This window comes from Coregonus clupeaformis, chromosome 28, assembly GCF_020615455.1.
Source record: "Coregonus clupeaformis isolate EN_2021a chromosome 28, ASM2061545v1, whole genome shotgun sequence".
NCBI lineage: Eukaryota > Metazoa > Chordata > Actinopteri > Salmoniformes > Salmonidae > Coregonus > Coregonus clupeaformis.
In genome coordinates this window covers 32,710,991-32,775,972 of record NC_059219.1, presented here as the reverse complement: position 1 = coordinate 32,775,972, position 64,982 = coordinate 32,710,991, and the positions used below count along the sequence as shown (strand labels likewise).

The 64,982-nt window shown below is 43.4% G+C and overlaps 3 protein-coding genes and 2 pseudogenes across 4 annotated transcripts; all 5 read right to left on the bottom strand.

Moving 5' to 3' along the window:
• Positions 1–5,354: 5,354 nt before the first annotated feature.
• On the bottom strand, positions 5,355–8,805 carry LOC121543923 (angiopoietin-4-like). Of its 2 annotated transcripts, none has more exons than XM_045208932.1 (7): positions 8,699–8,805; positions 8,214–8,292; positions 8,092–8,119; positions 7,876–7,967; positions 7,542–7,659; positions 7,134–7,319; positions 5,355–6,896 (listed from the first exon to the last, which is right to left on the bottom strand). In XM_045208932.1, exons 2-7 carry the CDS (start codon positions 8,277–8,279, stop codon positions 6,571–6,573), a joined length of 816 nt encoding a protein of 271 aa, XP_045064867.1. In that variant the 5' UTR covers positions 8,280–8,292; positions 8,699–8,805; the 3' UTR covers positions 5,355–6,570. The 2 variants fall into 2 exon arrangements, with proteins under 2 accessions (XP_045064867.1, XP_045064866.1); XM_045208931.1 differs by having other exon boundaries at positions 7,134–7,322; positions 8,699–8,804.
• Positions 8,806–17,904: 9,099 nt separating this feature from the next.
• Positions 17,905–20,856, bottom strand: LOC123482166 (annotated as a pseudogene).
• An 11,069-nt stretch (positions 20,857–31,925) lies between these two features.
• LOC121543443 (angiopoietin-4-like) lies at positions 31,926–35,370 on the bottom strand. Its single transcript, XM_041853321.2, has 7 exons — positions 35,285–35,370; positions 34,789–34,867; positions 34,667–34,694; positions 34,451–34,542; positions 34,117–34,234; positions 33,709–33,897; positions 31,926–33,471 (listed from the first exon to the last, which is right to left on the bottom strand). Exons 2-7 carry the CDS (start codon positions 34,852–34,854, stop codon positions 33,146–33,148), a joined length of 819 nt encoding a protein of 272 aa, XP_041709255.1. The 5' UTR covers positions 34,855–34,867; positions 35,285–35,370; the 3' UTR covers positions 31,926–33,145.
• An 11,449-nt stretch (positions 35,371–46,819) lies between these two features.
• LOC123482167 (angiopoietin-related protein 5-like) lies at positions 46,820–49,771 on the bottom strand. The gene is made up of 7 exons (XM_045208933.1): positions 49,667–49,771; positions 49,171–49,249; positions 49,050–49,077; positions 48,833–48,924; positions 48,499–48,616; positions 48,091–48,279; positions 46,820–47,851 (listed from the first exon to the last, which is right to left on the bottom strand). The coding sequence occupies exons 2-7, from the start codon at positions 49,234–49,236 to the stop codon at positions 47,550–47,552; spliced, it is 795 nt and encodes a 264-aa protein (XP_045064868.1). The 5' UTR covers positions 49,237–49,249; positions 49,667–49,771; the 3' UTR covers positions 46,820–47,549.
• A 9,469-nt stretch (positions 49,772–59,240) lies between these two features.
• On the bottom strand, positions 59,241–62,193 carry LOC121542456 (annotated as a pseudogene).
• Positions 62,194–64,982: the final 2,789 nt, after the last annotated feature.

The following is a 64,982-nucleotide window of genomic DNA, read 5'->3' as shown; positions in this document are numbered from 1 at the left end:
TAGGGATGGCAGGTGCCCAGACCGACACAGAGACGGAGCTACAGAATCTGGACAAAGAACTGTCTGGTCTGAAGGGGACCGCTGAGAGGTATCGTTTGTTAAAGCAACAGTTAGACATGAAGACAGAAGAGTTAGATATCCTCCAGGCTAAACTCCAACAGAGCTCCTTCCCTAAGCAACAGGAGGAGCTGGAGAGGCTGCGCAGGACCATCGAGGAGTGTGAGGAGACCCTGCGCAGTAGTAAGGAGGTCCAGAAGAAGGCAGAGGAGAAGTACAAGGTGTTGGAGAACAAGATGAAGAATGCGGAGGCAGAGAGAGAGAAAGAACTGAAAGCTGCTCAACAGAAGCTAAACTCTGCTAAAACCAAGGCTGATGCGTTCAGTAAGAAACTCAAGGAGAGACAACAGGAGGCTGAGTCCCTGGTCCTAGAGTTGGAGGAGTTGAAGAGAGAGCAGTCTGGCAAGCACCACGGCAATGCGGACGCCCTCTCCCGGCGTGATGCCTTCTTCGCTGCCTTTACCCCGACGAGGACGTCGGTCCCGAGGAGGGGGATGTGTGATGTCACGAGAGGCTGTGTCCTGGAGGGACGTTACATCCCCCTGAGGTGGCTGCAAACCCAGACAGCTATGGCTCCATCTGCTGGTATGGTCGGGAACTCCAACCCTCTATGGCCAATCTTCCCACGCAGCTGAAACCAATCAGGAGCTGATGAGCTGAAGGTTTGGGAAGGGAAGAGACACAGTCTCCAGGCGGGGCTCTCTGGAGGACAAGAGTGCTGCCCGTCCACTTCCATGAGGAATATAAGGATTTGGAGATACTTACCTTTGGAAAATACTCACCTTTGGATATATGCACCTGTGGAAATACGTGTGGGACATTTGGAAGGACGTTTTGCTGGGTTGGCCACTAGCTGCAACGTGGAATACAGTAAGACTGGGGAAAAGTTATTTGAGCGAGGGAGAGTTATGATTTTGGATGTGGAAGAGACATCCCTGAACTGTTAACCCTTAAAGAGCCACCAGAGAACAGAATTGTGTTATACTTTCGTTAGTTTCCCAAGACCTTTAATAAAATCCTTGTTTTGGTTGAACCTGGTCTCCTTGCACTACTTGAGCAATCCCGCTGAAAGCTGTGTAGCCTCTCGTGACGTCACAGTTTCTTAAAGTGCAGTCGCAAAAACCATCAAGCGCTATGATGAAACTGGCTCTCATGAGGATCACCACAGGAAAGGAAGACCCAGAGTCACCTCTGCTGCAGAGGATAAGTTCATTAGAGTTACCAGCCTCAGAAATTGCAGCCCAAATAAATGCTTCACAGAGTTCAAGTAACAGACACATCTGAACATCAACTGTTCAGAGGAGACTGCGTGAATCAGGCCTTCATGGTTAAATTGCTGCAAAGAAACCACTACTAAAGGACACCAATAAGAAGAGACTTGCTTGGGCCAAGAAACACGAGCAATGGACATTAGACTGGTGGAAATCTGTCCTTTGGTCTGATGAGTCCAAATTAGAGATTTTTGGTCTTTGTGAGATGCAGAGTAGGTGAACGGATGATCTCCGCATGTGTGGTACCCACCGTGAAGCATGGAGGAGGAGGTGTGATGGTGTGGGGGTGCTTTGCTGGTGACACTGTCTGTGATTTATTTAGAATTCAAGGCACACTTAACCAGCATGGCTACCACAGCATTCTGCAGCGATACGCCATCCCATCTGGTTTGCGCTTAGTGGGACTTTCATTTGTTTTTCAACAGGACAATGACCCAACACACCTCCAGGCTGTGCAAGGGCTAATTGACCAAGAACAACAGTGATGGAGTGCTGCATCAGATGACCTGGCCTCCACAATCACCCGACCTCAACCCAATTGAGATGGTTTGGGATGAGTTGGATCGCAGAGTGAAGGAAAAGCATCCAACAAGTGCTCAGCATATGTGGCAACTCCTTCAAGGCTGTTGGAAAAGCATTCCAGGTGAAGCTGGTTGAGAGAATGCCAAGCCTGTGCAAAGCTGTCATCAAGGCAAACAGTGGCTACTTTGAAGAATCTCAAATATATCATTTTTTTTTTTTTTTTTTAAACACTTTTTTGGTTACTACATGATTCCATATGTGTTATTTCATAGTTTTGATGTCTGCACTGTTATTCTACAATGTAGAAAATAGTAAAAATAAAGAAAAACCCTTGAATGAGTAGGTGTGTACAAACTTTTGACTGGTACTGTATATATATCTTAAATTAATGCGTTTTCACAAATGCTATGATATAATCATCAATCCCATTGAAAAGATTAGGGGACATGATACGGAATGAAAGCATAAGGGGCAGTTACTTATACAGAAGACACATTTCAGTTGAATGTATCCCCTTTTCCCTTTCATTTCCCTTTCACAGGGTAATCGAAACGTTTGTTTTGGTTTTCTGTTGCAAAACTTTTTGCTATGGTGTACAATAATGAATAGACCCTGATGTCAAGATGTTTCTCTTCACAGGAAATAAAACTGTAAGCATGGTGAAGATGTTTCTGAAAGTACCCCCAGGAGTTGACCCCAATGACCCTCTGGTGAAAGAGAAAATTCTCACACAGGTGGGAGGAGAGGCTTCAGGGAGGAACTTTGGATCTTTGCTATAGATTTGCTATGGCTCTTTGACAGTGTTGTACTGTAGCCTAATCAATGAAGTGAAAGAATACTTCTCAGATATGTGACAACACTTATACAAATGAGTAACTTTAGTGGATGTCCTCCTCGGTTGGGGGCAGATCACAGAGGAGGTGGCCGTCTGTTACCGGAGGGCGATGAAGGGGGAGACCCAGGCAGGAGAGGAGAAGGGGCGCCAACCGGGCCGTCGTCGGACAGGCGAGAGGCACTCCCAAGACATTTTTTTGGGGGGCACACGGCATGGACGATGGGGCTGCTGGAGGCAGATAAAGGGCGAGTTTGTGGACGAGGAGAGAAGGCCACCAGGTTACGGGGGCCATTGGTCGTTAGAGGGAGGGAGAGTATAGAGGCACGGCGAGAGGTACTGAGGTGTGTTACCAGTCCGGTCCGGCCCGTTCCTGATCCCCGCACAAGGCCAGTGGTGTGTGTTCCCAGTACGGTCCGGCCTGTTCCTGTCCCTCGCACCAAGCCTGTGATGCGCGTCGCCAGCCCGGCCCGGCCTGTTCCTGCCCCTCGCACCAAGCCTGTGGTGCGCGTCGCCAGCCCGGCCCGGCCTGTTCCTGCCTCTCGCACCAAGCCTGTGATGTGCGTCGCCAGCCCGGCCCGGCCTGTTCCTGCCCCTCGCACCAAGCCTGTGGTGCGCGTCGCTAGCCCGGCCCGGCCTGTTCCTGCCCCCCGCACCAAGCCAATGGTGTGCGTCGCCAGCCCGGCCCGGCCTGTTCCTGCCCCCCGCACCAAGCCAATGGTGTGCGTCGCCAGCCCGGCCCGGCCTGTTCCTGCCCCTCGCACCAAGCCAATGGTGCGCGTCGCCAGCCCGGCCCGGCCTGTTCCTGCTCCCCGCACCAAGCCTATGGTGCGCGTCGTCAGTCCGGCACAGCCCGTGCCTGTTTCACCGGTGCCTCGTCAGGTACTGGTCAGCTGCTCCACACCGGAGCCTAAGCAATCCGCTCCCCCGATGTCCACCAGCCAGCGGGACCAGACCAAGTGCGCTACGGGGGGGTTGTTAGAGGGTGGTGGTCACGCCCGGAGCCGGATCCGCCTCCGAGGCGGAATGTCCACCCGGCCCCTCCCCTGTTGGGTTCATGTTGGCGCGGTCGCAGTCCGCGCCTTTGGGGGGGGTACTGTCACGCCCTGGCTCTGGGGACTCTTATATGTTGAGCCAGGGTGTGTAGGGTCTATGTTTTGTGTTCTATGTTCTGTTTCTAGTTCATGTGTTTTCTAGGTTGGCCGGGGTGGTTCTCAATCAGAGACAACGAGAATCAGCTGTTGCCTTGTTGTCTCTGATTGGGAACCATACTTAGGCAGCCTGTTGTGCACTTGTGTTTGGTGGGATCTTGTTCCGTGTTGGGTTGTGTTCATGACCGAGGACTTCACGTTTTGTTTTGTTATTTTGTATCGTGTTGCCAGTACTCTATTAAAAAGAGATGTACGCATATCACGCTGCGCCTTGGTCCACTCATTATGACGATCGTGACAGAAGGGCTCAACTGATGGCAGGGCAGAGAATGTGATACACTTAGAAGACTGTTTCAGAGCAAATTCTGGCGCAGGTGAGAGAAGAGTTTTCAGGAGTCAGTCTGTGTCCCAATCCTCCCAGATAGATGTACTGTCCTCGTTTCCTATCCTTTGTGAAGGAACATGAAAGGTAATAGAAGGCTGATGAAAACATATCCAGCCATTTTACCTTTAGTATCAGTAGTGATGTAACAAAGGCTAATTAGAAAGGAGGATATTCACAACCATAAGGACACAGCCAGTGCCGACATTAAAGATACAAAACAACCTTCTTATAAAGCCATAATTAAAATACAATACCTGTGTAATATCAACAGGAATATTAGTTTCAGGGAGGAACTTTGGATCTTTGCTATAGATTTGCTACGGCTCTTTGACAGCGTTGTACTGTAGCCTAATCAATGAAGTGAAAGAATACCTCTCAGACATGTGACAACACTTATACGAATGAGTAAATGGCCATCAGATAATTTTCTGTGGATCACATCTTTACACAGCATTTGTCATCCATGTTGTTTTTAGATACAGGCAGAGATCACCAAGAGAGATGGAGGTGCAACTGTGCGATGGAAGGAGCAGCCAGATGGTAAAGTCTTCCAGAAGGAAGAGAAAGAGGAGAGGAAGCAGGAAGGTAAGTCAGACACAAGACATGACCACTTGAGAATGTTCCCAGTCTGTTAGTCCATTTAGTTCTCATTCTGGGTTATTCTGGGTTCATATCTCAATATAACACATCATAATAACAATAGCAATACATGTTACAATACCTCTTCGTGTGTGTGTGTGTGTGTGTGTCTGATTATCCCTTCAGGACATTGTGTAAAGAAATCACAGGAATGCTTATTGAGATGACAAAGTGGGCTGCAACATTTGAAACAGCAGTCAACTGATTGACAATGGGCAATTTCTTGTAATTGTTCTGCTTTATCTGAAATGTTACATGATGTTCAAAGAGTTGTGGTAGGTGCAACAGGGTACATTGCCTTGTTAGTCATAATTTAGCAAAGGTAATGCCTTAATTATTTTATGTACCCTTTATTTAACCAGGATCAGTTACATCTCTTCTTCATGTGAGCCTAGTGCTTATTGTAGCAACGTGTAAAAAAAGCTAAAGATCCGCATTCAATCAAAGCTAGAAAACAGGCTTCTAGGGTAAGACAAAAACAAACCCATTAACTGTGGGATGAGAAACCATGAATGATTTAATATTCTATAAGTACAACTATTATTTCACCATAAACACAGACCATTGAAAGCATGATTCCTAGCATGTTAACAGTTAAAAAAGAATGGTGCCTGAGTTTGATTGAATATGGGCTAAGTGTGTGCTAAACAAATGCATGCAATATCAACATTCTAGATTATAAATTATGTCAAACTATGTAATGAAACTGTTCACAAGTTAGATATGTAGAATTGTTGCAATGTAACAAATAAAACTTCCACAGAGTATTTTGTCTTCACTGAAAACATTAGCCTGACCATTGTGGCTTTATAGTGTGTTCGTAAATTCACTCTGGAGTGCCAGAGTGCGCTCTGGGCGTTCTTAAATTTAGAGCGTTGTCAGATTGTCCGTTCGTAAAGGCAGTCAAGCACCCAAGCTAACTGGCACTTTGAGGTCAACCCAGGTTGGGCTGGCCTTTGTGGGCTAGCTCAAATTGCGTTTCCAATGCCTCCAGAAAATAGAAATGATTTCATGTTGCTAGGTAGCCAATATGTGACTGCAGCTGGCTTCGCTAATATAGCTAGCTAGCTAGCAAGATTTAGAAGAATTGAATTCACTCTCACCATGCTATAACTAAAGTTACCCCATACTTCTGCCAGTGCCAACCAGACTCAGAGCATGTACTGTATTTAGCTTGCTGACGTTAGCTAGATAGCTAAACGGTTAGCGTCGTCGCGAGCGTAACAGGCTAGCTAGCTTAATTCCTACCTTGCTTGCCATGGCATTAGCTTCAGTTAGTTTCAGATAGTTTTCAGACCTGATTTACTAGTTTTTATTTAGTTTGAGTTTTATAAAAACATTGCTATTTCGTTTTTATATAATTTATTTTCAGCTTAAGTTTTAGTGTTAGGGACAGAAATGTGTGGCTTTTTCTCTGTTAGCTTTTGATAGTGTTGCACAAGCTAGGCCTATCTGAGACATCGCAATCTCCTGGCAGCATTTACCCGCCAGATTTAGAAACGTCAAAACCCCATTAGAAAAAGGCTTGAAAACCCAATTAGATTTTTGGCCAAAATTATAAATACAACTGAACATAATTCATGATGTTCTTTTGTTTTTTAAAAGTTTCTTTTGGAGACAAAGATAATAGTTTCAGCATAGTTTTAGTTTTTCAAGCGAGCTTGTTCATTATTTTATTTCAGTTAAAAAAATAGTTTTTTCATGATTCAAGTTTTAGTTTGCTATAATAACCTTCTCCCACACAGACTTGATCATCATGCGGCTGGCTCGGACCGAGTACGGGACAGGTCCTTTCCAGGTCGCCCAGTTGAGGCCGGAGTTCCAGCCGATGTGTTCGCCGGCGGGGTGCCAGTCACCGTTCAGGCTGGCGGAGCCACAGCGGCTGTACCACCACCCTCCTCCATCCAAGAAGCTGCACTCGTTCACGGCAATGTCGCCAAATAAGATGCAGGGCGAGCAGCCATCATTGTCCTTGTCGGTTGTGCTGAATCCAAAACCATTCTGGTCAATGCCGGCGTATTTCCCACGGATGGCATCACCTACGGAGATACAGGGAGTGATGAAGAGAGAGTACATCAGTCCTACTTCTAATTCACTCTTAATTGTATTGACTTCAAAGGCATACAACATTTAAGAATATCAACCCAGCATACATATCATATGACATATATGTGATGTGTACAGGTCCCATTGCTGCCACCAAATGTGAATAAACTATAACACTGAAGTAAATAATATGACCACTGTCACCTTGTGCTGTTGAAATTCACTGTTACCTGCGTTGCCCCTGTAGGCTCCAACGTTCAGCTTGTAGGCCTCCTTCTCCGTGCCCAGACGGAAGTCACTGTACTCAGCGAATGCAGTGCCCTTTTCAAAGTCCCACAGGTCGACCCGCATAGTCGATCTCCGCCCCTTGCCCCCCTTGGTTAGAGCAAACACCTTACTCAGACCCAGCCAGTGGTCTTCTAGGAAACAACAGGGAAGAGAACTGAATTGAGGAAAATGTACTCAACATAAATGCACTGCAGTATCGGGAACCCTCCATGATAAGTTGACTTAGAAGTAAACATGAGCATTATAGACAAACATTTATTTCAATTGTCTAACATTGGCTCAGCAAACTACACAGTTCTCAGTATCAGTTGCTGGGGGAATATGTGGTGCTCAGAGGGAACCTTCCTTACTCTGTAAATGCCCAAAGCCTTGTTCGTATTCAGCCCACGTCTTGTTGAAAAGAACCTCTGCCCCGGTGCGCATTTGAAAGACTGTCCAGCCTCCGTCCGCCAGCATCTCACAATACACCTGTATACAATATAAATGTACTTTTGAATCAACAAATTGTTTTGTTGTGAACAAAAACAGTCCAAGAATGAAACCCTGTGGAACTCCAGTAACTCTGGCAAGCCTGGCGACACCTTCAACATTCTGTAGCTAAGCTTTACAACCCCTGTGTGGTTGTGTAACCAAATGACAACAGTAGATATAGTACATGGCCTAAATATTTGGATGTTTCCATACCTTAAAGGGGGATCTGACCCCTGCAGGCTGAATGACATACACTCCACTGGTGGCTCGGGGGGAGAGAATTTTGATTTGTGTGCAATCTATCCCTGAAACACGCAAAAACACATGCACATACACAATAAGGTATTGAAAAAGGTAATGGACAGGTTAAGAATGGCTGTCTCTTGTGTTTACAATGCAAGTTAAACAAATAAAAAAACGACCACTTACTTTGAACAACTAAAGGTGTTTTCTGGCCCTGTACAAAACCAGCAGATAAGTAATGGTTACTCCCAGATTTAAAGGAATAATATGTTTCTCTGTTTATCAGTGTTGACTGACTGTGTTCTTACCTGAGTCTGGTCAGTAAGGCAGATGAGACAGACCACCAGTCCACAAAAAAATATCCTATTCCACATTTTGTCCAAAGTTCTGATAGCGAGAGAGAGAAAAAGATGGAGTGATTAACATTTGTCAGCTTTTTCCTTTTTATGGGTAGCATTGATATGACATACAATTTTTTTTATTGTAATTAATATATTTTGGAAACTGATAAGGAAATGTCCAACTCATCTTAGCAAACTAGTGGCAAATATCACAACATTATCACAGAGAACCTGAAACGTCACCATTCCCACTCCATTCACAACACAGTGATCACCATACATGTTCCCTTGAAATTCAGTTTGACCAAATAAGGGAAAATTAAACAGTTATAGTATATACTTTTTGTTATGCTGCCATCATTAGACATTTCACACAGGATAAATATTATGTTAGTTATTATAATCACAATTTTGAAATATGCCTGTGTGTGGTTCATGTAGAGAAAACCTACCTTGTCCTGTGTATTCCTTTACGGTCTATGGTCTACTCCCAGTCAGTTGAAAGTTCATTCAGAGAGGGTGTAAGCCTATTTATTTAGGCCAAGGGTGTGGATCCGTAGGTAACCGGCCGTTCCGCCCCTGTCCCACCCCGTGGATCCCCTGGAAAGATCTGTATCATGTTCTGCGCATATGTTTCTTTACCTCTACTTTACACACAAATTGTTGTGGTCACCCTCCCTTCATATTTCTCACTGTCAATCGTGAACTATAATTCTTCAAGTTTTACCAGAGAAATGTCCATGCAGCATCTGCATGCCAACCATTTCATTCAAATGGGAATATGCATTTAGATCTTTTTAGTAATGTACAGCGTGCAAATTTAGAGAAGATAGTGTTAAGAAACTGTAGCATACCAGTGTTTTGTTTCAATCAAAGCACATATTTGTCCTAGTGGCGCTTTTGAGTTGTGTCTACATGAGACAAAAATGTAACACTTCAAACAATCATCCTAAAATCTCGTAAAAGTCCAGTAAAGTCGGATTCGCAGCCGCTCCAATTTATTTATTGACTGAAGCATCACCTACTCTACATACCCTCACTCCACGTTTCCTGTAACGGTTGTCAGTCCCTTGACCTGACGAAGATCCGTGTTGGATCTAAATGTCGTCAATAAAGGTGGTAAATTGGGAGCATATTCTGTGTGTGGGCCTCTGTTTTTTTCAAGTGTTGTCAGTTGCCTCACAGGATGACAGATATATAGTTAATGTTGTTGCAAAAAAACACTGCCCCACCATGTGCTTGTGCTAATGTTATTGTGGGCTCTGTGAGCCCTGTTGCTATGCTACTCACAGCCCCCGCCCCAAAGAAAACACTCTTAACATTCCAATACTGGAGTTTAGAGGAAATTACAAACTGCCAAGAGTACATCCAGCACAATCCAATGAGCAAGGAATCAAATAAAGTACGTGTTTATGTGTGTATCTCTCTAATGTCTTTAGATGCATCCTATTCACCCCAAAAACAGTTGCCAATTGTTTCAAATGGTATTATTTATGTATCAGGGTTGGGTGGATTACTTGAAAAATGTAATCAGTTACTGATTACAGATTACATGACAATAAAAGTAATTAGTAACGTAATCCACTGGATTACATGAAATAAGTAACACATTTTTGGTAATCTGATTACTTTTGGACACCTCAGTTTATGCTGTAGACCGATCAGTTCCCTCTCTAACTCTGCTCTATGGATATTCTTTCCACAGTTGTATCATCAGTGTCCAACACAGATGTTCTAGTACGGGATGGATCCTCTGTGACTCTGCTCTGCAAAAACTCTGACATGAGTAAAGCAGAAAAATGTAATTGGTTTCGATGCGTTGAACCCATAGTGGAGGTATCAGGACCCAAAAAATGTTTTGTCCTGACACACTCTGACAAACACAGTCTCAGAGGTGACCAGATGGGTATCCTACGAAGCAGGTTTGAGGTGTTAGCGAGGTAACTCTGCAACTCGGAATAACCGGTTTTACGAAAGTGGCTCACCTTTTAGCCAGGAACATTTCTATAGCAATGAATCCTTCAGAACTAGCATGCTCCGGGGCAGGCTAACTCACGGCTAACTCCACTTACCCTGAATGAAATGACTGAGCTGCGAGCTAAGGACCAATGAAATCAGACTCCCTCCCTCTTGCAAAGATTGCATCATCATCCCCTTCATTATCAGTGAAATGTTTTTTGTGTGTTATAAAATATGAATGTTAAAGTATATCACATTACACATTTAGTAATGACAGAATGCATTTTAAACTTCACGCACAGTAACACTTTTGCATGACATTACAATTATTTTATTGATAGAAGTGGGAAAAAAGTGCTTGTGGTTGTGCATTGATAAGCACACCAAAGTCGCCATTAACGATAAGTAATACAATTAAAATAGCACTTCTAAAAGCCTATTTCACACCATAGCTTGCGGAATTTGCAAGATAACTTTTTCTTTCATTTTGATTTCGGCACAAATTAAAATGTGGCACTGACTCGACCATGGATTGATGTTTTAACATTGTCTCAATGAAGAGTTCAGCATTTGAATAGCCATGTGCGACATGCAGTGGTGGAAAAAGTACCCAATTGTCAAAAGTAAAAATACCTTAATAGAAAATGACTAAAGTAAAAGTGAAAGTCACCCAGTAAAATACTACTTGAGTAAAAGTCTATAAGTATTTGGTTTTAAATATACTTACATATCAAAAGTAAATGTAATTGCTAAAATATACTTAAGTATCAAAAGTAAAAGTATAAATTAGTTCACATTCCTTATATTAAGCAAACCAGAAGGCACCATTTTCTTGTATTTTTTATTTATTTACAGATAGCCAGGGGCACACTCCAACACTCAGACATAATTTACGAACGAAGCATGTGTGTTTAGTGAGTCCGCCAGATCAGAGGCAGTAGGGATGACCAGGGATGTTCTCTTGAAAAGTGCGTGAATTTGACCATTTTCCTGTCCTGCTAAGCATGCAAAATGTAACGAGTACTTTTGGGTGTCTGGCAAAATGTATGGAGTAAAAAGTATATTATTTTCTTTAGGAATGTAGTGAAGTAAAAGTAAAAGTTGTCCAAAATACATCTATCAACAGTAAAGTAAAGTACAGATACCCCAAAAAACAAAATTAAGTAGTACTTTAAAATATTTTTACTTAAGTACTTTACACCACTGGTGACATACAAGCGCATTTACAAGCCTGCTAGAGGTCGTAGTACAGATTAAGCCTGAACTGGAATGTGAAGCTAACTGAAGCTAGTTAGCTTTAGAAAACCCTGAGTAGATGTTGCTTGCTTCGTAGGATACCATTCTGAGCACTGGAGAGTCAGACCTCACCTACTGCTGCATGATCAGAGCTTCTCCAGACCAGATGACCTACCATCTAAAGATAGTTAATGGCAATTAGTTTTAAGTCAACGTCCTTCCATTCTGGTCCAGGGAAAGTACTCCCTTTCTAAGTATGTGTTTGCCTCCATTGTTGCTTGTGTCACTGACAGTTGTCACAAAGAGTATTTACTATCAACTCACTGCGATACTAGACCTTTGTCCAATGGTCACAAATGTCGGATTTTGGAACGTTGAATTATGACAAGAATTTACTTGCCTCGTCAAAATAATTGAAGTTTAGCCAACGCTTCAACTTGGTTAAAGAGCGATTGGCACATGTGTTTTCTGTTGCTCATATCAATGCTACATAGGCCGTTTTCAAAGGGATTTGTTGCTTTTTAAAGGCAATCACTCTTTAAGGTTAGGGCAATGGTTAAGGGAGAAGTTACACGACAGTTAGACCTGATCACGTGATTCTGCGCATGCGTGTAGCCAGCTAACGTCACCATGATATCGCCACATGTGTAATCAGGGATTTATATTCACTGTGAAAGTGATGCCCGCTTACGCTTTACTTCCATATCCTTTCCCATGCTGTTTTGAATGGGCTTCAATATTATATAATCAAATTCATTAAAAACACTGTCATTTAAGATATTGTAGCAAACAGCAGGGCAGGGATGTGAACCAGGGATTGACATTAAGGGTTCCCCTATTGTCTGGGGGAAGTGAACTGAGCAGTCGTGCTAGTTGAGCCTGCTCTGAGGTGATAAATAATTCCAGTCTAAAGCTGATTTTTCTCGATCCTCCCCATTTTTTAAGTGAAAGAGAAAATGTATGGCATTTATGGAAGTCGAGCAAGTTGAGCCTGCTCTGTGAACATTTTGTACTGACAACAACCAAAATACAAATAGTTCCACAACAGATATTTCTGGTTCCTCCCCTATGTGTAGGTGAAAGGCTGGCAATACTGTATATAGCATTTCTGCATATAAATAGCTAATTTACATTTTGGGTCAAGTGATCATAATCTTTGGGCAACCAACATTTTTTCCTGAGTAGCCCAACGAGCAACTGCCTTTCAGACGTTAAACATCAATCCCTGCAAACACCCTACTCATCAGGCCAATAGTGTTAACCCACATGGTGGGAATTGTAATGTGGCTCATATAGCGAGGATTGCTACAATATACACTGACTGCACAAAATAACAGGTGAAAGCTATGATCCCTTTTTGATGTCACCTGTTAAATCCACTTAAATCAGTGTAGATGAAGGGGAGGAGACAGGTCACAGAATTATTTTTAAGCCTTGAGACAATTGAGACATGGATTGTGTATGTGTGCCATTCAGAGGGTGAATGGGCAAGAATCCCTGCGGAACGCTTTCGACACTGTAGAGTCCATGCCCCGACGAATGGAGGCATGTTCTGAGGGCAATAGGGGGTGCAACTCAATAATAGGAAGGTGTTCTCAATGTTTTGTACACTCAGTGTATATACAATTATGTTCTGCTAAATGGCATATATACGTTTTTTTCAATCACGTTGGCACGTTTTTCAAATGTAAGTGGTATATTTACAAAACTCTTAGTACAAAAGTCAATACTGATATCACTTGTAATGCCCCCTGTCTTATGTTCAACATTTTTGATTGAGCACTCTTTGGTGTTGAACACATCTTCCACCCCTGAGTCATTCATCCAAAACATTTTTTTTTGTTTATGTGAAATACCATAGTTTAGTTGCAAGATGCAGGCCTCCTTATTGTTCCTAGAATTTCTAAGCAAGCAGCTGGAGGCAGGGCTTTGATTGAGCATAGTCTGGCCGAGAGGTGCAAAGGCGAACAACAATAAGGCACTGGAGTGACGAACCACCCTTGCTGTCTCCCCACTCTCCACTGGGATTCTCTGCCTCTGACCCTATTGAGGGGGCTAACTCACTGGCTTGCTCGCGCTCACCGTTGCCATCCCTTGGAGGGCGCATCACGTCGTTCCAGTTTTTTTCCGGCTATACTCGACGTGAGTGGATTGAGTCACTGACGTGATATTGGCTTTGCGCCTCCTCTGCTTGTGTGGTGGGGGAGATCTTGGTGAGCTATACTTGTCTCAGTGTAGTAAGTTAGTGGTCTGTTGATATCCCTTGTGGGGGCTGTGCTTTGGCCAAGTGGGTGGGATTATATCCTGCCTGATTGGCCCTGTCCAGGGGTAACTTTGGATTGGGCCACATTGTCCCCCAACCCCCTCTGTCTCAGTCTCCAGTATCTATGCTACCCAATGTGGCGGTGGGCTAGGGTCAGTCTGTCCTATCTGCTGTACTGTGTGATCTTAGGCATCCTCTTTATGTCCCCACCCCCCTCCTGGAGAACCTGACCATGCCTCAGGACTACCTGGCCTGAGAACTCCTGTCTGTCCCTGTCCCCAGTCAATCTTGTAGAGCTGCTGATCCAGTTCTAGTGTTTCTACCTGCGGCTATGGAACCCTGACCTGTTTTACCAGAGGTGCTACCTTGTCCCAGACCTGCTGTTTCAACCCTCTCTCTCTCTCTCTCTCTCTCTCTCTCTCTCTCTCTCTCTCTCTCTCTCTCTCTCTCTCTCTCTCTCTCTCTCTCTCTCTCACTCTCACTCCCGGGCCTGCTGTCTGGACATCTGAATGCTTGGCTATGAAAAGCCAACTGACATTTACTCCTGAGGTGTTAATCTGTTGCACCCTCTATAACCACTCCCCTTTGCGTCGTGCCTAAGAACAGCCGTTAGCTGTGGTATATTGACCAATATAGCACACCGCCTCGGACCTTATTTCCTAAATATACAATTCCAGTGATACAACTAGTAGTGTAGTTTTTAGAACGGTTAATGCTAACCACAGATCACGATATATACAGTGGGGAGAACAAGTATTTGATACACTGCCGTTTTTGCAGGTTTTCCTACTTACAAAGCATGTAGAGGTCTGTAAGTTTTATCATAGGTACACTTCAACTGCGAGAGACGGAATCTAAAACAAAAATCCAGAAAATCACATTGTATGATTTTTAAGTAATTCATTAGCTTTTTATTGCATGACATAAGTATTTGATCACCTACCAACCAGTAAGAATTCCGGCTCTCACAGACCTGTTAGTTTTTCTTTAAGAAGACCTCCTGTTCTCCACTCATTACCTGTATTAACTGCACCTGTTTGAACTCGTTACCTGTATAAAAGACACCTGTCCACACACTCAATCAAACAGACTCCAACCTCTCCACAATGGCCAAGACCAGAGCGCTGTGTAAGGACATCAGGGTTAAAATTGTAGACCTGCACAAGGCTGGGATGGGCTACAGGACAATAGGCAAGCAGCTTGGTGAGAAGGCAACAATTGTTGGCGCAATTATTGGAAAATGGAAGAAGTTCAAGATGACCGTCAATCACTCTCGGTCTGGGGCTCCATGCAAGATCTCACCTCGTGGGGCATCAATGATAATGAGGAAGGTGAGGGATCAGCCCAGAACTACACGGCAGGACCTGGTCAATGACCTGAAGAGAGCTGGGACCACAGTCTCAAAGAAAACCATTAGTAACACACTACGCCGTCATGGATTAAAATCCTGCAGCGCACGCAAGGTCCCCCTGCTCAACCCAGCGCATGTCCAGGCCCGTCTGAAGTTTGCCAATGACCATCTGGATGATCCAGAGGAGGAATGGGAGAAGGTCATGTGGTCTGATGAGACAAAAATAGAGCTTTTTGGTCTAAACTCCACTCGCCGTGTTTGGAGGAAGAAGAAGGATGAGTACAACCCCAAGAACACCATCCCAACCGTGAAGCATGGAGGTGGAAAAATCATTCTTTGAGGATGCTTTTCTGCAAAGGGGACAGGACGACTGCACCGTATTGAGGGGAGGATGGAAGGGGCCATGTATCGCGAGATCTTGGCCAACAACCTCCTTCCCTCAGTAAGAGCATTGAAGATGGGTCGTGGCTGGGTCTCCCAGCATGACAACGACCCGAAACACACAGCGAGGGCAACTAAGGAGTGGCTCCGTAAGAAGCATCTCAAGGTCCTGGAGTGGCCTAGCCAGTCTCCAGACCTGAACCCAATATAAAATCTTTGGCGGGAGCTGAAAGTCCGTATTGCCCAGTGACAACCCCGAAACCTGAAGGATCTGGAGAAGGTCTGTATGGAGGAGTGGGCCAAAATCCCTGCTGCAGTGTGTGCAAACCTGGTCAAGACCTACAGGAAACGTATGATCTCTGTAATTGCAAACAATGGTTTCTGTACCAAATATTAAGTTCTGCTTTTCTGATGTATCAAATACTTATGTCATGCAATAAAAAGCAAATTAATTACTTAAAAATCATACAATGTGATTTTCTAGATTTATGTTTTAGATTCCGTCTCTCACAGTTGAAGTGTACCTATGATAAAAATTACAGACCTCTACATGCTTTGTAAGTAGGAAAACCTGCAAATTCGGCAGTGTATCAAATACTTGTTCTCCCCACTGTATATACAAATTCATTGTTTGATACGTTTTACCATATCTGATTAGTTTTTTAGGCATGTTGCAAGATCCCATTGTCTATTCTAGGGATTATATATGTAATTTCTATACGTACATTTTAATCTTAATCTTCTCACAAAGTCGACAGGAGTGCAATCTGAAGGGCTCAACTGATGGCAGGGCAGAGAATGTGATACACTTAGAAGACCGTTTCAGAGCAAATTCTGGCGCAGGTGAGAGAAGAGTTTTCAGGAGTCAGTCTGTGTCCCAATCCTCCCAGATAGATGTACTGTCCTCGTTTCCTATCCTTTGTGAAGGAACATGAAAGGTAATAGAAGGCTGATGAAAACATATCCAGCCATTTTACCTTTAGTATCAGTAGTGATGTAACAAAGGCTAATTAGAAAGGAGGATATTCACAACCATAAGGACACAGCCAGTGCCGACATTAAAGATACAAAACAACCTTCTTATAAAGCCATAATTAAAATACAATACCTGTGTAATATCAACAGGAATATTAGTTTTAGGGAGGAACTTTGGATCTTTACTATAGATTTGCTACGGCTCTTTGACAGCGTTGTACTGTAGCCTAATGAATGAAGTGAAAGAATACCTCTCAGACATGTGACAACACTTATACGAATGAGTAAATGGCCATCAGATAATTTTCTGTGGATCACATCTTTATACAGCATTTGTCGTCCATGTTGTTTTTAGATACAGGCAGAGATCATCAAGAGAGATGGAGGTGCAACTGTGCGATGGAAGGAGCAGCCAGATGGTAAAGTCTTCCAGAAGGAAGAGAAAGAGGAGAGAAAGCAGGAAGGTAAGTCAAGACACAAGACATGACCACTTGAGAATGTTCCCAGTCTGTTAGTCCATTTAGTTCTCATTCTGGGTTATTCTGGGCTAATATCTCAATATAATACATTATATATATATAAGAGGTGTGTGTGGCCAGGATGCTGCTGAGGGGAGGACGGCTCATGATAATGGCCAAAACGGAGCGAATGGAATGGCATCAAACACCTGGAAACCATGTGATTGATGTATTTGATACCATTCCACTGATTCTGCTCCAGTCATTACCACGAGCCCATCCTCCCCAATTAAAGTGTCACCAACCTCCTGTGGTGTGTGTGTGTGTTGAGTGAGAATACTTCAGGTGGGAAAGTGGGCTGCATTCATTTGAAACTGCAATTACCTGAATGCCTAATTTCTTATTATTGTATTTTTTTTCTTTTCTGAAATGTTACATCATGTTCAAAGTGTTGTGGTAAAACAGGGTACGTTGATTTGGTAATCTGTTTTTATTTTATTGATCCTTTATTTAACCTGGATCAGTCACATTGGGAAAACTTTTTTTTGCCAACTGACATATACTCCTGAGGTGCTTACCTGTTGCACCCTCTACAACCACTGTGATTATTATTTGACCCTGCTGGTCATCTATGAACGTTTGAACATCTTGGAGAACGATTTGGCCTTAATGGTCATGTACTCTTATAATCTCCACCGGGCACAGCCAGAAGAAGACTGGCCACCCCTCAGAGCCTGGTTCCTCTCTAGGTTTCTTTCTAGGTTCCTGCCTTTCTAGGGAGTTTTTCCTAGCCACAGTGCTTCTACATCTGCATTGCTTGCTCTTTGGTGTTTTAAGATGGGTTTCGGTATATGCACTTTGTGCACTCTGCTGATGTATAAGGGCTTTATAAAAAAAACAAATTAAATATTTTATGATTTTTCAAGTGAGCCCTGGGCTTAATGTAGCAACGTGTAACAAAGATAAAGATCCATAATCAATCAAAGTTAGAAACCAGGCTTCTATGGTAGGAGAAAAACAAACCTATTTACTGGATGAGAAACCACGAATGATTTAATATGCAGTAAGTACAACTTTTATTTCACTATAAACACACACCATAGAATGCATGCATCCAAGCATGTTTACAGGGCAAAAATAATGGTGTCTGAACTTGATTGAATATTGGCTAAGTTTGTGCTAAAGAAATGTTCAAAAAGTTATTCTATTTAAAAATGCATACAGTATCAACATTCTAGAATATAAGTTATGCCAAACTATGTGATGAAACAGTTCACAAGTTAGATCTGTAGAATTGTTGCTGTGTAACAAGTAAAACTTCCACAAGGTATTTTCTCTTCACTGAAAACATGGTGGCTCTGAGCATGGTGGACTTTAGACTTTAAATGGTCAAGTGTAAAAAAAACTATATTTTCTATTTCTGTCACTTACATGTTGGCTCTGATTTGTGCATCATTATATAATACCACAAAGAGAATGGGATAAACAAAAACATGAAGAAACAAATAGATGAAAAAGCGCAAATACAGTGTGTTGATTGGACAACATGCCCAAATAAACAGACCATTCAAGCTAAAACAATATGGCACGGCATGCAGGCATCACTCCATGGAACACATAGCTGTGTGTGTTCCAGTTCTTTTAATGGCTTCCTCTACTCATGCCCACTACTGTGCCACACTGCCAGGTGCTTCTCAGACCGGTGGTCATAAAGGAAAGGAGACATAGGCCTAGGAAACCATTTCAGATGTATTGAGACGTGGCCTCACACAGACTTGATCATCATGCGGCTGGCTCGGGCTGAGTATGGGGCAGGTCCTTTCCAGGTCTCCCAGTGGAGGCCGGAGGCCCAGCCGATGTGTTCGCCGGCAGGGTGCCAGTCTCCGTTCAGGCTGGCAGAGCCACAGCGGCTGTACCACCACCCTCCTCCTCCCCTCCGAGAAGCTGCATGTGTTCTCGGCGATGTCGCCAAAGATGCAGGGCGAGCAGCCATCATTGTCCTTGTCGGTTGTGCTGAAGCCAAAACCATTCTGGTCAATGCCGGCGTATTTCCCACGGATGGCATCACCTACGGAGAGACAGGGAGTGATGAAGAGAGAGTACATCAGTTCTACTTCTAATTCACTCGTAATTGTATTGACTTCAAAGGCATACAACATTTAAGAATATCAACCCAGCATACATATCATATGACACATATGTGTAATGTGTAGAGGTCCCATTGCTGCCACCAAATGTGAATAAACTATAACACTGAAGTAAATAATATGACCACTGTCACCTTGTGCTGTTGAAATTCATTGTTACCTGCATTGCCCCTGTAGGCTCCAACGTTCAGCTTGTAGGCCTCATTCTCCCTGCCCAGACGGAAGTCGCTGTACTCAGCAAAGGCGGTGCCCCCTTCAAAGTCCCACAGGTCGACCCGCATAGTCGATCTCCGCCCCTTGCCCCCCTTGGTTAGAGCAAACACCTTACTCAGACCCAGCCAGTGGTCCTCTAGGAAACAACAGGGAAGAGAACTGAATTGAGGAAAACGTACTCAACGTAAATGCACTGCAGTATCGGGAACCCTCCATGATAAGTTGACTTAGAAGTAAACATGAGCATTATAGATAAAAATGTATTTCAATTGTCTAACATTGGCTCAGCAAACTACACAGTTCTCAGTATCAGTTGCTGGGGAATATGTGGTGCTCAGAGGGAACCTTCCTTACTCTGTAAATGCCCAAAGCCTTGTTCGTATTCAGCCCACATCTTGTTGAAAAGAACCTCTGCCCCGGTGCGCATTTGAAAGACTGTCCAGCCTCCGTCCGCCAGCATCTCACAATACACCTGTATACAATATAAATGTACTTTTGAATCAACAAATTGTTTTGTTGTGAACAAAAACAGTCCAAGAATGAAACCCTGTGGAACTCCAGTAACTCTGGCAAGCCTGGCGACACCTTCAACATTCTGTAGCTAAGCTTTACTGCCCCTGTGTGGTTGTGTAACCAAATGAGAAAAGTAAATGTAGTACCTGGCCTAAATATTTGGATGTTTTTATACCTTAAAGGGGGATGTGACTCCTGCAGGCTGAATGACATACACTCCACTGGTGGCTCGGGGGGAGAGAATTTTGATTTGTGTGCAATCTATCCCTGAAACACGCAAAAACACATGCACATACACAATAAGGTATTGAAAAAGGTAATGGACAGGTTAAAAATGGCTGTCTCTTGTGTTTACAATGCAAGTTAAACAAATAAAAAAAAAGAACACTTACCTTGAACAACTAAAGGTGTTTTCTGGCCCTGTACAAAACCAGTAGATAAGTAATGGTTACTCACAGGTTTAAAGGAATAATATCTTTCTCTGTTTATCAGTGTTGACTGACTGTGTTCTTACCTGAGTCTGGTCAGTAAGGCAGATGAGACAGACCACCAGTCCACAAAAAAAAATCCTATTCCACATTTTGTCCAAAGTTCTGATAGCGAGAGAGAGAAAAAAGATGGAGTGATTAACATTTGTCAGCTTTTTCCTTTTTATGGGTAGCATTGATATGACATACAATTTTTTTTATTGTAATCCCACCTAAATTAATATATTTTGGAAACTGATAAGGAAATGTCCAACTCATCTTAGCAAACTAGTGGCAAATATCACAACATTATCAAAGAGAACCTGAAACGTCACCATTCCCACTCCATTCACAACACAGTGATCACCATACATGTTCCCTTGAAATTCAGTTTGACCAAATAAGGGAAAATTAAACAGTTATAGTATATACTTTTTGTTATGCTGCCATCATTAGACATTTCACACAGGATAAATATTGTTAGTTATTATAATCACAATTTTGAAATATGCCTGTGTGTGGTTCATGTAGAGAAAACCTACCTTGTCCTGTGTATTCCTTTACGGTCTATGGTCTACTCCCAGTCAGTTGAAAGTTCATTCAGAGAGGGTGTAAGCCTATTTATTTAGGCCAAGGGTGTGGATCCGTAGGTAACCGGCCGTTCCGCCCCTGTTCCGCCCCTCTGGATCTCCTGGAAAGATCTGTATCATGTTCTGCGCATATGTTTCTTTACCTCTACTTTACACACAAATTGTTGTGGTCACCCTCCCTTCATATTTGTCACTGTCAATCGTGAACTATAATTCTTCAAGTTTTACCAGTGAAATGTCCATGCAGCATCTGCATGCCAACCATTTCATTCAAATGGGAATATGCATTTAGATCTTTTTAGTAATGTACAGCGTGCAAATTTAGAGAAGATGGTGTTAAGAAACTGTAGCATACCAGTGTTTTGTTTCAATCAAAGCACATATTTGTCCTAGTGGCGCTTTTGAGTTGTGTCTACATGAGACAAAAATGTGATACTTCACACAATCATCCTAAAATCTCGTAAAAGTCCAGTAAAGTCGGATTCGCAGCCGCTCCAATTTATTTATTGACTCAAGCATCACCTACTCTACATACCCTCACTCCACGTTTCCTGTAACGGTTGTCAGTCGCTTGACCTGACGAAGATCCGTGTTGGATCTAAATGTCGTCAATAAAGGTGGTAAATTGGGAGCATATTCTGTGTGTGGGCCTCTGTTTTTTTCAAGTGTTGTCAGTTGCCTCACAGGATGACAGATATATAGTTAATGTTGTTGCAAAAAAACACTGCCCCACCATGTGCTTGTGCTAATGTTATTGTGGGCTCTGTGAGCCCTGTTGCTATGCTACTCACAGCCCCCGCCCCAAAGAAAACACTCTTAACATTCCAATACTGGAGTATTGGATCCAATGTATTGGATCCAAGTATTGGATCCAATCCAATGAGCAAGGAATCAAATAAAGTACATGTTTATGTGTGTATCTCTCTAATGTCTTTAGATGCATCCTATTCACCCCAAAAACAGTTGCCAATTGTTTCAAATGGTATTATTTATGTATCAGGGTTGGGTGGATTACTTGAAAAATGTAATCAGTTACTGATTACAGATTACATGACAATAAAAGTAATTAGTAACGTAATCCATTGGATTACATGAAATAAGTAACACATTTTTGGTAATCTGATTACTTTTGGACTGTCACGGTTCAGACAGACGACAAGAGGACCACAATTGCGTCACACCAGAAAGTTTATTTAAACTTAAGGGGAAAGGGATGTAGGGAGTGAGTGAAGGCTCCAGGGGTTATCCCGTCCGATGTGCTGGGTCTGTGCCTCCCCCAGTGGCAGCGATGCGTCCGATGACGCCGGTGGTTGGTGGTCCAGAAGTCCTGGGGGGGGGGAGGAAACACAGACACAACGGGGCGGAATGAAACCAGGCAGCAGTACAGTTCAAGGGAAAACCAAAATACGTAGTAGCAAGGCAGAAGGCTGGTCAGAGTTACCGGGATTGAAGAGTAGTCAGGAGTCGTAATGGCAGAAGCAGGTCTGGATCTCCTGAGGCAGAAGAGTATCCAAAAACCAGGCAGGTCCGGGGTCACAAAACCAGGGTGAGCCAGAAGCGCGAGCAAACAGGTTCCGGGTGTGAGCTTTGCAGACGATCTGACACCGGAGAGCTGAAAGACAGGGCCTTAAATACTGGGAGAGGTTAGTGGGTAATGCAGCGCAGCTGGCAGAGTAATTAGAGCCGAGCAGAGCAGGGACAGGTGGAGCTAGTTAGGCTGAGTAGAGAGAAGGAGGTGAGCAGAGTGGAAGATAGTGGAAACCAATTAAGGTGGTAACCCGGTGGAGTGAGAGGGCTCATGACAGAACCCCCCCCCCAAGGGACGGCCCCAGAAGTCCCAAGAGCAACACCACGCCGGGCGGGAGGAGGGGAGCCGGAGGAGGGCTAGAACTCCTCCCGAACGGTCCGAGTGAACGTCCTCATCCTCGGAGGAAGCCGGAGGGCCGTGGTCGGGGAGATGGGACAGGTCCCGAGACAGGGTCAGGCACAGGACAGGAAGCCGAGCGGGCCGGACGGTTAGGGACCCCTCTGGGGCGGCCCCCTACGGATTGCAGGTTGATCAGGATGCCGTTGGTGGAAAGCGGTGATGAGAGTCCTATCCACAATCCGACTAGCTGGCACCCAGGTCCTTTCCTCAGGTCCATAGCCCTCCCAGTCAATGAGGTACTGGAGACCCCTACCCCTCCGTCTGGACCGAAGCAGGCGGCGGACGGTGTAAACCAGACCACCTTCGACGAGCCGTGGAGGAGGAGGACAAGGCGCAGCAGGGACCAGCGGACTCCTGGGCACAGGCAGGGGCTGCAGCAATCCGGCTGGGGGCTGGCAGGACGACTTGTGTTGGTTGCAGATGGGGCAGGCTTGGACGAATTCCCGTACATCCTTCCTCAGAGAGGGCCACCAGAACCTCTGGGCGAGCAGGTTGTAAGTGCGGGTGGAGCCAGGGTGACAAGCTAGGCGGGAGTCATGTCCCCACTGAACGACCTGGGACCTCAGGTCTTCGGGGACAAAAAGGCGGTCAGCTGGGCAAGTGCTGGGACCTGGCTGGTTACGGAGAGCCTCCAGCACCTGTTCCTCAACAGCCCAGGTCAGAGCTGCAACGATGCAGGGACTTGGCAGAATCGACACAGGGTCCTTGGAGGGTCAGGAGCGGAGTTAGTAAGTACTGGCCGAGGGGTAGTGCGGCGGCAAGCAGGCAGGTTCGGTGGCAGTCCTCTCCCCACTCCCTGATCACCCCGGTCACCCAGTCGAGCTGAGGTTGTGCCGGCGGAGCCATGGGTAACCCAGGATGAGGGGTTGGCCTGGAGAGGGGAGCAGGTGAAACTGGATAGTTTCTTGATGGTTTCCGGACAGACCCATCGAGACCGGGGCCGTGACATGAGTGACCGATCCGAGTAAGTGTCCGTCCAGTGCCCGGGCAGGAATAGGAGGTGTCAAACGGAGGTTCTCCAGTCCCAGTTGGCGTGCCAGCTTGATGTCCATTATGTTGGCTTCGGCGCCAGAATCCACCAGAGCAGCCAGGGTGTGAGTTGAGTCAGGAGGCGGAGGTGAACTTGCAGCAGGGGTTTGCGGTCGGAGGACTGGATGGTCATAGAACTCAACCGGACTCCCCCTATGCCCGGTGAGCTTCGGCCCTTTAAAGGGCAGGTTACCACCACGATGTCCATCACCTCCACAATAGAGGCAGAGGTTTGAGGTGAAGCGTCGCTGGCGCTCTGCAGGAGTGAGAGAGGCTCGCCCAATCTCCATAGGCTCAGACTGATCAAGCTGACCTGGGTGAGTGGCAGTAGATGACAGGAACCCAGTCGGATCTCTCCGAATGCCGGTAGTAGGTGGACCTTGGCGCCCCCTCTCACGACGACGGGTCTGTATCCTACTGTCGATCCTGACAGTCAGTGCGATGGCTTCATCAAGAGTGGAAGGCAGTTCCTGGGAGACCAACTCGTCCTTGATATAGTCAGCCAAACTATGGAAGAACGCGTCCACCAACGATGGTGTGTTCCAAGAACTTCGTCTAGCCAGGGTTCGGAAGTCGATGGAATGGTCTGCGACTGTACGTCTGCCTTGTCGAATACTGAACAGTTCACGAGACGCCTCTGCGGTTGGTGAATCCAGGTCAAACACCTTCAGCATCTCCTCAGCAAACAGGTCGAAGGTTGCACATGCCGGGGTTTGACGTTCGAACTCTGCTGTTCCCCAGAGTCGAGCTCGGCCCGTCAGGTGAGTGATGGCATACCCAACCTTAGCCCCCTCCGTGGCGAAGGTCCTTGGCTGCAAGGAGAACTGAAGTCGGCAGCTAGTCAGGAATGGCCGGACCTGGGTTGAATCGCCGTTGAACCGCTCGGGGTTTCCAATCTTGGGTTCCGAGCAGCGGCTGCAATGACCGGGGCAGGTAACTCGGGGCAGGGCTGGTGGGCAGACTGGCTGGGGTCAGGTTGGTGAGGAGTTGAATGATCATGGCGAGTTGTTGTTGCTGCTGCTGGGACTGCTGCTGGTGCTGCTGGAACTGCTGATGCTGTTGGTAGCCGGCCTGAAGCAGAGAGGTGATGTCGCCGCTCATGCGGCCTAGCTCTCTCTCAGTGTGTTCCAGGCGTAGCATGGCGGTGGGTTGCTCAGGTTCTTCGGTTTCCATGTCGGGGGAAGTGTGCGCTGGGTCCATGATGGTCAGATCGTACTGTCACGGTTCAGACAGACGACAAGAGGACCACAATTGCGTCACACCAGAAAGTTTATTTAAACTTAAGGGGAAAGGGATGTAGGGAGTGAGTGAAGGCTCCAGGGGTTATCCCGTCCGATGTGCTGGGTCTGTGCCTCCCCCCAGTGGCAGCGATGCGTCCGATGACGCCGGTGGTTGGTGGTCCAGAAGTCCTGGGGGAGGAAACACAGACACAACGGGGCGGAATGAAACCAGGCAGCAGTACAGTTCAAGGGAAAACCAAAATACGTAGTAGCAAGGCAGAAGGCTGGTCAGAGTTACCGGGATTGAAGAGTAGTCAGGAGTCGTAATGGCAGAAGCAGGTCTGGATCTCCTGAGGCAGAAGAGTATCCAAAAACCAGGCAGGTCCGGGGTCACAAAACCAGGGTGAGCCAGAAGCGCGAGCAAACAGGTTCCGGGTGTGAGCTTTGCAGACGATCTGACACCGGAGAGCTGAAAGACAGGGCCTTAAATACTGGGAGAGGTTAGTGGGTAATGTAGCGCAGCTGGCAGAGTAATTAGAGCCGAGCAGAGCAGGGACAGGTGGAGCTAGTTAGGCTGAGTAGAGAGAAGGAGGTGAGCAGAGTGGAAGATAGTGGAAACCAATTAAGGTGGTAACCCGGTGGAGTGAGAGGGCTCATGACATGGACACCTCAGTTTATGCTGTAGACCGATCAGTTCCCTCTCTAACTCTGCTCTGTGGATGTTCTTTCCACAGTTGTATCATCAGTGTCCAACTCAGATGTTCTAGTACGGGATGGATCCTCTGTGACTCTGCTCTGGAAAAACTCTGACATGAGTAATGCTTGCGGGAGCAGAAAAATGTAATTGGTTTCGATGCGTTGAACCCATAGTGGAGGTATCAGGACCCAAAAAATGTTTTGTCCTGACACACTCTGACAAACACAGTCTCAGAGGTGACCAGATGGGTATCCTACGAAGCAGGTTTGAGGTGTTAGCGAGGTAACTCTGCAACTCGGAATAACCGGTTTTACGAAAGTGGCTCACCTTTTAGCCAGGTACATTTCTATGGCAACGAATCCTTCAGAACTAGCATGCTCCGGGGCAGGCTAACTCACGGCTAACTCCACTTACCCTGAATGAAATGACTGAGATGCGAGCTAAGGACCAATGAAATCAGACTCCCTCCCTCTTGCAAAGATTGCATTATCATCCCCTTCATTATCAGTGAAATGTTTTTTGGGTGTTATAAAATATTAATGTTAAAGTATATCACATTACACATTTAGTAATGACAGAATGCATTTTAAACTTCACGCACAGTAACACTTTTGTATGACAATACAATTATTTTATTGATAGAAGTGGGAAAAAAGTGCTTGTGGTTGTGCATTGATAAGCACACCAAAGTCGCCATTAATGATAAGTAATACAATTAAGATAGCACTTCTAAAAGCCTATTTCACACCATAGCTTGCGGAATTTGCAAGATAACTTTTTCTTTCATTTTGATTTCGGCACAAATTAAAATGTGGCACTGACTCGACCATGGATTGATGTTTTAACATTGTCTCAATGAAGAGTTCAGCATTTGAATAGCCATGTGCGACATGCAGTGGTGGAAAAAGTACCCAATTTTCAAAAGTAAAGATACCTTAATAGAAAATGACTAAAGTAAAAGTGAAAGTCACCCAGTAAAATACTACTTGAGTAAAAGTCTATAAGTATTTGGTTTTAAATATACTTACATATCAAAAGTAAATGTAATTGCTAAAATATACTTAAGTATCAAAAGTAAAAGTATAAATTAGTTCACATTCCTTATATTAAGCAAACCAGAAGGCACCATTTTCTTGTATTTTTTATTTATTTACAGATAGCCAGGGGCACACTCCAACACTCAGACATAATTTACGAACGAAGCATGTGTGTTTAGTGAGTCCGCCAGATCAGAGGCAGTAGGGATGACCAGGGATGTTCTCTTGAAAAGTGCGTGAATTTTACAATTTTCCTGTCCTGCTAAGCATGCAAAATGTAACGAGTACTTTTGGGTGTCTGGCAAAACGTATGGAGTAAAAAGTATATTATTTTCTTTAGGAATGTAGTGAAGTTAAAGTAAAAGTTGTCCAAAATACATGTATCAACAGTAAAGTAAAGTACAGATACCCCAAAAAATGAATGAAGTAGTATTTAAAAATATTTTTACTTAAGTACTTTACACCACTGGTGACATGCAAGCGCATTTACAAGCCTGCTAGAGGTCGTAGTACAGATTAAGCCTGAACTGGAATGTGAAGCTAACTGAAGCTGTTTAGCTTTAGAAAACCCAGAGTAGATGTGGCTTGCTTCGTAGGATACCATTCTGAGCACTGGAGAGTCAGACCTCACCTACTGCTGCATGACCAGAGCTTCTCCAGACCAGCTGACCTACCATCTGAAGATAGTTAATTGCAATTAGTTTTAAGTCAACGTCCTTCAATTCTGGTCCAGGGAAAGTACTCCCTTTCTAAGTATGTGTTTGCCTCCATTGTTGCTTGTGTCACTGACAGTTGTCACAAAGAGTATTTACTATCAACTCACTGCGATACTAGACCTTTGTCCAACGGTCACAAATGTCGGATTTTGGAACGTTGAATTATGACAAGAATTTACTTGCCTCGTCAAAATAATTACATTAGCCTATCAAAATGATGACTTCAATTACACAATAACCCGGGTGAAGTTTAGCCAACGCTTCAACTTGGTTAAAGAGCGATTGGCACATGTGTTTTCTGTTGCTCATATCAATGCTACATAGGCCGTTTTCAAAGGGATTTGTTGCTTTTTAAAGGCAATCACTCTTTAAGGTTAGGGCAATGGTTAAGGGAGAAGTTACACGACAGTTAGACCTGATCACGTGATTCTGCGCATGCGTGTAGCCAGCTAACGTCACCATGATATCGCCTACATGTGTAATCAGGGATTTATATTCACTGTGAAAGTGATGCCCGCTTACGCTTTACTTCCATATCCTTTCCCATGCTGTTTTGAATGGGCTTCAACATTACATAATCAAATTCATTAAAAACACTGTCATTTAAGATATTGTAGCAAACAGCAGGGCAGGGATGTGAACCAGGGATTGACATTAAGGGTTCCCCTATTGTCTGTGGGAAGTGAACTGAGCAGTCGTGCTAGTTGAGCCTGCTCTGAGGTGATAAATAATTCCAGCCTAAAGCTGATTTTTCTCGATCCTCCCCATTTTTTAAGTGAAAGAGAAAATGTATGGCATTTATGGAAGTCGAGCAAGTTGAGCCTGCTCTGTGAACATTTTGTACTGACAACAACCAAAATACAAATAGTTCCACAACATATATTTCTGGTTCCTCCCCTATGTGTTGGTGAAAGGCTGGCAATACTGTATATAGCATTTCTGCATATAAATAGCTAATTTATATTTTGTGTCAAGTGATCATAATCTTTGGGCAACCAACATTTTTTTCCTGAGTAGCCCAACGAGCAACTGCCTTTCAGACATTAACATCAATCCCTGCAAACACCCTACTCATCAGGCCAATAGTGTTAACCCACATGGTGGGAATTGTAATGTGGCTCATATAGCGAGGATTGCTACAATATACACTGACTGCACAAAAGAACAGGTGAAAGCTATGATCCCTTTTTGATGTCACCTGTTAAATCCACTTCAATCAGTGTAGATGAAGGGGAGGAGACAGGTTACAGAATTATTTTTAAGCCTTGAGACAATTGAGACATGGATTGTGTATGTGTGCCATTCAGAGGGTGAATGGGCAAGACAAAATATTTAAGTGCCTTTGAACGGGATTTGGTAGTAGGTGCGAGGCGCACTGGTTTCAGTGTGCCAAGAACTGCAACACTGCTAGGTTTTTCACACTCAACAGTTTCCCGTGTGTATCAACAATGGTCCACCCCCCAAAGGACATCCAGCCAACTTGACACAACTGTGGGAAGCATTGGAGTCAACATGGGCCAGAATCCCTGCGACACTGTAGAATCCATTCCCCGACGAATGGAGGCATGTTCTGAGGGCAATAGGGGGTGCAACTCAATATTAGGAAGGTGTTCTCAATGTTTTGTACACTCAGTGTATATACAATTATGTTCTGCTAAATGGCATATATACGTTTTTTTCAATCACGTTGGCACGTTTTTCAAATGTAAGTGGTATATTTACAAAACTCTTAGTACAAAAGTCAAGGCTGATATCACTTGTAATGCCCCTGTCTTATGTTCAATATTTTTGATTGAGCACTCTTTGGTGTTGAACACATCTTCCACCCCTGAGTCATTCATCCAAAACATTTTTTTTTGTTTACGTGAAATACCATAGTTTAGTCACAAGATGCAGGCCTCCTTATTGTTCCTATAATTTCTAAGCAAGCAGCTGGAGGCAGGGCTTTTTCCTAAAGAGCTCGTCTTTCATGGAATGGTCTGCCGATCCATGTGAGAGACGCAGACTCTGTCTCAACCTTTTAAGTCTTTACTGAAGACCCATCTGAAGACTTACTGAAGACTCATCTCTTCAGTAAGTCCTATGATTGAGCATAGTCTGGCCGAGAGGTGCAAAGGCGAACAACAATAAGGCACTGGAGTGACGAACCACCCTTGCTGTCTCCCCACTCTCCACTGGGATTCTCTGCCTCTGACCCTATTGAGGGGGCTAACTCACTGGCTTGCTCGCGCTCACCGTTGCCATCCCTTGGAGGGCGCACCACGTCGTTCCAGTTTTTTTCCGGCTATACTCGACGTGAGTGGATTGAGTCACTGACGTGATATTGGCTTTGCGCCTCCTGTGCTTGTGTGGTGGGGGAGATCTTGGTGAGCTATACTTGTCTCAGTGTAGTAAGTTAGTGGTCTGTTGATATCCCTTGTGGGGGCTGTGCTTTGGCCAAGTGGGTGGGATTATATCCTGCCTGATTGGCCCTGTCCAGGGGTAACTTTGGATTGGGCCACATTGTCCCCCAACCCCCTCTGTCTCAGTCTCCAGTATCTATGCTACCCTATGTGGCGGTGGGCTAGGGTCAGTCTGTCCTATCTTCTGTACTGTGTCATCTTTATGTCCCCACCCCCCTCCTGGAGAACCTGACCATGCCTCAGGACTACCTGGCCTGAGAACTCCTGTATGTCCCTGTCCCCAGTCAATCTTGTAGAGCTGCTGATCCTGTTCTAGTGTTCTACCTGCAGCTATGGAACCCTGACCTGTTTTACCAGAGCTACCTTGTCCCGGACCTGCTGTTTCAACCCCTCTCTCTCTCTCTCTCTCTCTCTCTCTCTCTCTCTCTCTCTCTCTCTCTCTCTCTCTCGCTCTCTCTCTCACTCTCGCTCTCGGGCCTGCTGTCTGGACATCTGAATGCTTGGCTATGAAAAGCCAACTGACATTTACTCCTGAGGTGTTGATCTGTTGCACCCTCTATAACCACTCCCCTTTGCGTCGTGCCTAAGAACAGCCGTTAGCTGTGGTATATTGACCAATATAACACACCGCCTCGGACCTTATTTCCTAAATATACAATTCCAGTGATACAACTAGTAGTGTAGTTTTTAGAACGGTTAATGCTAACCACAGATCACGATATATATATACAAATTCATTGTTTGATACGTTTTACCATATCTGATTAGTTTTTTAGGCATGTTGCAAGATCCCATTGTCTATTCTAGGGATTATATATGTAATCTCTATACGTACATTTTAATCTTAATCTTCTCACAAAGTCGACAGGAGTGCAATCTGAAGGGCTCAACTGATGGCAGGGCAGAGAATGTGATACACTTAGAAGACCGTTTCAGAGCAAATTCTGGCGCAGGTGAGAGAAGAGTTTTCAGGAGTCAGTCTGTGTCCCAATCCTCCCAGATAGATGTACTGTCCTCGTTTCCTATCCTTTGTGAAGGAACATGAAAGGGAATAGAAGGCTGATGAAAACATATCCAGCCATTTTACCTTTAGTATCAGTAGTGATGTAACAAAGGCTAATTAGAAAGGAGGATATTCACAACCATAAGGACACAGCCAGTGCCGACATTAAAGATACAAAACAACCTTCTTATAAAGCCATAATTAAAATACAATACCTGTGTAATATCAACAGGAATATTAGTTTCAGGGAGGAACTTTGGATCTTTGCTATAGATTTGCTACGGCTCTTTGACAGCGTTGTACTGTAGCCTAATCAATGAAGTGAAAGAATACCTCTCAGACATGTGACAACACTTATACGAATTAGTAAATGGCCATCAGATAATTTTCTGTGGATCACATCTTTATACAGCATTTGTCATCCATGTTGTTTTTAGATACAGGCAGAGATCATCAAGAGAGATGGAGGTGCAACTGTGCGATGGAAGGAGCAGCCAGATGGTAAAGTCTTCCAGAAGGAAGAGAAAGAGGAGAGAAAGCAGGAAGGTAAGTCAAGACACAAGACATGACCACTTGAGAATGTTCCCAGTCTGTTAGTCCATTTAGTTCTCATTCTGGGTTATTCTGGGTTCATATCTCAATATAACACATCATAATAACAATAGCAATACATGTTACAATACCTCTTCGTGTGTGTGTGTGTGTGTGTGTGTCTGATTATCCCTTCAGGACATTGTGTAAAGAAATCACAGGAATGCTTATTGAGATGACAAAGTGGGCTGCAACATTTGAAACAGCAGTCAACTGATTGACAATGGGCAATTTCTTGTAATTGTTCTGCTTTATCTGAAATGTTACATGATGTTCAAAGGGTTGTGGTAGTTGCAACAGGGTAAATAGTCTTGTTAGTCATAATTTAGCAAAGGTAACGCCTTAATTATTTTATGTACCCTTTATTTAACCAGGATCAGTTACATCTCTTCTTCATGTGAGCCCAGTGCTTATTGTAGCAACGTGTAAAAAAAGCTAAAGATCCGCATTCAATCAAAGCTAGAAAACAGGCTTCTAGGGTAAGACAAAAACAAACCCATTAACTGTGGGATGAGAAACCATGAATTATTTAATATTCTATAAGTACAACTATTATTTCACCATAAACACAGACCATTGAAAGCATGATTCATAGCATGTTAACAGTTAAAAAGAATGGTGCCTGAGTTTGATTGAATATGGGCTAAGTGTGTGCTAAACAAATGCATGCAATATCAACATTCTAGATTATAAATTATGTCAAACTATGTAATGAAACTGTTCACAAGTTAGATATGTAGAATTGTTGCAATGTAACAAATAAAACTTCCACAGAGTATTTTGTCTTCACTGAAAACATTAGCCTGACCATTGTGGCTTTATAGTGTGTTCGTAAATTCACTCTGGAGTGCCAGAGTGCGCTCTGGGCGTTCTTAAATTTAGAGCTTTGTCAGATTGTCCGTTCGTAAAGGGAGTCAAGCACCCAAGCTAACTGGCACTTTGAGGTCAACCCAGGTTGGGCTGGCCTTTGTGGGCTAGCTCAAATTGCGTTTCCAATGCCTCCAGAAAATAGAAATGATTTTATGTTGCTAGGTAGCCAATATGTGACTGCAGCTGGCTTCGCTAATATAGCTAGCTAGCTAGCAAGATTTAGAAGAATTGAATTCACTCTCACCATGCTATAACTAAAGTTACCCCATACTTCTGCCAGTGCCAACCAGACTCAGAGCATGTACTGTATTTAGCTTGCTGACGTTAGCTAGATAGCTAAACGGTTAGCGTCGTCGCGAGCGTAACAGGCTAGCTAGCTTAATTCCTACCTTGCTTGCCATGGCATTAGCTTCAGTTAGTTTCAGTTAGTTTTCAGACCTGATTTACTAGTTTGTATTTAGTTTGAGTTTTATAAAAACATTGCTATTTCGTTTTTATATAATTTATTTTCAGCTTAAGTTTTAGTGTTAGGGACAGAAATGTGTGGCTTTTTCTCTGTTAGCTTTTGATAGTGTTGCACAAGCTAGGCCTATCTGAGACATCGTAATCTCCTGGCAGCATTTACCCGCCAGATTTAGAAACGTCAAAACCCCATTAGAAAAAGGCTTGAAAACCCAATTAGATTTTTGGCCAAAATTATAAATACAACTGAACATAATTCATGATGTTCTTTTGTTTTTTTAAAGTTTCTTTTCGAGACAAAGATAATAGTTTCAGCATAGTTTTAGTTTTTCAAACGAGCTTGTTCATTATTTTATTTCAGTTTACAAAATAGTTTTTTCATGATTCAAGTTTTAGTTTGCTATAATAACCTTCTCCCAAACAGACTTGATCATCATGCGGCTGGCTCGGACCGAGTACGGGACAGGTCCTCTCCAGGTCGGCCATTTGAGGCCGGAGATCCAGTCGTTGTGTTCGCCGGCGGGGTGCCAGTCACCGTTCAGGCTGGCGGAGCCACAGCGGCTGTACCACCACCCTCCTCCTTCCAAGAAGCTGCACGCGCTCACGGCGATGTCGAAAAATAAGATGCAGGGCGAGCAGCCATCATTGTCCTTGTCGGTTGTGCTGAAGCCAAAACCATTCTGGTCAATGCCGGCGTATTTCCCACGAATGGCATCACCTACGGAGATACAGGGAGTGATGAAGAGAGAGTACATCAGTCCTACTTCTAATTCACTCTTAATTGTATTGACTTCAAAGGCATACAACATTTAAGAATATCAACCCAGCATACATATCATATGACATATATGTGATGTGTAGAGGTCCCATTGCTGCCACCAAATGTGAATAAACTATAACACTGAAGTAAATAATATGACCACTGTCACCTTGTGCTGTTGAAATTCATTGTTACCTGCATTGCCCCTGTAGGCTCCAACGTTCAGCTTGTAGGCCTCCTTCTCCGTGCCCAGACGGAAGTCACTGTACTCAGCGAATGCAGTGCCCTTTTCAAAGTCCCACAGGTCGACCCTCATAGTCGATCTCCGCCCCTTGCCCCCCTTGGTTAGAGCAAACACCTTACTCAGACCCAGCCAGTGGTCCTCTAGGAAACAACAGGGAAGAGAACTGAATTGAGGAAAACGTACTCAACGTAAATGCACTGCAGTATCGGGAACCCTCCATGATAAGTTGACTTAGAAGTAAACATGAGCATTATAGACAAAAATGTATTTCAATTGTCTAACATTGGCTCAGCAAACTACACAGTTCTCAGTATCAGTTGCTGGGGGAATATGTGGTGCTCAGAGGGAACCTTCCTTACTCTGTAAATGCCCAAAGCCTTGTTTGTATTCAGCCCACGTCTTGTTGAAAAGAACCTCTGCCCCGGTGCGCATTTGAAAGACTGTCCAGCCTCCGTCCGCCAGCATCTCACAATACACCTGTATACAATAAAAATGTACTTTTGAATCAACAAATTGTTTTGTTGTGAACAAAAACAGTCCAAGAATGAAACCCTGTGGAACTCCAGTAACTCTGGCAAGCCTGGCGACACCTTCAACATTCTGTAGCTAAGCTTTACTGCCCCTGTGTGGTTGTGTAACCAAATGACAACAGTAGATATAGTACATGGCCTAAATATTTGGATGTTTCCATACCTTAAAGGGGGATGTGACTCCTGCAGGCTGAATGACATACACTCCACTGGTGGCTCGGGGGGAGAGAATTTTGATTTGTGTGCAATCTATCCCTGAAACACGCAAAAACACATGCACATACACAATAAGGTATTGAAAAAGGTAATGGACAGGTTAAGAATGGCTGTCTCTTGTGTTTACAATGCAAATTAAACAAATAAAAAAACGAACACTTACTTTGAACAACTAAAGGTGGTTTCTGGCCCTGTACAAAACCAGCAGATAAGTAATGGTTACTCCCAGGTTTAAAGGAATAATATGTTTCTCTGTTTATCAGTGTTGACTGACTGTGTTGTTACCTGAGTCTGGTCAGTGAGGCAGATGAGACAGACCACCAGTCCACAAAAAAATATCCTAATCCACATTTTATCCTAAGTTCTGATAGCGAGAGAGAGAAAAAGATGGAGTGATTAACATTTGTCAGCTTTTTCCTTTTTATGGGTAGCATTGATATGACATACAATTTTTTTTATTGTAATCCCACCAAAATTAATATATTTTGGAAACTGATAAGGAAATGTCCAACTCATCTTAGCAAACTAGTGGCAAATATCACAACATTATCACAGAGAACCTGAAACGTAACCATTCCCACTCCATTCACAACACAGTGATCACCATACATGTTCCCTTGAAATTCAGGTTGACCAAATAAGGGAAAATTAAACAGTTATAGTATATACTTTTTGTTATGCTGCCATCATTAGACATTTCACACAGGATAAATATTATGTTAGTTATTATAATCACAATTTTGAAATATGCCTGTGTGTGGTTCATGTAGAGAAAACCTACCTTGTCCTGTGTATTCCTTTACGGTCTATGGTCTACTCCCAGTCAGTTGAAAGTTCATTCAGAGAGGGGGTAAGCCTATTTATTTATGCCAAGGGTGTGGATCCGTAGGTAACCGGCCGTTCCGCCCCTGTTCCGCCCCTGTTCCGCCCCTCTGGATCTCCTGGAAAGATCTGTATCATGTTCTGCGCATATGTTTCTTTACCTCTACTTTACACACAAATTGTTGTGGTCACCCTCCCTTCACATTTGTCACTGTCAATCGTGAACTATAATTCTTCAAGTTTTACCAGTGAAATGTCCATGCAGCATCTGCATTCCAACCATTTCATTCAAATGGGAATATGCATTTAGATCTTTTTAGTAATGTACAGCGTGCAAATTTAGAGAAGATGGTGTTAAGAAACTGTAGCATACCAGTGTTTTGTTTCAATCAAAGCACATATTTGTCCTTGTGGCGTTTTTGAGTTGTGTCTACATGAGACAAAAATGTGACACTTCACACAATCATCCTAAAATCTCGTAAAAGTCCAGTAAAGTCGGATTCGCAGCCGCTCCAATGTATTTATTGACTCAAGCATCACCTACTCTACATACCCTCACTCCACGTTTCCTGTAACGGTTGTCAGTCGCTTGACCTGACGAAGATCCGTGTTCGATCTAAATGTCGTCAATAAAGGTGGTAAATTGGGAGCATATTCAGTGTGTGGGCCTCTGTTTTTTTCAAGTGTTGTCAGTTGCCTCACAGGATGACAGATATATAGTTAATGTTGTTGCAAAAAAACACTGCCCCACCATGTGCTTGTGCTAATGTTATTGTGGGCTCTGTGAGCCCTGTTGCTATGCTACTCACAGCCCCCGCCCCAAAGAAAACACTCTTAACATTCCAATACTGGAGTTTAGAGGAAATTACAAACCGCCAAGAGTACATCCAGCACAATCCAATGAGCAAGGAATCAAATAAAGTACGTGTTTATGTGTGTATCTCTCTAATGTCTTTAGATGCATCCTATTCACCCCAAAAACAGTTGCCAATTGTTTCAAATGGTATTATTTATGTATCAGGGTTGGGTGGATTACTTGAAAAATGTAATCAGTTACTGATTACAGATTACATGACAATAAAAGTAATTAGTAACGTAATCCATTGGATTACATGAAATAAGTAACACATTTTTGGTAATCTGATTACTTTTGGACACCTCAGTTTATGCTGTAGACCGATCAGTTCCCTCTCTAACTCTGCTCTGTGGATGTTCTTTCCACAGTTGTATCATCAGTGTCCAACTCAGATGTTCTAGTACGGGATGGATCCTCTGTGACTCTGCTCTGGAAAAACTCTGACATGAGTAATGCTTGCGGGAGCAGAAAAATGTAATTGGTTTCGATGCGTTGAACCCATAGTGGAGGTATCAGGACCCAAAAATGTTTTGTCCTGACACACTCTGACAAACACAGTCTCAGAGGTGACCAGATGGGTATCCTACGAAGCAGGTTTGAGGTGTTAGCGAGGTAACTCTGCAACTCGGAATAACCGGTTTTACGAAAGTGGCTCACCTTTTAGCCAGGTATATTTCTATGGCAACGAATCCTTCAGAACTAGCATGCTCCGGGGCAGGCTAACTCACGGCTAACTCCACTTACCCTGAATGAAATGACTGAGCTGCGAGCTAAGGACCAATGAAATCAGACTCCCTCCCTCTTGCAAAGATTGCATCATCATCCCCTTCATTATCAGTGAAATGTTTTTTGTGTGTTATAAAATATTAATGTTAAAGTATATCACATTACACATTTAGTAATGACAGAATGCATTTTAAACTTCACGCACAGTAACACTTTTGTATGACAATACAATTATTTTATTGATAGAAGTGGGAAAAAAGTGCTTGTGGTTGTGCATTGATAAGCACACCAAAGTCGCCATTAACGATAAGTAATACAATTAAGATAGCACTTCTAAAAGCCTATTTCACACCATAGCTTGCGGAATTTGCAAGATAACTTTTTCTTTCATTTTGATTTCGGCACAAATTAAAATGTGGCACTGACTCGACCATGGATTGATGTTTTAACATTGTCTCAATGAAGAGTTCAGCATTTGAATAGCCATGTGCGACATGCAGTGGTGGAAAAAGTACCCAATTGTCAAAAGTAAAGATACCTTAATAGAAAATGACTAAAGTAAAAGTGAAAGTCACCCAGTAAAATACTACTTGAGTAAAAGTCTATAAGTATTTGGTTTTAAATATACTTACATATCAAAAGTAAATGTAATTGCTAAAATATACTTAAGTATCAAAAGTAAAAGTATAAATTAGTTCACATTCCTTATATTAAGCAAACCAGAAGGCACCATTTTCTTGTATTTTTTATTTATTTACAGATAGCCAGGGGCACACTCCAACACTCAGACATAATTTACGAACGAAGCATGTGTGTTTAGTGAGTCCGCCAGATCAGAGGCAGTAGGGATGACCAGGGATGTTCTCTTGAAAAGTGCGTGAATTTTACCATTTTCCTGTCCTGCTAAGCATGCAAAATGTAACGAGTACTTTTGGGTGTCTGGCAAAATGTATGGAGTAAAAAGTATATTATTTTCTTTAGGAATGTAGTGAAGTAAAAGTAAAAGTTGACCAAAAGACATGTGTCAACAGTAAAGTAAAGTACAGATACCTCAAAAAACGAATTAAGTAGTACTTTAAAATATTTTTACTTAAGTACTTTACACCACTGGTGACATACAAGCGCATTTACAAGCCTGCTAGAGGTCGTAGTACAGATTAAGCCTGAACTGGAATGTGAAGCTAACTGAAGCTGTTTAGCTTTAGAAAACCCCGAGTAGATGTGGCTTGCTTCGTAGGATCCCATTCTGAGCACTGGAGAGTCAGACCTCACCTACTGCTGCATGATCAGAGCTTCTCCAGACCAGATGACCTACCATCTAAAGATAGTTAATGGCAATTAGTTTTAAGTCAACGTCCTTCAATTCTGGTCCAGGGAAAGTACTCCCTTTCTAAGTATGTGTTTGCCTCCATTGTTGCTTGTGTCACTGACAGTTGTCACAAAGAGTATTTACTATCAACTCACTGCGATACTAGACCTTTGTCCAACGGTCACAAATGTCGGATTTTGGAACGTTGAATTATGACAAGAATTTACTTGCCTCGTCAAAATAATTACATTAGCCTATCAAAATGATGACTTCAATTACACAATAACCCGGGTGAAGTTTAGCCAACGCTTCAACTTGGTTAAAGGGCGATTGGCACATGTGTTTTCTGTTGCTCATATCAATGCTACATAGGCCGTTTTCAAAGGGATTTGTTGCTTTTTAAAGGGAATCACTCTTTAAGGTTAGGGCAATGGTTAAGGGAGAAGTTACACGACAGTTAGACCTGATCACGTGATTCTGCGCATGCGTGTAGCCAGCTAACGTCACCATGATATCGCCTACATGTGTAATCAGGGATTTATATTCACTGTGAAAGTGATGCCCGCTTACGCTTTACTTCCATATCCTTTCCCATGCTGTTTTGAATGGGCTTCAATATTATATAATCAAATTCATTAAAAACACTGTCATTTAAGATATTGTAGCAAACAGCAGGGCAGGGATGTGAACCAGGGATTGACATTAAGGGTTCCCCTATTGTCTGGGGGAAGTGAACTGAGCAGTCGTGCTAGTTGAGCCTGCTCTGAGGTGATAAATAATTTCAGCCTAAAGCTGATTTTTCTCGATCCTCCCCATTTTTTAAGTGAAAGAGAAAATGTATGGCATTTATGGAAGTCGAGCAAGTTGAGCCTGCTCTGTGAACATTTTGTACTGACAACAACCAAAATACAAATAGTTCCACAACAGATCTTTCTGGTTCCTCCCCTATGTGTAGGTGAAAGGCTGGCAATACTGTATATAGCATTTCTGCATATAAATAGCTAATTTACATTTTGGGTCAAGTGATCATAATCTTTGGGCAACCAAAAAATATTCCTGAGTAGCCCAACGAGCAACTGCCTTTCAGACGTTAACATCAATCCCTGCAAACACCCTACTCATCAGGCCAATAGTGTTAACCCACATGGTGGGAATTGTAATGTGGCTCATATAGCGTCTCCTGAGTGGCGCAGTGGTCTAAGGCACTGCATCGCAGTGCTAACTGTGCCACTAGAGATCCTGTTTCGAATCCAGGCTCTGTCGCAGCCGGCCGCGACCGGGAGACTCATGGGCGGCGCACAATTGGCCCAGCGTTGTCCAGGGTAGGGGAGGGAATGGCCGGCAGGGATGTAGCTCAGTTGATAGAGCATGGCGTTTGCAACGCCAGGGTTGTGGGTTTGTTTCCCACGGGGGGCCAGTATAAAAAAAAAAAAATATGTATTCACTAACTGTAAGTCGCTCTGGATAAGAGCGTCTGCTAAATGACTAAAATGTAAATGTAAATATAGCGAGGATTGCTACAATATACACTGACTGCACAAAATAACAGGTGAAAGCTATGATCCCTTTTTGATGTCACCTGTTAAATCCACTTCAATCAGTGTAGATGAAGGGGAGGAGACAGGTTACAGAATTATTTTTAAGCCTTGAGACAATTGAGACATGGTTTGTGTATGTGTGCCATTCAGAGGGTGAATGTGCAAGACAAAATATTTAAGTGCCTTTGAACGGGATTTGGTAGTAGGTGCGAGGCGCACTGGTTTCAGTGTGCCAAGAACTGCAACACTGCTGGGTTTTTCACACTCAACAGTTTCCCGTGTGTATCAACAATGGTCCACCCCCAAAGGACATCCAGCCAACTTGACACAACTGTGGGAAGCATTGGAGTCAACATGGGCCAGAATCCCTGCGGAACGCTTTCGACACTGTAGAGTCCATGCCCCGACGAATGGAGGCATGTTCTGAGGGCAATAGGGGGTGCAACTCAATAATAGGAAGGTGTTCTCAATGTTTTGTACACTCAGTGTATATACAATTATGTTCTGCTAAATGGCATATATAAGTTTTTTTCAATCACGTTGGCACGTTTTTCAAATGTAAGTGGTATATTTACAAAACTCTTAGTACAAAAGTCAAGACTGATATCACTTGTAATGCCCCCTGTCTTATGTTCAACATTTTTGATTGAGCACTCTTTGGTGTTGAACACATCTTCCTCATTCATCCCAAACATTTTTTTTTGTTTACGTGAAATACCATAGTTTAGTCACAAGATGCAGGCCTCCTTATTGTTCCTAGAATTTCTAAGCAAGCAGCTGGAGGCAGGACTTTTTCCTAAAGAGCTCGTCTTTCATGGAATGGTCTGCCGATCCATGTGAGAGACGCAGACTCTGTCTCAACCTTTTAAGTCTTTACTGAAGACCCATCTGAAGACTTACTGAAGACTCATCTCTTCAGTAAGTCCTATGATTGAGCATAGTCTGGCCGAGAGGTGCAAAGGCGAACAACAATAAGGCACTGGAGTGACGAACCACCCTTGCTGTCTCCCCACTCTCCACTGGGATTCTCTGCCTCTGACCCTATTGAGGGGGCTAACTCACTGGCTTGCTCGCGCTCACCGTTGCCATCCCTTGGAGGGCGCATCACGTCGTTCCAGTTTTTTTCCGGCTATACTCGACGTGAGTGGATTGAGTCACTGACGTGATATTGGCTTTGCGCCTCCTCTGCTTGTGTGGTGGGGGAGATCTTGGTGAGCTATACTTGTCTCAGTGTAGTAAGTTAGTGGTCTGTTGATATCCCTTGTGGGGGGCTGTGCTTTGGCCAAGTGGGTGGGATTATATCCTGCCTGATTGGCCCTGTCCAGGGGTAACTTTGGATTGGGCCACATTGTCCCCAACCCCCTCTGTCTCAGTCTCCAGTATCTATGCTACCCAATGTGGCGGTGGGCTAGGGTCAGTCTGTCCTATCTGCTGTACTGTGTGATCTTAGGCATCCTCTTTATGTCCCCACCCCCCTCCTGGAGAACCTGACCATGCCTCAGGACTACCTGGCCTGAGAACTCCTGTCTGTCCCTGTCCCCAGTCAATCTTGTAGAGCTGCTGATCCAGTTCTAGTGTTTCTACCTGCGGCTATGGAACCCTGACCTGTTTTACCAGAGGTGCTACCTTGTCCCAGACCTGCTGTTTCAACCCTCTCTCTCTCTCTCTCTCTCTCTCTCTCTCTCTCTCTCTCTCTCTCTCTCTCTCTCTCTCTCTCTCTCCTCTCTCCTCACTCTCACTCTCGGGCCTGCTGTCTGGACATCTGAATGCTTGGCTATGAAAAGCCAACTGACATTTACTCCTGAGGTGTTAATCTGTTGCACCCTCTATAACCACTCCCCTTTGCGTCGTGCCTAAGAACAGCCGTTAGCTGTGGTATATTGACCAATATAGCACACCGCCTCGGACCTTATTTCCTAAATATACAATTCCAGTGATACAACTAGTAGTGTAGTTTTTAGAACGGTTAATGCTAACCACAGATCACGATATATGCAGTGCCGTCCACTATTATTGGCACCCCTGTTTAAGATGTGGTCGAGGACTTCCAAAAATTCTCCTTTTTTTTTAAAACAACATAGAACCCAAATGCAAAAAAGAGAAAAATCCAACCTTTTATTTAAGTACATTACTTTGGTGGTAAAAAAAAAATCACACATTTAGAAAAAAAAATCTTGAAATCATGTGTCCCACAATTATTGGCACCCCTAACAATTCCGCTGAAAATTTTAATAGATTTTTTTAAAGATATATTTTTCTGTAGTTGCTAAAGTTGGTCAGGGTATCTAGGAACTTTTAATTAGTAATTCATGACTTTCTGTTTCCCTGGGGTATAAATATGACGTGACACAGAGGCCTAATTCTACATAACATGTCAACATGGCAAAGACAAGAGAACACACCATTCAAGTAAGGCAGATTTGTGTCGACCTTCATAAGTCAGGCAATGGCTACAAGAAAATAGCCACTCGCCTTAACTTGCCCGTATCTACAGTCAGAGGAATCATTAAGAAGTTTAAAACAACTGGAACAGTGACAAACAAGGCTGGAAGAGGTCCCAAGTTTATCTTGCCACAACGCACAGTGAGGAGGATGGTAAGAGAAGTAAAAAAAAGTCCTAAGCTCACCTTCACAGAATTGCATCAAAGAGTGGCATCTTGGGGTCACAAAGTCTCCAAAACAACCATCAGACGCTCTCTACATGCCAACAAGCTGTTTGGGAGGCATGCAAGGAAAAAGCCTTTTCTCACTAACACTCACAAACGTAAACGTCTGGAGTTTGCTAACCGGCACTGGGACTTCAACTGGGATCGTGTGCTTTGGTCAGATGAGACTAAGATTGAGCTTTTTGGCAACAAACACTCTAAGTGGGTCTGGCGTAAAACAAAAGATGAGTATGCCGAAAAGCACCTCATGCCCACCGTGAAGTATGGTGGAGGATCTGTGATGCTGTGGGCCTGTTTCTCTTCCAAAGGCCCTGGGACCTTGTTAGGGTGCATGGCATTATGAACGCTTTGAACTACCAGGACATTTTAAATAAAAACCTGATGGCCTCTGCCAGAAAGCTGAAGATGGGTCGTCATTGGGTCTTTCAGCAGGATAATGATCCAAAACATGTGGCAAAATCTACACAAAAATGGTTCAGCAGTCACAAACTCATGGCCATCTCAGTCCCCAGACCTCAACCCAATCGAAAACCTGTGGGGCGAGCTAAAGAGGAGAGTGCATAAGAGAGGACCCAGGACACTGGATGATCTAGAAAGATTGTGCAAAGAAGAATGGTCAAAGATCCCTCTCTCTGTGTTCTCCAATCTTGTGAAATGTTATAGGAGGAGATTAAGTGCTGTCTTGTTGGCAAAAGGGGGTTGTACAAAGTATTAACATCAGGGGTGCCAATAATTGTGGGACATATGATTTCAAGTAATTTTTTTTCTAAATGTGTGATTATTTTTTTTACACCAAAGTAATGTACTTAAATAAAAGGTTGGATTTTTCTCTTTTTTGCATTTGGGTTCTATGTTGTTTAAAAAAAAAGGAGAATTTTTGGAAGTCCTCGACCACATCTTAAACAGGGGTGCCAATAATTGTGGAGGGCACTGTATATACAAATTCATTGTTTGATACGTTTTACCATATCTGATTAGTTTTTTAGGCATGTTGCAAGATCCCATTGTCTATTCTAGGGATTATATACAGTGCCCTCCACAATTATTGGCACCCCTGTTTAAGATGTGGTCGAGGACTTCCAAAAATTCTCCTTTTTTTTTAAACAACATAGAACCCAAATGCAAAAAAAGAGAAAAATCCAACCTTTTATTTAAGTACATTACTTTGGTGTAAAAAAAATAATCACACATTTAGAAAAAAAAACTTGAAATCATGTGTCCCACAATTATTGGCACCCCTGATGTTAATACTTTGTACAACCCCCTTTGCCAACAAGACAGCACTTAATCTCCTTCTATAACATTTCACAAGATTGGAGAACACAGAGAGAGGGATCTTTGACCATTCTTCTTTGCACAATCTTTCTAGATCATCCAGTGTCCTGGGTCCTCTCTTATGCACTCTCCTCTTTAGCTCGCCCCACAGGTTTTCGATTGGGTTGAGGTCTGGGGACTGAGATGGCCATGAGTTTGTGACTGCTGAACCATTTTTGTGTAGATTTTGCCACATGTTTTGGATCATTATCCTGCTGAAAGACCCAATGACGACCCATCTTCAGCTTTCTGGCAGAGGCCATCAGGTTTTTATTTAAAATGTCCTGGTAGTTCAAAGCGTTCATAATGCCATGCACCCTAACAAGGTCCCAGGGCCTTTGGAAGAGAAACAGGCCCACAGCATCACAGATCCTCCACCATACTTCACGGTGGGCATGAGGTGCTTTTCGGCATACTCATCTTTTGTTTTACGCCAGACCCACTTAGAGTGTTTGTTGCCAAAAAGCTCAATCTTAGTCTCATCTGACCAAAGCACACGATCCCAGTTGAAGTCCCAGTGCCGGTTAGCAAACTCCAGACGTTTACGTTTGTGAGTGTTAGTGAGAAAAGGCTTTTTCCTTGCATGCCTCCCAAAATGCTTGTTGGCAGGTAGAGAGCGTCTGATGGTTGTTTTGGAGACTTTGTGACCCCAAGATGCCACTCTTTGATGCAATTCTGTGAAGGTGAGCTTAGGACTTTTTTTTACTTCTCTTACCATCCTTCTCACTGTGCGTTGTGGCAAGATAAACATGGGACCTCTTCCAGCCTTGTTTGTCACTGTTCCAGTTGTTTTAAACTTCTTAATGATTCCTCTGACTGTAGATACGGGCAAGTTAAGGCGAGTGGCTATTTTCTTGTAGCCATTGCCTGACTTATGAAGGTCGACACAAATCTGCCTTACTTGAATGGTGTGTTCTCTTGTCTTTGCCATGTTGACAAATGGGTAAGAGAATTAGGCCTCTGTGTCACGTCATATTTATACCCCAGGGAAACAGGAAGTCATGAATTACTAATTAAAAGTTCCTAGATACCCTGACCAACTTTAGCAACTACAGAAAAATATATTTAAAAAAAAAAAAATTAAAATTTTCAGCGGAATTGTTAGGGGTGCCAATAATTGTGGGACACATGATTTCAAGTTTTTTTTCTTGTAAATGTGTGATTTTTTTTTTTACCACCAAAGTAATGTACTTAAATAAAAGGTTGGATTTTTCTCTTTTTTTTGCATTTGGGTTCTATGTTGTTTAAAAAAAATGAGAATTTTTGGAAGTCCTCGACCACATCTTAAACAGGGGTGCCAATAATAGTGGAGGGCACTGTATGTAATTTCTATACGTACATTTTAATCTTAATCTTCTCACAAAGTCGACAGGAGTGCAATCTGAAGGGCTCAACTGATGGCAGGGCAGAGAATGTGATACACTTAGAAGACCGTTTCAGAGCAAATTCTGGCGCAGGTGAGAGAAGAGTTTTCAGGAGTCAGTCTGTGTCCCAATCCTCCCAGATAGATGTACTGTCCTCATTTCCTATCCTTTGTGAAGGAACATGAAAGGTAATAGAAGGCTGATGAAAACATATCCAGCCATTTTACCTTTAGTATCAGTAGTGATGTAACAAAGGCTAATAAGAAAGGAGGATATTCACAACCATAAGGACACAGCCAGTGCCGACATTAAAGATACAAAACAACCTTCTTATAAAGCCATAATTAAAATACAATACCTGTGTAATATCAACAGGAATATTAGTTTTAGGGAGGAACTTTGGATCTTTGCTATAGATTTGCTACGGCTCTTTGACAGCGTTGTACTGTAGCCTAATGAATGAAGTGAAAGAATACCTCTCAGACATGTGACAACACTTATACGAATGAGTAAATGGCCATCAGATAATTTTCTGTGGATCACATCTTTATACAGCATTTGTCGTCCATGTTGTTTTTAGATACAGGCAGAGATCATCAAGAGAGATGGAGGTGCAACTGTGCGATGGAAGGAGCAGCCAGATGGTAAAGTCTTCCAGAAGGAAGAGAAAGAGGAGAGAAAGCAGGAAGGTAAGTCAAGACAAGAGACATGACCACTTGAGAATGTTCCCAGTCTGTTAGTCCATTTAGTTCTCATTCTGGGTTATTCTGGGCTAATATCTCAATATAATACATTATATATATATAAGAGGTGTGTGTGGCCAGGATGCTGCTGAGGGGAGGACGGCTCATGATAATGGCCAAAACGGAGCGAATGGAATGGCATCAAACACCTGGAAACCATGTGATTGATGTATTTGATACCATTCCACTGATTCTGCTCCAGTCATTACCACGAGCCCATCCTCCCCAATTAAAGTGTCACCAACCTCCTGTGGTGTGTGTGTGTGTGTTGAGTGAGAATACTTCAGGTGGGAAAGTGGGCTGCATTCATTTGAAACTGCAATTACCTGAATGCCTAATTTCTTATTATTGTATATTTTTTATTTTCTGAAATGTTACATCATGTTCAAAGTGTTGTGGTAAAACATCGTACGTTGATTTGGTAATCTGTTTTTATTTTATTGATCCTTTATTTAACCTGGATCAGTCACATTGGGAAAACTTTTTTTTTGCCAACTGACATATACTCCTGAGGTGCTTACCTGTTGCACCCTCTACAACCACTGTGATTATTATTTGACCCTGCTGGTCATCTATGAACGTTTGAACATCTTGGAGAACGATTTGGCCTTAATGGTCATGTACTCTTATAATCTCCACCGGGCACAGCCAGAAGAAGACTGGCCACCCCTCAGAGCCTGGTTCCTCTCTAGGTTTCTTTCTAGGTTCCTGCCTTTCTAGGGAGTTTTTCCTAGCCACAGTGCTTCTACGTCTGCATTGCTTGCTCTTTGGTGTTTTAAGATGGGTTTCGGTATATGCACTTTGTGCACTCTGCTGATGTATAAGGGCTTTATAAAAAAAACAAATTAAATATTTTATGATTTTTCAAGTGAGCCCTGGGCTTAATGTAGCAACGTGTAACAAAGATAAAGATCCATAATCAATCAAAGTTAGAAACCAGGCTTCTATGGTAGGAGAAAAACAAACCTATTTACTGGATGAGAAACCACGAATGATTTAATATGCAGTAAGTACAACTTTTATTTCACTATAAACACACACCATAGAATGCATGCATCCAAGCATGTTTACAGGGCAAAAATAATGGTGTCTGAACTTGATTGAATATTGGCTAAGTTTGTGCTAAATAAATGTTCAAAAAGTTATTCTATTTAAAAATGCATACAGTATCAACATTCTAGAATATAAGTTATGCCAAACTATGTGATGAAACAGTTCACAAGTTAGATCTGTAGAATTGTTGCTGTGTAACAAGTAAAACTTCCACAAGGTATTTTCTCTTCACTGAAAACATGGTGGCTCTGAGCATGGTGGACTTTAGACTTTAAATGGTCAAGTGTAAAAAAAACTATATTTTCTATTTCTGTCACTTACATGTTGGCTCTGATTTGTGCATCATTATATAATACCACAAAGAGAATGGGATAAACAAAAACATGAAGAAACAAATAGATGAAAAAGCGCAAATACAGTGTGTTGATTGGACAACATGCCCAAATAAACAGACCATTCAAGCTAAAACAATATGGCACGGAATGCAGGCATCACTCCATGGAACACATAGCTGTGTGTGTTCCAGTTCTTTTAATGGCTTCCTCTACTCATGCCCACTACTGTGCCACACTGCCAGGTGCTTCTCAGACCGGTGGTCATAAAGGAAAGGAGACATAGGCCTAGGAAACCATTTCAGATGTATTGAGACGTGGCCTCACACAGACTTGATCATCATGGGGCTGGCTCGGGCTGAGTATGGGGCAGGTCCTTTCCAGGTCTCCCAGTGGAGGCCGGAGGCCCAGCCGATGTGTTCGCCGGCAGGGTGCCAGTCTCCGTTCAGGCTGGCAGAGCCACAGCGGCTGTACCACCACCCTCCTCCTCCCTCCGAGAAGCTGCATGTGTTCTCGGCGATGTCGCCAAAGATGCAGGGCGAGCAGCCATCATTGTCCTTGTCGGTTGTGCTGAAGCCAAAACCATTCTGGTCAATGCCGGCGTATTTCCCACGGATGGCATCACCTACGGAGAGACAGGGAGTGATGAAGAGAGAGTACATCAGTTCTACTTCTAATTCACTCGTAATTGTATTGACTTCAAAGGCATACAACATTTAAGAATATCAACCCAGCATACATATCATATGACACATATGTGTAATGTGTAGAGGTCCCATTGCTGCCACCAAATGTGAATAAACTATAACACTGAAGTAAATAATATGACCACTGTCACCTTGTGCTGTTGAAATTCACCATTACCTGCGTTGCCCCTGTAGGCTCCAACGTTCAGCTTGTAGGCCTCATTCTCCCTGCCCAGACGGAAGTCGCTGTACTCAGCAAAGGCGGTGCCCCCTTCAAAGTCCCACAGGTCGACCCGCATAGTCGATCTCCGCCCCTTGCCCCCCTTGGTTAGAGCAAACACCTTACTCAGACCCAGCCAGTGGTCCTCTAGGAAACAACAGGGAAGAGAACTGAATTGAGGAAAACGTACTCAACGTAAATGCACTGCAGTATCGGGAACCCTCCATGATAAGTTGACTTAGAAGTAAACATGAGCATTATAGATAAAAATGTATTTCAATTGTCTAACATTGGCTCAGCAAACTACACAGTTCTCAGTATCAGTTGCTGGGGGAATATGTGGTGCTCAGAGGGAACCTTCCTTACTCTGTAAATGCCCAAAGCCTTGTTCGTATTCAGCCCACATCTTGTTGAAAAGAACCTCTGCCCCGGTGCGCATTTGAAAGACTGTCCAGCCTCCGTCCGCCAGCATCTCACAATACACCTGTATACAATATAAATGTACTTTTGAATCAACAAATTGTTTTGTTGTGAACAAAAACAGTCCAAGAATGAAACCCTGTGGAACTCCAGTAACTCTGGCAAGCCTGGCGACACCTTCAACATTCTGTAGCTAAGCTTTACTGCCCCTGTGTGGTTGTGTAACCAAATGAGAAAAGTAAATGTAGTACCTGGCCTAAATATTTGGATGTTTCCATACCTTAAAGGGGGATGTGACTCCTGCAGGCTGAATGACATACACTCCACTGGTGGCTCGGGGGGAGAGAATTTTGATTTGTGTGCAATCTATCCCTGAAACACGCAAAAACACATGCACATACACAATAAGGTATTGAAAAAGGTAATGGACAGGTTAAAAATGTCTGTCTCTTGTGTTTACAATGCAAGTTAAACAAATAAAAAAAAAGAACACTTACCTTGAACAACTAAAGGTGTTTTCTGGCCCTGTACAAACCAGTAGATAAGTAATGGTTACTCACAGGTTTAAAGGAATAATATGTTTCTCTGTTTATCAGTGTTGACTGACTGTGTTCTTACCTGAGTCTGGTCAGTAAGGCAGATGAGACAGACCACCAGTCCACAAAAAAATATCCTATTCCACATTTTGTCCAAAGTTCTGATAGCGAGAGAGAGAAAAAGATGGAGTGATTAACATTTGTCAGCTTTTTCCTTTTTATGGGTAGCATTGATATGACATACAATTTTTTTTATTGTAATCCCACCTAAATTAATATATTTTGGAAACTGATAAGGAAATGTCCAACTCATCTTAGCAAACTAGTGGCAAATATCACAACATTATCACAGAGAACCTGAAACGTCACCATTCCCACTCCATTCACAACACAGTGATCACCATACATGTTCCCTTGAAATTCAGTTTGACCAAATAAGGGAAAATTAAACAGTTATAGTATATACTTTTTGTTATGCTGCCATCATTAGACATTTCACACAGGATAAATATTATGTTAGTTATTATAATCACAATTTTGAAATATGCCTGTGTGTGGTTCATGTAGAGAAAACCTACCTTGTCCTGTGTATTCCTTTACGGTCTATGGTCTACTCCCAGTCAGTTGAAAGTTCATTCAGAGAGGGTGTAAGCCTATTTATTTAGGCCAAGGGTGTGGATCCGTGGGTAACCGGCCGTTCCGCCCCTGTCCCACCCCGTGGATCCCCTGGAAAGATCTGTATCATGTTCTGCACATATGTTTCTTTACCTCTACTTTACACACAAATTGTTGTGGTCACCCTCCCTTCATATTTGTCACTGTCAATCGTGAACTATAATTCTTCAAGTTTTACCAGTGAAATGTCCATGCAGCATCTGCATGCCAGCCATTTCATTCAAATGGGAATATGCATTTAGATCTTTTTAGTAATGTACAGCGTGCAAATTTAGAGAAGATGGTGTTAAGAAACTGTAGCATACCAGTGTTTTGTTTCAATCAAAGCACATATTTGTCCTAGTGGCGCTTTTGAGTTGTGTCTACATGAGACAAAAATGTGACACTTCACACAATCATCCTAAAATCTCGTAAAAGTCCAGTAAAGTCGGATTCGCAGCCGCTCCAATGTATTTATTGACTCAATCATCACCTACTCTACATACCCTCACTCCACGTTTCCTGTAACGGTTGTCAGTCGCTTGACCTGACGAAGATCCGTGTTCGATCTAAATGTCGTCAATAAAGGTGGTAAATTGGGAGCATATTCTGTGTGTGGGCCTCTGTTTTTTTCAAGTGTTGTCAGTTGCCTCACAGGATGACAGATATATAGTTAATGTTGCAAAAAAACACTGACCCACCATGTGCTTGTGCTAATGTTATTGTGGGCTCTGTGAGCCCTGTTGCTATGCTACTCACAGCCCCCGCCCCAAAGAAAACACTCTTAACATTCCAATACTGGAGTTTAGAGGAAATTACAAACCGCCAAGAGTACATCCAGCACAATCCAATGAGCAAGGAATCAAATAAAGTACGTGTTTATGTGTGTATCTCTCTAATGTCTTTAGATGCATCCTATTCACCCCAAAAAACAGTTGCCAATTGTTTCAAATGGTATTATTTATGTATCAGGGTTGGGTGGATTACTTGAAAAATGTAATCAGTTACTGATTACAGATTACATGACAATAAAAGTAATTAGTAACGTAATCCATTGGATTACATGAAATAAGTAACACATTTTTGGTAATCTGATTACTTTTGGACACCTCAGTTTATGCTGTAGACCGATCAGTTCCCTCTCTAACTCTGCTCTGTGGATGTTCTTTCCACAGTTGTATCATCAGTGTCCAACTCAGATGTTCTAGTACGGGATGGATCCTCTGTGACTCTGCTCTGGAAAAACTCTGACATGAGTAATGCTTGTGGAGCAGAAAAATGTAATTGGTTTCGATGCGTTGAACCCATAGTGGAGGTATCAGGACCCAAAAAAAGTTTTGTCCTGACACACTCTGGACAAACACAGTCTCAGAGGTGACCAGATGGGTATCCTACGAAGCAGGTTTGAGGTGTTAGCGAGGTAACTCTGCAACTCGGAATAACCGGTTTTACGAAAGTGGCTCACCTTTTAGCCAGGTACATTTCTATGGCAACGAATCCTTCAGAACTAGCATGCTCCGGGGCAGGCTAACTCACGGCTAACTCCACTTACCCTGAATGAAATGACTGAGCTGCGAGCTAAGGACCAATGAAATCAGACTCCCTCCCTCTTGCAAAGATTGCATCATCATCCCCTTCATTGTCAGTGAAATGTTTTTTGTGTGTTATAAAATATTAATGTTAAAGTATATCACATTACACATTTAGTAATGACAGAATGCATTTTAAACTTCACGCACAGTAACATTTTTGTATGACAATACAATTATTTTATTGATAGAAGTGGGAAAAAAGTGCTTGTGGTTGTGCATTGATAAGCACACCAAAGTCGCCATTAACGATAAGTAATACAATTAAGATAGCACTTCTAAAAGCCTTTTTCACACCATAGCTTTGGAATTTGCAAGATAACTTTTTCTTTCATTTTGATTTCGGCACAAATTAAAATGTGGCACTGACTCGACCATGGATTGATGTTTTAACATTGTCTCAATGAAGAGTTCAGCATTTGAATAGCCATGTGCGACATGCAGTGGTGGAAAAAGTACCCAATTGTCAAAAGTAAAGATACCTTAATAGAAAATGACTAAAGTAAAAGTGAAAGTCACCCAGTAAAATACTACTTGAGTAAAAGTCTATAAGTATTTGGTTTTAAATATACTTACATATCAAAAGTAAATGTAATTGCTAAAATATACTTAAGTATCAAAAGTAAAAGTATAAATTAGTTCACATTCCTTATATTAAGCAAACCAGAAGGCACCATTTTCTTGTATTTTTTATTTATTTACAGATAGCCAAGGGCACACTCCAACACTCAGACATCATTTACGAACGAAGCATGTGTGTTTAGTGAGTCCGCCAGATCAGAGGCAGTAGGGATGACCAGGGATGTTCTCTTGAAAAGTGCGTGAATTTTACCATTTTCCTGTCCTGCTAAGCATGCAAAATGTAACGAGTACTTTTGGGTGTCTGGCAAAATGTATGGAGTAAAAAGTATATTATTTTCTTTAGGAATGTAGTGAAGTAAAAGTAAAAGTTGTCCAAAATACATTTGTCAACAGTAAAGTAAAGTACAGATACCCCAAAAAACGAATTAAGTAGTACTTTAAAATATTTTTTACTTAAGTACTTTACACCACTGGTGAAATACAAGCGCATTTACAAGCCTGCTAGAGGTTGTGGTACAGATTAAACCTGAACTGGAATGTGAAGCTAACTGAAGCTGTTTAGCTTTAGAAAACCCTGAGTAGATGTTGCTTGCTTCGTAGGATACCATTCTGAGCACTGGAGAGTCAGACCTCACCTACTGCTGCATGATCAGAGCTTCTCCAGACCAGCTGACCTACCATCTGAAGATAGTTAATGGCAATTAGTTTTAAGTCAACGTCCTTCAATTCTGGTCCAGGGAAAGTACTCCCTTTCTAAGTATGTGTTTGCCTCCATTGTTGCTTGTGTCACTGACAGTTGTCACAAAGAGTATTTACTATCAACTCACTGCGATACTAGACCTTTGTCCAATGGTCACAAATGTCGGATTTTGGAACGTTGAATTATGACAAGAATTTACTTGCCTCGTCAAAATAATTACATTAGCCTATCAAAATGATGACTTCAATTACACAATAACCCGGGTGAAGTTTAGCCAACGCTTCAACTTGGTTAAAGAGCGATTGGCACATGTGTTTTCTGTTGCTCATATCAATGCTACATAGGCCGTTTTCAAAGGGATTTGCTGCTTTTTAAAGGCAATCACTCTTTAAGGTTAGGGCAATGGTTAAGGGAGAAGTTACACGACAGTTAGACCTGATCACGTGATTCTGCGCATGCGTGTAGCCAGCTAACGTCACCATGATATCGCCTACATGTGTAATCAGGGATTTATATTCACTGTGAAAGTGATGCCCGCTTACGCTTTACTTCCATATCCTTTCCCATGCTGTTTTGAATGGGCTTCAATATTATATAATCAAATTCATTAAAAACACTGTCATTTAAGATATTGTAGCAAACAGCAGGGCAGGGATGTGAACCAGGGATTGACATTAAGGGTTCCCCTATTGTCTGGGGGAAGTGAACTGAGCAGTCGTGTTAGTTGAGCCTGCTCTGAGGTGATAAATAATCCAAGCTGATTTTTCTCGATCCTCCCCATTTTTTAAGTGAAAGAGAAAATGTATGGCATTTATGGAAGTCGAGCAAGTTGAGCCTGCTCTGTGAACATTTTGTACTGACAACAACCAAAATACAAATAGTTCCACAACAGATCTTTCTGGTTCCTCCCCTATGTGTAGGTGAAAGGCTGGCAATACTGTATATAGCATTTCTGCATAAAAATAGCTAATTTACATTTTGGGTCAAGTGATCATAATCTTTGGGCAACCAAAAAATATTCCTGAGTAGCCCAACGAGCAACTGCCTTTCAGACGTTAACATCAATCCCTGCAAACACCCTACTCATCAGGCCAATAGTGTTAACCCACATGGTGGGAATTGTAATGTGGCTCATACAGTGGGGGAAAAAAGTATTTAGTCAGCCACCAATTCTGCAAGTTCTCCCACTTAAAAAGATGAGAGAGGCCTGTAATTTTCATCATAGGTACACGTCAACTATGACAGACAAAATGAAGAAAAAAAATCCAGAAAATCACATTGTAGGATTTTTAATGAATTATTTGCAAATGATGGTGGAAAATAAGTATTTGGTCAATAACAAAAGTTTTTCAATACTTTGTTATATACCCTTTGTTGGCTATGACACAGGTCAAACGTTTTCTGTAAGTCTTCACAAGGTTTTCACACACTGTTGCTGGTATTTTGGCCCATTCCTCCATGCAGATCTCCTCTAGAGCAGTGATGTTTTGGGGCTGTCGCTGGGCAACACGGACTTTCAACTCCCCTCCAAAGATTTTCTATGAGGTTGAGATCTGGAGACTGGCTAGGCCACTCCAGGACCTTGAAATGCTTCTACGAAGCCACTCCTTTGTTGCCCGGCGGTGTGTTTGGGATCATTGTCATGCTGAAAGACCCAGCCACGTTTCATCTTCAATGCCCTTGCTGATGGAAGGAGGTTTTCACTCAAAATCTCACGATACATGGCCCCATTCATTCTTTCCTTTACACGGATCAGTCGTCCTGGTCCCTTTGCAGAAAAACAGCCCCAAAGCATGATGTTTCCACCCCCATGCTTCACAGTAGGTATGGTGTTCTTTGGATGCAACTCAGCATTCTTTGTCCTCCAAACACGACGAGTTGAGTTTTTACCAAAAAGTTATATTTTGGTTTCATCTGACCATATGACATTCTCCCAAACCTCTTCTGGATCATCCAAATGCACTCTAGCAAACTTCAGACGGGCCTGGACATGTACTGGCTTAAGCAGGGGGACACGTCTCGCACTGCAGGATTTGAGTCCCTGGCGGTGTAGTGTTTTACTCATGGTAGGCTTTGTTACTTTGGTCCCAGCTCTCTGCAGGTCATTCACTAGGTCCCCCCGTGTGGTTCTGGGATTTTTGCTCACCGTTCTTGTGATCATTTTGACCCCACGGGGTGAGATCTTGCGTGGAGCCCCAGATCGAGGGAGATTATCAGTGGACTTGTATGTCTTCCATTTCCTAATAATTGCTCCCACAGTTGATTTCTTCAAACCAAGCTGCTTACCTATTGCAGATTCAGTCTTCCCAGCCTGGTGCAGGTCTACAATTTTGTTTCTGGTGTCCTTTGACAGCTCTTTGGTCTTGGCCATAGTGGAGTTTGGAGTGTGACTGTTTGAGGTTGTGGACAGGTGTATTTTATACTGATAACAAGTTCAAACAGGTGCCATTAATACAGGTAACGAGTGGAGGACAGAGGAGCCTCTTAAAGAAGAAGTTACAGGTCTGTGAGAGCCAGAAATCTTGCTTGTTTGTAGGTGACCAAATACTTATTTTCCACCATAATTTGCAAATAAATTCATAAAAAATCCTACAATGTGATTTTCTGGATTTTTTTTCCTCAATTTGTCTGTTATAGTTGACGTGTACCTATGATGAAAATTACAGGCCTCTCTCATCTTTTTAGGTGGGAGAACTTGCACAATTTGTGGCTGACTAAATACTTTTTTCCCCCACTGTATAGCGAGGATTGCTACAATATACACTGACTGCACAAAATAACAGGTGAAAGCTATGATCCCTTTTTGATGTCACCTGTTAAATCCACTTCAATCAGTGTAGATGAAGGGGAGGAGACAGGTTACAGAATTATTTTTAAGCCTTGAGACAATTGAGACATGGTTTGTGTATGTGTGCCATTCAGAGGGTGAATGTGCAAGACAAAATATTTAAGTGCCTTTGAACGGGATTTGGTAGTAGGTGCGAGGCGCACTGGTTTCAGTGTGCCAAGAACTGCAACACTGCTGGGTTTTTCACACTCAACAGTTTCCCGTGTGTATCAACAATGGTCCACCCCCCAAAGGACATCCAGCCAACTTGACACAACTGTGGGAAGCATTGGAGTCAACATGGGCCAGAATCCCTGCGGAACGCTTTCGACACTGTAGAGTCCATGCCCCGACGAATGCAGGCATGTTCTGAGGGCAATAGGGGGTGCAACTCAATAATAGGAAGGTGTTCTCAATGTTTTGTACACTCAGTGTATATACAATTATGTTCTGCTAAATGGCATATATACGTTTTTTTCAATCACGTTGGCACGTTTTTCAAATGTAAGTGGTATATTTACAAAACTCTTAGTACAAAAGTCAAGACTGATATCACTTGTAATGCCCCCTGTCTTATGTTCAACATTTTTGATTGAGCACTCTTTGGTGTTGAACACATCTTCCTCATTCATCCCAAACATTTTTTTTTGTTTACGTGAAATACCATAGTTTAGTCACAAGATGCAGGCCTCCTTATTGTTCCTAGAATTTCTAAGCAAGCAGCTGGAGGCAGGACTTTTTCCTAAAGAGCTCGTCTTTCATGGAATGGTCTGCCGATCCATGTGAGAGACGCAGACTCTGTCTCAACCTTTTAAGTCTTTACTGAAGACCCATCTGAAGACTTACTGAAGACTCATCTCTTCAGTAAGTCCTATGATTGAGCATAGTCTGGCCGAGAGGTGCAAAGGCGAACAACAATAAGGCACTGGAGTGACGAACCACCCTTGCTGTCTCCCCACTCTCCACTGGGATTCTCTGCCTCTGACCCTATTGAGGGGGCTAACTCACTGGCTTGCTCGCGCTCACCGTTGCCGTCCCTTGGAGGGCGCATCACGTCGTTCCAGTTTTTTTCCGGCTATACTCGACGTGAGTGGATTGAGTCACTGACGTGATATTGGCTTTGCGCCTCCTCTGCTTGTGTGGTGGGGGAGATCTTGGTGAGCTATACTTGTCTCAGTGTAGTAAGTTAGTGGTCTGTTGATATCCCTTGTGGGGGCTGTGCTTTGGCCAAGTGGGTGGGATTATATCCTGCCTGATTGGCCCTGTCCAGGGGTAACTTTGGATTGGGCCACATTGTCCCCCAACCCCCTCTGTCTCAGTCTCCAGTATCTATGCTACCCAATGTGGCGGTGGGCTAGGGTCAGTCTGTCCTATCTGCTGTACTGTGTGATCTTAGGCATCCTCTTTATGTCCCCACCCCCTCCTGGAGAACCTGACCATGCCTCAGGACTACCTGGCCTGAGAACTCCTGTCTGTCCCTGTCCCCAGTCAATCTTGTAGAGCTGCTGATCCAGTTCTAGTGTTTCTACCTGCGGCTATGGAACCCTGACCTGTTTTACCAGAGGTGCTACCTTGTCCCGGACCTGCTGTTTCAACCCTCTCTCTCTCTCTCTCTCTCTCTCTCTCTCTCTCTCTCTCTCTCTCTCTCTCTCTCTCTCTCTCTCTCTCTCTCTCTCTCACACTCTCACTCTCGGGCCTGCTGTCTGGACATCTGAATGCTTGGCTATGAAAAGCCAACTGACATTTACTCCTGAGGTGTTGATCTGTTGCACCCTCTATAACCACTCCCCTTTGCGTCGTGCCTAAGAACAGCCGTTAGCTGTGGTATATTGACCAATATAGCACACCGCCTCTGACCTTATTTCCTAAATATACAATTCCAGTGATACAACTAGTAGTGTAGTTTTTAGAACGGTTAATGCTAACCACAGATCACGATATATATATACAAATTCATTGTTTGATACGTTTTACCATATCTGATTAGTTTTTTAGGCATGTTGCAAGATCCCATTGTCTATTCTAGGGATTATATATGTAATTTCTATACGTACATTTTAATCTTAATCTTCTCACAAAGTCGACAGGAGTGCAATCTGAAGGGCTCAACTGATGGCAGGGCAGAGAATGTGATACACTTAGAAGACCGTTTCAGAGCAAATTCTGGCGCAGGTGAGAGAAGAGTTTTCAGGAGTCAGCCTGTGTCCCAATCCTCCCAGATAGATGTACTGTCCTCGTTTCCTATCCTTTGTGAAGGAACATGAAAGGTAATAGAAGGCTGATGAAAACATATCCAGCCATTTTACCTTTAGTATCAGTAGTGATGTAACAAAGGCTAATTAGAAAGGAGGATATTCACAACCATAAGGACACAGCCAGTGCCGACATTAAAGATACAAAACAACCTTCTTATAAAGCCATAATTAAAATACAATACCTGTGTAATATCAACAGGAATATTAGTTTCAGGGAGGAACTTTGGATCTTTGCTATAGATTTGCTACGGCTCTTTGACAGCGTTGTACTGTACCCTAATCAATGAAGTGAAAGAATACCTCTCAGACATGTGACAACACTTATACGAATGAGTAAATGGCCATCAGATAATTTTCTGTGGATCACATCTTTATACAGCATTTGTCGTCCATGTTGTTTTTAGATACAGGCAGAGATCATCAAGAGAGATGGAGGTGCAACTGTGCGATGGAAGGAGCAGCCAGATGGTAAAGTCTTCCAGAAGGAAGAGAAAGAGGAGAGAAAGCAGGAAGGTAAGTCAAGACACAAGACATGACCACTTGAGAATGTTCCCAGTCTGTTAGTCCATTTAGTTCTCATTCTGGGTTATTCTGGGCTAATATCTCAATATAATACATTATATATATATAAGAGGTGTGTGTGGCCAGGATGCTGCTGAGGGGAGGACGGCTCATGATAATGGCCAAAACGGAGCGAATGGAATGGCATCAAACACCTGGAGACCATGTGATTGATGTATTTGATACCATTCCACTGATTCTGCTCCAGTCATTACCACGAGCCCATCCTCCCCAATTAAAGTGTCACCAACCTCCTGTGGTGTGTGTGTGTGTGTTGAGTGAGAATACTTCAGGTGGGAAAGTGGGCTGCATTCATTTGAAACTGCAATTACCTGAATGCCTAATTTCTTATTATTGTATTTTTTTTCTTTTCTGAAATGTTACATCATGTTCAAAGTGTTGTGGTAAAACAGGGTACGTTGATTTGGTAATCTGTTTTTATTTTATTGATCCTTTATTTAACCTGGATCAGTCACATTGGGAAAACTTTTTTTTTGCCAACTGACATATACTCCTGAGGTGCTTACCTGTTGCACCCTCTACAACCACTGTGATTATTATTTGACCCTGCTGGTCATCTATGAACGTTTGAACATCTTGGAGAACGATTTGGCCTTAATGGTCATGTACTCTTATAATCTCCACCGGGCACAGCCAGAAGAAGACTGGCCACCCCTCAGAGCCTGGTTCCTCTCTAGGTTTCTTTCTAGGTTCCTGCCTTTCTAGGGAGTTTTTCCTAGCCACAGTGATTCTACATCTGCATTGCTTGCTCTTTGGTGTTTTAAGATGGGTTTCGGTATATGCACTTTGTGCACTCTGCTGATGTATAAGGGCTTTATAAAAAAAACAAATTAAATATTTTATGATTTTTCAAGTGAGCCCTGGGCTTAATGTAGCAACGTGTAACAAAGATAAAGATCCATAATCAATCAAAGTTAGAAACCAGGCTTCTATGGTAGGAGAAAAACAAACCTATTTACTGGATGAGAAACCACGAATGATTTAATATGCAGTAAGTACAACTTTTATTTCACTATAAACACACACCATAGAATGCATGCATCCAAGCATGTTTACAGGGCAAAAATAATGGTGTCTGAACTTGATTGAATATTGGCTAAGTTTGTGCTAAAGAAATGTTCAAAAAGTTATTCTATTTAAAAATGCATACAGTATCAACATTCTAGAATATAAGTTATGCCAAACTATGTGATGAAACAGTTCACAAGTTAGATCTGTAGAATTGTTGCTGTGTAACAAGTAAAACTTCCACAAGGTATTTTCTCTTCACTGAAAACATGGTGGCTCTGAGCATGGTGGACTTTAGACTTTAAATGGTCAAGTGTAAAAAAAACTATATTTTCTATTTCTGTCACTTACATGTTGGCTCTGATTTGTGCATCATTATATAATACCACAAAGAGAATGGGATAAACAAAAACATGAAGAAACAAATAGATGAAAAAGCGCAAATACAGTGTGTTGATTGGACAACATGCCCAAATAAACAGACCATTCAAGCTAAAACAATATGGCACGGCATGCAGGCATCACTCCATGGAACACATAGCTGTGTGTGTTCCAGTTCTTTTAATGGCTTCCTCTACTCATGCCCACTACTGTGCCACACTGCCAGGTGCTTCTCAGACCGGTGGTCATAAAGGAAAGGAGACATAGGCCTAGGAAACCATTTCAGATGTATTGAGACGTGGCCTCACACAGACTTGATCATCATGCGGCTGGCTCGGGCTGAGTATGGGGCAGGTCCTTTCCAGGTCTCCCAGTGGAGGCCGGAGGCCCAGCCGATGTGTTCGCCGGCAGGGTGCCAGTCTCCGTTCAGGCTGGCAGAGCCACAGCGGCTGTACCACCACCCTCCTCCTCCCTCCGAGAAGCTGCATGTGTTCTCGGCGATGTCGCCAAAGATGCAGGGCGAGCAGCCATCATTGTCCTTGTCGGTTGTGCTGAAGCCAAAACCATTCTGGTCAATGCCGGCGTATTTCCCACGGATGGCATCACCTACGGAGAGACAGGGAGTGATGAAGAGAGAGTACATCAGTTCTACTTCTAATTCACTCGTAATTGTATTGACTTCAAAGGCATACAACATTTAAGAATATCAACCCAGCATACATATCATATGACACATATGTGTAATGTGTAGAGGTCCCATTGCTGCCACCAAATGTGAATAAACTATAACACTGAAGTAAATAATATGACCACTGTCACCTTGTGCTGTTGAAATTCATTGTTACCTGCATTGCCCCTGTAGGCTCCAACGTTCAGCTTGTAGGCCTCATTCTCCCTGCCCAGACGGAAGTCGCTGTACTCAGCAAAGGCGGTGCCCCCTTCAAAGTCCCACAGGTCGACCCGCATAGTCGATCTCCGCCCCTTGCCCCCCTTGGTTAGAGCAAACACCTTACTCAGACCCAGCCAGTGGTCCTCTAGGAAACAACAGGGAAGAGAACTGAATTGAGGAAAACGTACTCAACGTAAATGCACTGCAGTATCGGGAACCCTCCATGATAAGTTGACTTAGAAGTAAACATGAGCATTATAGATAAAAATGTATTTCAATTGTCTAACATTGGCTCAGCAAACTACACAGTTCTCAGTATCAGTTGCTGGGGGAATATGTGGTGCTCAGAGGGAACCTTCCTTACTCTGTAAATGCCCAAAGCCTTGTTCGTATTCAGCCCACATCTTGTTGAAAAGAACCTCTGCCCCGTGCGCATTTGAAAGACTGTCCAGCCTCCGTCCGCCAGCATCTCACAATACACCTGTATACAATATAAATGTACTTTTGAATCAACAAATTGTTTTGTTGTGAACAAAAACAGTCCAAGAATGAAACCCTGTGGAACTCCAGTAACTCTGGCAAGCCTGGCGACACCTTCAACATTCTGTAGCTAAGCTTTACTGCCCCTGTGTGGTTGTGTAACCAAATGAGAAAAGTAAATGTAGTACCTGGCCTAAATATTTGGATGTTTCCATACCTTAAAGGGGGATGTGACTCCTGCAGGCTGAATGACATACACTCCACTGGTGGCTCGGGGGGAGAGAATTTTGATTTGTGTGCAATCTATCCCTGAAACACGCAAAAACACATGCACATACACAATAAGGTATTGAAAAAGGTAATGGACAGGTTAAAAATGGCTGTCTCTTGTGTTTACAATGCAAGTTAAACAAATAAAAAAAAAGAACACTTACCTTGAACAACTAAAGGTGTTTTCTGGCCCTGTACAAAACCAGTAGATAAGTAATGGTTACTCACAGGTTTAAAGGAATAATATCTTTCTCTGTTTATCAGTGTTGACTGACTGTGTTCTTACCTGAGTCTGGTCAGTAAGGCAGATGAGACAGACCACCAGTCCACAAAAAAAAATCCTATTCCACATTTTGTCCAAAGTTCTGATAGCGAGAGAGAGAAAAAGATGGAGTGATTAACATTTGTCAGCTTTTTCCTTTTTATGGGTAGCATTGATATGACATACAATTTTTTTTATTGTAATCCCACCTAAATTAATATATTTTGGAAACTGATAAGGAAATGTCCAACTCATCTTAGCAAACTAGTGGCAAATATCACAACATTATCACAGAGAACCTGAAACGTCACCATTCCCACTCCATTCACAACACAGTGATCACCATACATGTTCCCTTGAAATTCAGTTTGACCAAATAAGGGAAAATTAAACAGTTATAGTATATACTTTTTGTTATGCTGCCATCATTAGACATTTCACACAGGATAAATATTATGTTAGTTATTATAATCACAATTTTGAAATATGCCTGTGTGTGGTTCATGTAGAGAAAACCTACCTTGTCCTGTGTATTCCTTTACGGTCTATGGTCTACTCCCAGTCAGTTGAAAGTTCATTCAGAGAGGGTGTAAGCCTATTTATTTAGGCCAAGGGTGTGGATCCGTAGGTAACCGGCCGTTCCGCCCCTGTTCCGCCCCTCTGGATCTCCTGGAAAGATCTGTATCATGTTCTGCGCATATGTTTCTTTACCTCTACTTTACACACAAATTGTTGTGGTCACCCTCCCTTCATATTTGTCACTGTCAATCGTGAACTATAATTCTTCAAGTTTTACCAGTGAAATGTCCATGCAGCATCTGCATGCCAACCATTTCATTCAAATGGGAATATGCATTTAGATCTTTTTAGTAATGTACAGCGTGCAAATTTAGAGAAGATGGTGTTAAGAAACTGTAGCATACCAGTGTTTTGTTTCAATCAAAGCACATATTTGTCCTAGTGGCGGTTTTGAGTTGTGTCTACATGAGACAAAAATGTGACACTTCACACAATCATCCTAAAATCTCGTAAAAGTCCAGTAAAGTCGGATTCGCAGCCGCTCCAATTTATTTATTGACTCAAGCATCACCTACTCTACATACCCTCACTCCACGTTTCCTGTAACGGTTGTCAGTCGCTTGACCTGACGAAGATCCGTGTTGGATCTAAATGTCGTCAATAAAGGTGGTAAATTGGGAGCATATTCTGTGTGTGGGCCTCTGTTTTTTCAAGTGTTGTCAGTTGCCTCACAGGATGACAGATATATAGTTAATGTTGTTGCAAAAAAACACTGCCCCACCATGTGCTTGTGCTAATGTTATTGTGGGCTCTGTGAGCCCTGTTGCTATGCTACTCACAGCCCCCGCCCCAAAGAAAACACTCTTAACATTCCAATACTGGAGTATTGGATCCAATGTATTGGATCCAAGTATTGGATCCAATCCAATGAGCAAGGAATCAAATAAAGTACATGTTTATGTGTGTATCTCTCTAATGTCTTTAGATGCATCCTATTCACCCCAAAAACAGTTGCCAATTGTTTCAAATGGTATTATTTATGTATCAGGGTTGGGTGGATTACTTGAAAAATGTAATCAGTTACTGATTACAGATTACATGACAATAAAAGTAATTAGTAACGTAATCCATTGGATTACATGAAATAAGTAACACATTTTTGGTAATCTGATTACTTTTGGACTGTCACGGTTCAGACAGACGACAAGAGGACCACAATTGCGTCACACCAGAAAGTTTATTTAAACTTAAGGGGAAAGGGATGTAGGGAGTGAGTGAAGGCTCCAGGGGTTATCCCGTCCGATGTGCTGGGTCTGTGCCTCCCCCCAGTGGCAGCGATGCGTCCGATGACGCCGGTGGTTGGTGGTCCAGAAGTCCTGGGGGGAGGAAACACAGACACAACGGGGCGGAATGAAACCAGGCAGCAGTACAGTTCAAGGGAAAACCAAAATACGTAGTAGCAAGGCAGAAGGCTGGTCAGAGTTACCGGGATTGAAGAGTAGTCAGGAGTCGTAATGGCAGAAGCAGGTCTGGATCTCCTGAGGCAGAAGAGTATCCAAAAACCAGGCAGGTCCGGGGTCACAAAACCAGGGTGAGCCAGAAGCGCGAGCAAACAGGTTCCGGGTGTGAGCTTTGCAGACGATCTGACACCGGAGAGCTGAAAGACAGGGCCTTAAATACTGGGAGAGGTTAGTGGGTAATGCAGCGCAGCTGGCAGAGTAATTAGAGCCGAGCAGAGCAGGGACAGGTGGAGCTAGTTAGGCTGAGTAGAGAGAAGGAGGTGAGCAGAGTGGAAGATAGTGGAAACCAATTAAGGTGGTAACCCGGTGGAGTGAGAGGGCTCATGACAGAACCCCCCAAGGGACGGCCCCAGAAGTCCCAAGAGCAACACCACGCCGGGCGGGAGGAGGGCTAGAACTCCTCCGAACGGTCCGAGTGAACGTCCTCATCCTCGGAGGAAGCCGGAGGGCCGTGGTCGGGAGATGGGACAGGTCCCGAGACAGGGTCAGGCACAGGACAGGAAGCCGAGCGGGCCGGACGGTTAGGGACCCCTCTGGGGCGGCCCCTACGGATTGCAGGTTGATCAGGATGCCGTTGGTGGAAAGCGGTGATGAGAGTCCTATCCACAATCCGACTAGCTGGCACCCAGGTCCTTTCCTCAGGTCCATAGCCCTCCCAGTCAATGAGGTACTGGAGACCCCCTACCCCTCCGTCTGGACCGAAGCAGGCGGCGGACGGTGTAAACCAGACCACCTTCGACGAGCCGTGGAGGAGGAGGACAAGGCGCAGCAGGGACCAGCGGACTCCTGGGCACAGGCAGGGGCTGCAGCAATCCGGCTGGGGGCTGGCAGGACGACTTGTGTTGGTTGCAGATGGGGCAGGCTTGGACGAATTCCCGTACATCCTTCCTCAGAGAGGGCCACCAGAACCTCTGGGCGAGCAGGTTGTAAGTGCGGGTGGAGCCAGGGTGACAAGCTAGGCGGGAGTCATGTCCCCACTGAACGACCTGGGACCTCAGGTCTTCGGGGACAAAAAGGCGGTCAGCTGGGCAAGTGCTGGGACCTGGCTGGTTACGGAGAGCCTCCAGCACCTGTTCCTCAACAGCCCAGGTCAGAGCTGCAACGATGCAGGGACTTGGCAGAATCGACACAGGGTCCTTGGAGGGGTCAGGAGCGGAGTTAGTAAGTACTGGCCGAGGGGGTAGGCGGCGGCAAGCAGGCAGGTTCGGTGGCAGTCCTCTCCCCACTCCCTGATCACCCCGGTCACCCAGTCGAGCTGAGGTTGTGCCGGGCGGAGCCATGGGTAACCCAGGATGAGGGGTTGGCCTGGAGAGGGGAGCAGGTGAAACTGGATAGTTTCTTGATGGTTTCCCGGACAGACCCATCGAGACCGGGGC

What these genes read in the sequence shown, in the direction of transcription:
- LOC121543923 (XM_045208931.1), bottom strand. Translation starts at nt 8,279, where the DNA reads ATGTGGAATAGGATATTTTTTTGTGGACTGGTGGTCTGTCTCATCTGC. An exon ending in GCCTTACTGACCAGACTCAG is followed by an intron (nt 8,120 to 8,213) that starts GTAAGAACACAG and finishes GGTTTTGTACAG; the next exon opens with GGCCAGAAAACACCTTTAGT. An exon ending in AGCCTACAGGGGCAACGCAG is followed by an intron (nt 6,897 to 7,133) that starts GTAACAGTGAAT and finishes GTATCTCCGTAG; the next exon opens with GTGATGCCATCCGTGGGAAA.
- LOC121543443 (XM_041853321.2), bottom strand. Translation starts at nt 34,854, where the DNA reads ATGTGGATTAGGATATTTTTTTGTGGACTGGTGGTCTGTCTCATCTGC. An exon ending in ACCACCTTTAGTTGTTCAAA is followed by an intron (nt 34,543 to 34,666) that starts GTAAGTGTTCGT and finishes TGCGTGTTTCAG; the next exon opens with GGATAGATTGCACACAAATC. An exon ending in AGCCTACAGGGGCAATGCAG is followed by an intron (nt 33,472 to 33,708) that starts GTAACAATGAAT and finishes GTATCTCCGTAG; the next exon opens with GTGATGCCATTCGTGGGAAA.
- LOC123482167 (XM_045208933.1), bottom strand. Translation starts at nt 49,236, where the DNA reads ATGTGGAATAGGATATTTTTTTGTGGACTGGTGGTCTGTCTCATCTGC. An exon ending in GCCTTACTGACCAGACTCAG is followed by an intron (nt 49,078 to 49,170) that starts GTAAGAACACAG and finishes TGGTTTGTACAG; the next exon opens with GGCCAGAAAACACCTTTAGT. An exon ending in GAGTCACATCCCCCTTTAAG is followed by an intron (nt 48,617 to 48,832) that starts GTATGGAAACAT and finishes TATTGTATACAG; the next exon opens with GTGTATTGTGAGATGCTGGC.